Source organism: Dermacentor andersoni, chromosome 11 (assembly GCF_023375885.2).
Source record: "Dermacentor andersoni chromosome 11, qqDerAnde1_hic_scaffold, whole genome shotgun sequence".
In the NCBI taxonomy this organism is placed as follows: Eukaryota; Metazoa; Arthropoda; class Arachnida; order Ixodida; family Ixodidae; genus Dermacentor; species Dermacentor andersoni.
Window position 1 is genome coordinate 113401454 of NC_092824.1, and position 63892 is coordinate 113465345.

General features: G+C 43.8%; 2 long non-coding RNA genes across 3 annotated transcripts; one reads left to right on the forward strand and one right to left on the reverse strand.

Moving 5' to 3' along the window:
* Positions 1–5846: 5846 nt before the first annotated feature.
* LOC129386942 (uncharacterized) lies at positions 5847–39372 on the forward strand. Its single transcript, XR_008614283.2, has 8 exons — positions 5847–7017; positions 10091–10157; positions 22242–22312; positions 25420–25546; positions 26919–27107; positions 28375–28442; positions 29280–29454; positions 36106–39372. It is a non-coding gene; the product is annotated as an uncharacterized lncRNA (long non-coding RNA).
* Positions 39373–41744: 2372 nt separating this feature from the next.
* Positions 41745–60471, reverse strand: LOC126539624 (uncharacterized). 2 transcript variants are annotated; one of them, XR_008614284.2, is made up of 3 exons: positions 59824–60471; positions 46486–46523; positions 41745–45285 (listed from the first exon to the last, which is right to left on the reverse strand). It is a non-coding gene; the product is annotated as an uncharacterized lncRNA (long non-coding RNA). The 2 variants fall into 2 exon arrangements; XR_011890908.1 differs by lacking the exon at positions 59824–60471 and having other exon boundaries at positions 46486–46926.
* Positions 60472–63892: the final 3421 nt, after the last annotated feature.

Genomic DNA, 63892 nt, shown 5'->3' on the forward strand with positions numbered 1-63892 from the left:
CCGGCGTTCCGTAAGTAGCGTTAGAAACCGAGGTCTGCAAATTTCGTCTTCCCGCGGTCTGTAGCAGCGACTATCTTTCGAACAGCATGCAAGTTGCTGAAAACAGAGTCAAACATGCGACAAGTATGTATTTCTGCCTGAAGGAGTTGCCAGCCCTCTCATATATTTGTTCCTTTTTTCTTTTTCAACTATTCCAGGGCGACGTGCTCGCCGGAAGTGGCGATAATGGCGAGGATGTGACCACCACGGACTTCGGACGAGACTCCCTAGAGCAGGAGCAACTTGGTGCGCTGTCCGCCCCACAGCCGCTGATCCAGGCTGTAGAGCTTGAGCACAAACGTCAGGTCTCGAACCTTCGTCAGAGCGGCCACATTGCCGTTACGACGACGTAGCCATCGACACCGTTGTCCGCAATTATTGGCAAACGCGTGCCTTGGCGTTTCTTGGCATTCTTGGAAAATGCGGCCCGCTGTCTTGCTGCCTCCCCTGCGGGCATGGAGGCCAGGCCATCTAGCACGATGGTGTCTGGCGACCCGCCCTGCCGACCTGGTGGCCTTCTGTCCTAGTGCCCACCCTGTGGACCTACTGACCAACTTGACGGTACGCCCAACATGGTTTTTGTCACTATCTAGTGACATGGTACCTCGCTGCCCTACTTGCTGAAGTGGTGTCCAGCTATTCTATCTACGCGATGTCTTGCTGCGCAGCCTGTAGACCTCGTGGTCAGCTGTTCTTCTCGCCTGCTAGGCTGCTGATCATAAGATCACGCGTGCGTGGAGGAATCACAGCTGGCAAAAGTATTTTTCTACTACAACTTCATTGTCAAAAAGACAATTTGGGCGCGTTGTTTAACACACGCAAAATCAACATCTGTGTTAACTTCATTCTTTTCGCGCTGTTTGATTTCTGCCATTACTTTGTATTTAAAGAATGTCTTCATTGCAATGCCGGCGATGTAGCTGCAATCGATATCGGGCGCTGATTTCGCGTTGGCTGTCATTTTGCCATTGACCGTGTATGTGGTTGCGTGAATGAGTGCTCACATCTTGTCATGAAAAGGTTTAGCCTTTAATGCGTTGACGTAACTCACGCCGTGTTTTTGAAGACGCCGCGAACTGGGTGCATCAATTCTCATTTATCTGTTATACAGGACACAGCCTTGGCTTTTTGTTTACACTACACGAGGACGTAGAGCCATGCCAAGTTCCTCTTCCTAGCAGACAACGTAAGCACCATCCTTGCGTCTGTTTTCAATTTATTGCTCTTAATAAACTTTTAGTGTGGCAATCGCGCAAAATACTTTCCGTTGCTATAACTGCTTTCTTTTTTGTGCTCGTGAAGTTGGCGTATTTGTGATTAGACAAATGGACTACACATGTTTGCTCAGTGCAGCACGTCCTTGAATAAGATGTTGCGCAGTGGGGCCGTGCCTGGTCCCATGGTGTGGCCTGCATCTAAGCTTGCAGTCCACACTAGTGGACATTAAAGTTTTCTCTCTCTCTCTCGCTCGTTGTTTAAAGAAATAATTGGTTCGTTCCTTGTTCGAAAACACAATTCAAAGCTTGTAGATAGATTATTTTAGAAATATTTCAGGCAGGTTTATATTTGCTGCGGTTTAACATTGTTTTTGAGTGTTTCTCTCGTGGTAGCATCAGTGGAGAATAATGCTGACAGCACGCAGATGTTGTAATCGATTTGAAGCGAAGCTTTCTTTAAATGACGATATGCAATTAGGGGCGATCTGCACAATTTTTTTTATTCCTATGAAACCCTATATCGATGCAATATTTACACACAACCTTCTCCTTAAAAAATTTTAGAATATTGCGCTACACCGTTCGAAATCATTCCGGAATGCAAACACAAATAAGGCGAATGCACAGCATGAGACACCTGTGTAGCGATGTGACGAGGACGAAGGCGATGTGTGATGTTTATTTAAGAAAAATTCTGATGCCAGTTGTGTTCACGCACAAGCAGGACGAATTGATAATATGTATTCTTTACATATCCGTGGAAATTGCAATCTTTAGAAAGCGCAGTTAGGGAGCTTTGTGAAGACAGTCACCGAGGGCCATGTACTCTCTGCTGTGGCGTCTACAACCTTATGTCCCTGAGTATCTTGAGAGCTGATGGTATCATACGGGAGCATAGGATTTCTTCGGCATTGGTCAAGGAACCTAATGAAATTGAGAAACAATCGCGTTTGCCCTGCCCACGCTGCATTATTAGTGAGACCAGTGTATCTTCTATCATTGTTACTTCCCGTGTATGTTTTTGTCTTTCTTTGTGGGCGATCCTTGAAAGTTTTCTTTGTGTGTGACGTGTACAATCTGTAAATTCTCCGCTTCTGTTTGTGGCTTTGTACAACTCCGTTTTCACTTCTACTTTTGCTTCATGCTTTAGAAGTTAAATGTGGACTAAGAATGTCATAATAATGACTGTGTCATTCTAAGGACAAGGTTACGACACAGCCACCTTGAAATGAGGACGTGATTTTGACTATGTCAATGCTGGCATGACTACTTAACTGCTTTGGGAGGTTAGAGCTGGAACTCTACACATGTTCGGCGCGTGCGTCGTCGTTGACGTTGATGCAGCAGCGGCGGTGGAAGTAGCAGCGCGCTGTACAATGCTCATGGTTGCAAACTTCTGAGCGAATAGCTTCTTGGGTTTTTTCGTCTGTTTTCGTGGTTGGTCGGTGGTCCCACTCGGCAAGGAATTCTTCGTTTTTTCGTTCAATTGTCGTTCGTTCGTTTGTTCGTTAGTTAATTCTCGGTGAAATCGTATATTCCTTCGTTCGTCCGCTCGTTCAGGCATTCGTTCGTTCGTTTTTGCTATTGGCTTACATTGAGAATCGTACAATCTTTTGGCGACAGCTCTTAAGTAGTCATGCTACCAATGTCATAGTTCACCATTAAACAGTCGTCATATCGCTTTAGTTTTCAGCCTTGTGCTTGTAGGGCTGAGCATGTCGGTGTCGTCGTTATCTACCTGCCACTGTTGCCATGTCGTAATCGTTGTCGTATCTGACTGTCCCAGTTATTGTCCTGTCTTCGTCGCAAGCCTGCAGTGCTTTTTCGTCACAGCCGAGTCAGCTTCACAGCAGTCATCACCTTTACGGCCGTGTCGCCGTTTTACCACGGTCGTCTTCACATCATCATCGTAGTGTTCGTGTCGTCGCTGGCAGCATTACGTCCTCGTCTTTTTTGTCGCTATTCAACGTGGTCTAGTTGTCGTACCATTGCCTTGTGATTGTATCTTTTTTTTGCATGTACACGCGCACACACACACTTACCTGACAAAAAAGGATGAAGTATGTCGTAAGACGGTGCGAAGCTAGTGATTAGGGTGCGAGATGGGTAGCCAGAAAGGTAGCCACCCGCAGAGTTGAGAATAGTGTAATATTAGCGTAAGCCACATAACCAATATAACAGGAGCAGCTTTGATGAGCACACGCCACTGGTTTCTCAATTCTTAAGATACCTGTATGATTTAATTCGAAGCTTTGCTCACCTGCCTTGCCATGCTTTGCGTGACCACTACTGCCTCTGGGTCGGCCATTATCTCGGCTGGTGCATTTGTGGATGTATATGCGAGGGATATATGCGCTCCGAATGCAAGTACTTGTGATTGCGCTTGTTATAACACTTGTACACTGATCGACGAAGTAGTGCCTGTAGGTGCACCTGTCTTGTGCATAATAAAAAAAACAATTCATGCGTATCATATGTGAAAATAAGTATCTATGAAGCGCAGAGGCGCCCTAGGAATTAAAACGTTCATAGCCTTTCTGCGTGTTCCACTGGGTGTGCGCCTATTCTTCGCCGATTCTGCAGAAGGGTTAAGCATCACTATTCGCACCAGGGTTACGAAATACTAAATGTTATCTAAACACATATCGTACTTCTCTGTGCATATACTTGTCATCGCCATTCATGCATCGCTAAACATAAGTTGCCTTTGCCCTCATAACATCGCTTTTGAATTGTGTACTTTACAAATACAAGAAATTGCATGGGAGAAAAGTTATGACCGTTGTGGTGGATAAACGTCGTATGGATTTAGACGCTCCACACCATGAATATAAACATTTGTAGCTCTTAGTTGTATAGAACTTGAATGCACGCTTCATTTAAGGTTCGAAAATTCCAACGTATGCGTAGGGTTTGCATAAATTTGTTTTCATGTGGCCTACGTCAGACTTTTCTAATTGCTAATTAGGGTGAACTGAGACATTATAGGTTGTACAACAGCGTGACGATATGGGAGGCAAAATTGTTCTCCAGTCCATCCATTGACATTTTGTGCTTCATTATTTGTCATATGCCGTGTTCGTTCTTTATAAGTCAATTATATATATGCTGCACCGTTTTGAACAACAGCATCAGCTGATGAGGTGTGCAGGCATTTAGCCTCTTCTCTTCACCTTGCTATTCCAGATACCACGTTAACTTGCTAAATTTTTCATTCCATGTATTTACAATGTACTTGTACTTGCCTTCTTGCAAGTATAAAACTGCTGCTAAATATATTTACGACTAATAAATGCAAGTACATGTAAGTAAATATAATGAAAGTGCATAAATGAACTAATAGAAGCGAAGTACGCAAGCATAGCTTGATCTTCTATCAACATAAGTAAAAAATTAAGCAAACACCATGCTATATGTCATCCATACCGAGATATCAAAACTCTTTACGTGGTAGCGCAACTAATGCAGCGCTCAAGCTCGATAAAAACCAACCGAAATATCTGTAATGTGGTGCCCTATCGGGGTCACTAAATTATAGCAAATATGTCCTTTCTTCTCGAGTATCTATCGCTTAATTTGTTTGGTTATTGCTCGAACTTACCGCGTTTTTTTCGCTTGTTTACATGTTGCACTTCATTGCGTTTATGAGTGAATGTGACCCTAAAGAGTTAACAAAAAAAAGCTAACCTCAAGAAAAAAAAATCACTCATCATCATCATCAGCAGCAGCAGTTTCCCAGAACATCTACCAGCAATTTGCTATAACCCTTGCCTTTCAGGAACTGATTTTATCTTATGTCTGCTAAACTTGTATATTTAACAATCCCCGTAATTGCCTACCGTCCTCGATAGCATTTCACTTGGCACCCATTGTGTAACTCGAATGAAGCACCGGTTATCTGTACAACGTATTACGTGGCCAGCCAGCAGCATGTTTTCCTCTTAATGTCAACCAGAAAAATGGTTAGCCCTAAAAATCCACTCGGCTGTCTTCCTGCCACTGAACGAGAGGTCGAACATTTTTCTTCTCAAGATCCTTTGTTTATCCCAAAAGTTTCTGCTCAATATGTTAGCATCGGCAGAAAACAATGATGTACACAGTTTCAAGGTACCGGTTAGCTGCCGGTCATGATTTCGTAATTCGTGCCGTACGCGTTCCAGCCTATCTTATTTTCCTGTAAATTGTCTTCCCATAGTCAGGGCTGCCTTTGACTGATTGGCCTTTTATATGCGTTTTTCCTCACCGATTGTTGAGACTGACTACCAATAGCGAATTGATATGCTGTTGCTAGGCAACGTAACAGTAACTTAGTCTTCTGCATATGAATATTCAACTTCACTCTTGTGTGTTGTCGATTCGGTCTTACCACAGAGGTCATACTTTGCGAGTAACACGAAATCTTATAAAAAGAGTTATACAGCCCAGTGTTGACGTAGTAGTTCTGCGGAAACCCGCAAGGTGGAGAGAAGTAATGAATAAAGGGAAAATCAGACATCCACCCGTTCGTAGCAATTGCTACAAAGGAAACCCATACGGGTTCCTCGAAAGAAAAGCCTCATAGTTGAAGAAAAATTCGTCCCGGACCAGGACAAATTTTTCTTCAACTATGAGGCTTTTCTTTCGAGGAACCCGTATGGGTTTCCTTTGTAGCAATTGCTACGAACGGGTGGATGTCTGATTTTCCCTTTATTCAGCCCAGTGTTATAGAGGTGGTAATCTCTGAACCAAAATTCTGGTAGGGCTACGACGAATAATTGATCCTTCTAGCAAAACTCGTCTCAAGCACCACATTCCTTACGGGGTACATATGTATAGATGCAGTCTATCACATTCGACAACCTGTCATCAGACATGACGTCGGCAAAACTGCAGGCTGCGTTAAGCAAAGGTCCAATGAGCCTGCGCCAAATGTTAGAATATGCTATTGGCGTCCAATTTTCAGGCTTACAGCAATCGGCGAAAGATAAAGGAAACTGAAATCTTGCATATTCATACGAAGTAATTCAGATGAGAAAGATGAGGTAAAAAACGTACGACGACTGGGTTTGTCATGCGTTAGCAGCGCATGGCATCGCTTGTGCTCTCACGTGGGGAATTACGGTATTATGGAGTGGATGGCCAAGGCCTGCAATTGCGGTTCTTTAGTTTTGCTTCTCCCCTCTGATGAAACACATTATTTATCCTCGCATTTTTCAGAATGATTCATTTGTTGGAAGTTGGCGCTATGTTCGTGTGCTTCATTTGCGTTTGCCTGTTCTTCTCTTACTGTCCATAATTTACTGCCCATCAGTTTATTAATGTCTTGGCGTAAAACACCACGGCCCGTACCTTTGCATTTCAGCTGGCGTTGCTGTATATAAGACTATGTAGGTAGATAACTATATCATTGAGGAGCGGACGGCCAGTGGTTCGGAAGCAACATTCGCGGCGATCACTTTTCGGGTGATCAATTTTGGGGGCGATCACGCCGTATCTGTGCCAGTAGCGGCCGAAAGCGTTTCTGGCTCTTTGCCAATCTCACTATCTGACGGTGTATAGAACAGGTCGAGGTTTTGTGCCCTCATATCTTTCACCGCGCTTCTAATATACGTGTACGTTGCCTTTTTTTCCCATCGGCACCGGGAACCAACGGCACGACATCGACGTGTTCGTGTCGTGCACGTATCTGTCGGGCCAAGACGGTGCCGGCCTTTGGTGCGTCATCACCTGGTCAAGCCAGTGATACAGCACGTGGGCCGACTGCACGAGTCAAGCGAGCGAGGTGAGCTCTTCGAATACGTGTTGCCTCGTAATCTTTCCGTTCCCTTCCGCACTAGCAAAGTAATCGCCTATAAAACGATTTTGCGCACACTCGAGTATATGCGAATGCTTGCAATTCTTAGCAATGGAGTGCGAGCAAGACGGTATGAAATTTGATTTCATTGTTTTTTTTATAGAACAATAATGAAATGAAAATTTATAACTATCGTGGCAACAATTAGTCTACCTCACAAATATCACAAGAGAAATGGCCAAATTGGTGAAAAGAAACTTGACCAATGAAGCAGCGCATCAAGAACACGGTGCGAAGAATATAGAATATATGCGCTGTCTACCAGCGCTAGTGTATGGGAAAATAACTTGAAATCATCTGCGTCGTCCACATCATGTATGTGGCGCTGTTGTCCAATTAACTTTCTGTTATCAGCAAACGATCGCCTTCCTGTTTCATGCGCACCGCACCGCACCGTGCGTCAATGGCAACGTTTATCACGACTGAACCCCAGCAGTTAAATCAATTTTGTCTATGCACTTCGCTTTCCTGTCGTATAACATGTTGCATAATTGTTGTAAAAAGCTTCGTAAGCTGTCGTAAATGTCATATAATTTTGCTTGTTAATTTCTTAAGGTTCGCTTTGAGAGTCATCGTAGAAACACGTTGTATATGTATTTCAACTCTTACGCAGGAACTGTTAGGATTAGTGCGTCTCTCGCTCAAACGCATTGCAGTGCGTAATTATTCCCTTGATTTTCCCTTGACTCCAACTGGCCAGGGCTGCTTCCTCAATACATATTGTATATAAGCAATGTCTTGCCATTTAATTAACCATGGAATGCCCGAACATATTTTCTCATCAAAGAAAATAAAACAAATTTCTCACATGTACTTTGACCATGGAGAGGGCACGTGCGAACAAAAGCAACTGGAACACGGGACCTGGGGTCGAACTGCATCGCAGTGCCCTCTAGGAGACTCAAGGGAAAACAATAAATTCGATTACGCATGCTCGCAGGCCGGAGATCATAGTATGTCAATCAAAACGCCCTCTAGCAGCTTTGAAGCTGCGAGAGGGTATTGGGCATTGGAATGCGGTCGGTCGAAGCCCGCGTGTTACAGTTGCTTTTGTACGCACATGTACACTTGTATTAAAAAATTAGTCAAATGTTGTTTTGACAAAAGCTCAATTAGAATAGAATTATTCGTTCTTATACCATACGGAGGTGAAACCTCGCTCCAGCATATTAAAAACGCTACTGTAGGTTGAATTTCCCTTGCTTAATGTAAGTTAGTGAGCTCTGGAACTATATATGAGCGTATCCTAAAGGATGCGTCGGGAATTGCAGCGTTAACGCTCATCTTTTGTGGATACCAAATATAAGCAAGTTTCATCAGTACCGACGCGTACGAGCACACACTTGTGTGGCCCGATTGACGCGATTGACAGGACGGAATAACCGCACGAGTCACGTCAGGCAGATACAAAACATTGACTTTGCTCTTTGTTCACAGCTGATGTACCAGTGGGAACTATAGGTCATCAAAGGTGGCATTACAGAAACGTTGTAGAAGAGAACCTTTCTCAACATCACCGAGCCAGCAATAACATCCACGGCGACGCCTGTGAAAGCCACATCTCGGAGGAGATGCGTCTTTATTGTTCGAGCGTGACTCTTAAAACGCGGAAAAACAATGGTGATTCGAGAAATTTACTCGGAGAGCGGCTGAACTTCATGAGAGTTATCCGACCATTTTAGTGCCTAGTAAGGCTGGTGTAATTAGTGGGTGGTCTGGTACATGTATACCGACCCATCCATTCATAGCGAGAGCAGCACGCCAGGGCAAAACAAACACGGATCAAGCATTTCCGCTCGGGAAGAGCAACGGCGCAATCTAACACATATGCGTGACCTCGCTTGAGCCTAGTTCACAATATCAAAACCAGCAAGTGCCTCCAAGCGTCGCCCACGTATAGGATTCAGAACTACCTGCTCACGCGTTCTGCACGGCAACGAGTTTGTCTGTAGTATACTTTCAGCGCAAAACCTAAAAAAGACGCCAGTGAGATGAAAAAAACACATTGGACAGGACTGTTAAAGTTATATTTTACTTGTATAACAGAGCGCATGTCTTCTTCGTTCACCCTAATAGGCAGGTAGTCATTGTAAATGTGAGCCATCTACGTATATTCGGAGTGCAGTATCTCACAAAGAACATAGACGGCAGGCGGCGCTGTCCGCGTTGTCTCGCTTGCAGCTGTGTTCCACTTTCCTTAGCATAGCAGCATTCATGACCACCTAAGCGGCGTTAACAATACGCACGTAATTTAATTCGCTCTTGCGGCAAAAGTAGGACGTCATGTGCGCGACATCAAAGACTTTCACGCCAGGACTTCAGTCTCCGTCGGCCAACTCGAACATCTTCGTTAGCTTCCCGGCCTGTGAAATACTGGCTTAAAAACGGCAAGACGCGTGCAAAGCTTTAGTAAGAACCGGTTTCTTGAATCTACTTGGTTTCGGTAATATTAAGGAAATACGTTGGTTTATGTTCAACTATATATACAGCAAGTGCGTACTTCAATATACAAATAGGGCCTATGAGCAAAACGAGAACAAGATGGATGCAGGAGCCAACGTTTTGACAAGTGGATTTGTCTTTATCAAGATCAATAAGGTTTACGTATTTCTTTCTGCTAATGATAAAATGGTAATGCGCGCGCTGAAGAGTCACAGGCAGCAGAAGTTTGTTTCCATTTCTTTCTTTCTGTCGCAATTTCTTCATCGAAACGCCAAGTGGAGCGAATTGATAGGCTAATATCGTCCAAACCAGCGTATTTGCCTTCAATCCTTTGGCGCTGTTTGATTTCAGTAATTTCTTTGCACTGAGCAGTCGCCTTCGCCGAAATATCAGGTGATTTGACCTTGGTTGCTATTTTGCCTTGTGTCGGTGCATGTGGTTGCCTGCAAGAGACCTCACCTGCTTTCGTGAATGGCTTTAGATGAACGCCAAGATACTCGCCACTTTTTCGAAAAGACAACAGAGTGACTGAAAGAAAGCTGACTGCTTGTGCACGTAGGACATTCCCGTGGGTCGTTGTTCGGACAAAAGGGCCACGGACCAAGCTCCGCTACCCAGCAGACGAAGTGAGCACAAACTTTGCTATTGCTTTCTTAGTTACATAATGCCGCTCAGTGAACTTGGAAGTATCTTGGAAGTATTCGATATTTATTTATTTATTTCGCAATCCTGTCAACCCCTTTCCGGACTTTTACAGGATGTGTGCTTTCCTCTGATTTTAGCTCTAAAACTCTTTTTTTTTTTTTCCCCTGGCGAAATGACAGATCAACCTTTACACAAATGCGCTAAAGTTGATGTCGGTACGCTGGAGGCATATTCTTGTCATTCCATATTCCGAAACGTCGTTCAATACATGCTAAAGGTGCATTGAAGGACTATTGCAAGCAGCTTTACGTTCGCTGGCGTTTTACCATGTTCTTGCTGGTTTATGTCGTGGCAACATTGGCGGAAAGCATGCCCAGTCAGCGATACGCCAAGAACGGAAAATTATACTGGAAGACAAAGCATTATGCAGATCCGAGGCACACGTTGGAAACCATTGGAAGCAAAGATTTATTTTTTAATCCTAAACAACTAAGAGCGATGCGTACAATTGTTTAATTGCATCCTTTGAAACAAGCAAACCTATTCAATGTTTATGCATGATCTTCGCATCGCACAATCTTTATATTGTGTACTACCATGTTCAGAAGCTCTTTTGTAATGCAAACACCAAATTCGATAGATGCACTGTGTGAAACTTCTGCGTAGCTATGTCTCGAAGTCGAAGTGGATGTGTCATACTCGACCAGGGAAGAATGCCGATGACAGATGTATGTACAGAGTATTAGGCCGCATTTGGAATCACGCGTATTCGGGTCACATTCGAGGCAGTCGTAATCTTGAAACAAAGCGCGGTTCAGCAGCTCAGAGTAGACGGTCCCAGACGGCCATGTTCTCTCTGCTGTTGCACCTACGTGCTTATGTCTTTGAGTATTCTTGAACAGCAATCTTATCAATATGGGAAAGAAGAGTTTCATCGATGTTGGTGAACACACTAGGTTAAAATAAGGAACAACTGAGCTTACGTCACCGATGGTGCATTATTAGCGAGACCGAGGCATTGCATATTTTTATTTTTTTTGCGTGTGCTCGTTGTTTTTTACAATTTTTTAAAACTTTTTGTGCCGCCTTACTTATCTTCACTTGTGTTTGCAGCTTTCGAGAACTCCACTTTTATATATCTCTATTATTAGATATCTTTTATATAATAATAATAATAATAATAATAATAATAATAATAATAATAATAATCAACGTGATGAGAACCCCACGATTACGACAAAATGACGTTGGCATGACGACGTCACGATGACTATGTCGTCGCTTGCATGACAACTTAGTTGCATGACTGCTGACTGTTTACGGTTGAAAATCTTTAGTGAATAGATTTTCTTGCGCCTTTCGCCCATTTTCGTGGGTGGTTGAGGGTCTGTGGTCGGACTGGGGAAGAAAAAGGCTAGTTCGTTACTTCGTTCGTTACTTCGTTCATTACTTCGTTCATTACTTCGTTCGTGTGTTCGTTCGTTCGTTCGTTCGTTCGTTCGCTCGTTATTTCGTTCGTTCGCTCGTTCGTTCGTTCGTTTGTTCGTTCGTTCGTTCGTTACTTCGCTAGCTTGCTCATTCGTCCAGTCATTAGTTGTTTGGTTCGTTCAGGCAATTAGTTTACATTGACGTTCACTGTCGATGATTTCTGGAAAACTTATTCCCGCCACAGCACTTACGTGGGTGTGCCACCGACGTCATAGTCGCCATCACATAGCCGTCACATCGCCATCGTTTTGTAATCTCGTGGTTGTCGGTGCTAGCATGTCGATGTCGTCGTCGTCTACTTGTCAATGTCGCTATGCCGTCGTCGTTATTGTGTTGTCTTCGTCGCACCACCGTGGTGGCTTTGTAATCACCGTCACGTTGGCGTCCCAGCCAAGTGTCGTCGCCATCGTCACCGCCGTTGCTGCCGTGCCGTCGTTTTGCCACAGTTGTGTTCATGACTTCATCGCAGATTTCATGCTAACACTGCCATCATGACGCCCTCGTCATTCTTCGGCGCCTTCTTTATGCTTCCCATTGTGTCGTAGTCATTGTGTTTTTGTCTTCTCACGCTGCGTTTCTCTCTCTCTCTCTCTCGATTTCACACAAGCGCACGCTTGGACACGCACATGCAATCACACATTCATTATTCGACTCACGCGAAGAGTTTAAATCATCTATAGGAACACGACGCTGGGCTTCAGCTTAGGGTGCGAGATAGGTCGGCATTCAAAGCCCGCACAATGGAAGATAAAGTATTCACCACGGAAACACCGTAAACAGTGCGGTAGGATCAGCTTCGATATGCGCAGTGCACAGGTTGCCCAATTGTTTAGACATGTGTATATTTTAAGCGAAGCTTTGTGTACCTCCCGGATTCAGCGTGGCAGTAGCTGCTGCTGGGTCGATCGGCACCTAGGCGGATTTTTGTGAATAAATATATATGCGAACGTTACATGTGCGTCGCGTGAAAATATGAGGTGCCATACTTGTGTGTCATACTTCTCTGTACATGCCTGACATCGCCATTCTTGCATCGACAAGGATCATAAGTTGCCTTTGTCCTCGTGACATCGCTGCGTATACGTCTGACAATGTGCACAGGCCTGATTTAGTGTTTAAATTTCGGCATAGCTTACGAATGGTCCATTCCGCAGATAAAAAGAATTTGACGAGGTTAAAGTTGACGTTTTTGGTAGATAAAAATGCATTGCATGAGACTAAACGCTCCACAGGATGAAAGAAAACAAAATTATAGGCAGCGCCATAAGTTGTATAGCGCTCGGTTGCACGCTTAGCTTAGCTTCACTTCACATAAATTCCAGCGTATGTTTAGGATTTGCAAGATCTCGTTTTCATGTGCCATGCATCAGACATTTCGAAGTTCTTACTCGGGGCAAGTCAGACATTGCAGGTAGTACAACAGCGTGACCAAATGGGGAAAAAAATTCTACTCCAGTCCATCCATTGATATGTTGTACTACATTATTTTTCATGTACTTTTTATACTGTTCGTTCTTTATAAGTCAGTCATATATACGGTGCATCGTTTTGAGCAAGATCATCAGCTGATAGGCAGCGCAAGCATATAGTCGTTGCTCTTCACCTTGCTACACTATAAACCACGTTATCGTACTCAATTCTTGACTCCTTGTACTTACAATTTACTTGTACTTACCTTCTCGCAAGTATAAAACTGCTGATAAAAGAAATTACTATTTGGGCTTCTTGGTAATATAATGCAGATATACTCAGAGTGCGTGAGTGGACTGATAGAGCCTAGACGCGCAGCCATAGCACGAACTTCTAACAAATAAATTTAAACGTAGGATAATTATTCATCCATCCCGAGATACCATAACATTTCATGCGCTGGCACGACTAATGTCGCACTCACGCAGGAGAAAAACCAACCGGCACATTTGTAATGCAATAGACCCCATCGGGGTCTTTAATGGAAAATAAATATTTTCCTTGAGCATTTGAGCAAAAAGAGAACAAGGTGAAAGCGGGAGCCAACGTTTCGACAAGTGGACTTGCCTTTTTCAAGGCGACATATGCTTTCCTCGGTGTGGTATGGTATAAATAGGTATGCTTCTCCTAAAGGAGGGTGGGGATAAAGCGGGTGGATGCGGCAACGAGCGTGTTTTAACGCTCATTGTGTTTTAACTAATGTTTTTTAAAGAATGTGTTTTAACGGCGAGGGTGTAGAATCGAGAATAACGGAATGCCCTGCACATGGCCGGTGACATGGCCGCCTGTCGGTCAAATGTCAACGGCCATGTGTCAGTCGGCATGTCAACGGCTTGCACAGCACCCTTTTATCACTGCCTCACTGGTGGTCGTGGGCTATCCTGTCTGGGAAAGAGATAGTAGGAGGAGCGGCAGAAACTGGTGCTTGTGAAAAAATATGATCACCATCTTCATCATCAGCCTACTTTATGACCACTGCAGGTCGAAGGACTCTCCCTGCTATCTCCAGTTACCCCTGTCCTGCACCAAACAATTCCAACTAACACCCTACGAATTTACTAATTTCATCGCACCACCTAGTCTTCTGCCGTCTTCTACTGCGCTTCCCTTCTCTTGGTACCCTTTCTGTAACCCTAATGGTCCAGCGGTTATCTAACCTGCGCATTACCTGACCTGCCCAACGCCATTTCTTTCACTTACTGTCACTTAGAATATCGGCTATACCCGTTTGCTCTCGCATCCAAACCACTTCCTTTCTCTCTCTAGGTTATGCCTAGCATTCTTCGTTCCATCGCTCTTTGCGCGGTGCTTAACGTGTTCTCAAGCTTCTTTGTCAGACTCCAAGTCTCTGTCCCATATGTCAGCACCGGTATGATGCACTGACTGTACACCTTCCTTTTCAATGATAATGGTAAGCTTCCAGTCAGGAGCTGACAATGTCTGCCGTATGCGATCCAACCCATTTTTATTCTGCTGTGAAATTCCTTCTCATGATCAAGGTTCCCTGTGATCAAGTGACCTAGGTAAAGGTACTCCTTCAGACTTCAGAGGCTGACTGGCGATCCTGAACTCTTCTTCCTTTGCCCGGCTATTCATCATTATCTTTGTTTTCTGCATATTAATCTTCAACCCCACTCTTATACTCTCTCTGTTAAGGTCCTCACTCATTTGTTGTAACTCGTCTGCATTGTTGCTGAATAGAACAATGTCATCAGCAAACCGAAGGTTGCTGAGATATTCGCCGTCAATCTTTACTCCTAAGCCTTCCCAGTTTAGTAGCTTGAATACTTCTTCCAAACGCGCAGTGCAAGCAGTGCAAACGCGCAGTGCAAGTGCAAGCATTGGAGAGATTGTGTCTCCTTGTCTGGCCACTTTCTTTATAGGTATGTTCCTCCTTTTTTTCGGGGATAATTAAGGTAGCTGAGGAATCTCTGTAGATAATTTCCATAATATAGAGATAAGTGGTCTGTACTTCTTGATTACGTAATGCCTCAATGACTGCTGGTAGCTCTACTCAATCAAATGCCTTTGCGTAATATATAAAAGCCATATATGGAGGCTGATTGTCCTGTGCGGATTTCTCGATTACCTGATTGATGACATGGATGTCATCCATTGTAGAGCATCTCTTCCTGCAACCTGCCTGTTCCCTTGGTTGACTGAAGTCCAGTGTTGTTTTATTCTATTGGAGATTATCTTAGTGAATATTTCATATAATACTGGGAGTAAACTAATAGGCCTATAATTTTTCAATTCTTTAACACATCCCTTTTTGTGGATTAGTATAACGTTTGCATTCTTCCAGTTTTCTGGGACCTTTGCAGTCGATAGACACTTCGCATAGAAAGCCGCCTGTTTTCCAAGCATTATGTCTCCTCCAGCTTTGATTAAATCGACTGTTATTCCATCTTCTCCTGCCGCTCTTCCCCGTTTCATGTCTTGGAAAGCCATTCTGATTTCATCGCTAGTTATAGGAGGAGTGTCTGTATCATGTTCATTACTGTTTCGAATGGAGTTCTCCTGAGTCCTCTAGGTACTGTACAGGTCAGTATAGAATTATTCCGCTGATTTTACTATACTTTCGAGATTGCTGATGATATTACCCTGCTTATCTTTCAGTGCATACATCTTGGTTTGGCCTATGCCAAATTTCCTTCTCACTGATTTCAGGCAGCGTCCATTTCTTACGGCTTCTTCAGTCTTTCTCCCGTTATGATATCGAATATCACTTATTTTCGCCTTGTTGATCAGTTTTGACAGCTCCGCGAGTTCTAACTTCTCTTGAGTTGGACACTTTCATTCTTTGTCTTTTCTTTATTAGGTCCTTTGTTACTTGGGAGAGCTTGCCTACTGGTTGCCTTAGTGCCTTGCCTCCCACTTCAATTGCTGCCTTGGAAGCCAACCTAATTAAGGTTTCATTCATTACCTCTATGTCATCTTCATATCTCTGTCCTAAGGCTGCATATTTGTTTGCAAGCACCAGACTGAAATTATCTGCTTTTACCCTTACTGCCTCAAGGTTGATCTGTTTCTTCTTGACTAATTTTACTCTTTCTCTTCAAATTGAGGTGAATCCTAGCACTCACTACCTTTTGATCACTCAACGTTACTCTACCTATCACTTCTGCATTCTGCACTATGCTGGGATCGGCAGAAAGTATGAAATCAATTTCATTTCTTGTTTCGCCATTAGGGCTTTTCCAGGTCCACTTTCCGTTGCTATGCTTTTTGAAAAAGGTTGTCATTATTCTCAGCTGATTCTTTTCTGCGAATTCTACCAGCTCCTTCCCTCTGGCGTTCCTAGAATCGATGACCTAGTTGCAAATTACTTGTTACCAGCCTGTTTTCCCCCATTTATGCATTGACGTCGCCCATTACTACAGTATACTGAGTTTGCACTTTTCTCATCGCTAATTCCAGATCTTCATAAGACTGAAGTACTTTATCATCATCGTGACTGGACGTTGGAGCATAGGCTTGTACTACCTTTAATCTATACCTCTTATTAAGTTTGATTACGACTACTGGTAACCTCTCATTAATGCTGTAGATTTCATCAATGTTGCCCGCTATGCCCTTATGGATTAGGAATCCTCTCCCGTATTGCCTTTTATCTGGGAGACTTCTATAGCAGAGGACATGACCGTTAGTCAGCACTGTATAAGCCTCACCAGTTCATCTCATCTCGTTAAGGCCAATGATGTCTCAAACAAAATCTGATAGTTCCTCAAAAAGTCTTGCCTCACTCGACAGAGTTCGGCTGTTAAAGGTTGTCATGGTAAGTTTCCATTGGCGGAATTATATATATATATATATATATATATATATATATATATATATATATATATAAAATACTGAAATGGAATAAATAATTAAATAAATAAATAAACAAAATGAGAAAAAGAAACAAAGGCGATGAAAAAAACAAAAGAAAAAAAATGAAAAAGAATGAAAGTAGACAAACAAGAGAAAAAGACCAAACTAAGCGTTGTTGCCTATAGCTTCAAATTTAGCATAGCGAATAGATTGTAATGTTTCCTTTGAAACGTTTATGCCTATTGGTTGCAATGTCTTGAACTTATCGATAAGGTATGTTTCTCTGTATTTTCTTTCTCGTTCAGAACGGAAATTTGACTGTAAGATGTAGAGTTTAAGTTCATCAAAGTTGTGACCTGGTTGTTTGAAATGCTCGGCGACGGCTTAGCGAAGCTTTTTGGCTGTGTCCGCGTGATGTCCGTTTATTATGACGTTCATTCATTGTCCCATTTCGCCGATATATTCTTTCTTATTCAAGCATATAAATCGCATCCGAACCTTACAAGTAAAGTTAGTTTTGACTTCGTGTGCATAACTATTTGCGGCACTTTTAATTTTAGCGTCACTTTGAAGTTTCCTGCAGGTTTACCAGCTGGGGCTGCAACATGTTTTTATTACTGGGGAGTGATGTTGGCTGACTTTTGCGCGCTCTAACATGACTTTAAATTTTCTGTTGCGGCGAAAGGTAACCCTTGGTACATCCGAGAACACTTTTCTCAGACGCTCGTTACTAGATAATATAGGGTGGTATTTTCGTAGGATGTTCTTTATGTTTGGGAGTGCATTAGAATATTTGGTTATAAAGGTGCATGGTCCGTCAGATTCTGGTGTAGGCTGTTTCTTAGCTAATTCCGACTGTCTCTGCAATCTTGACGCAACATCATAGGCTCTATCGAGAACAACTTGCGGATAGTTTCTTTCTGCTAGCGTTGTTTTGAGGTCATTTAGGTGGTGGATATAATAGTTATCTTCGCAGCAGATTCCTCTTATTTGTTTCGCTTGTCCGACAAAAATTGTTTGCTTTCAGTGTCGCGGGTGATGACTGTTGTAGTGTAAATATTGCTGGCTGTCTGCTGGCTTCTGGTGAAGTGTCGTTCTCGTTTTTCCGTTTTCTATGTAGACCGTCGTGTCGAGGAAGTGTATTTGACTAGGAGACTGGTGAGCAGTAAATTTAATACTTGGGTGAAATCGATTCAAATCGCTAATTAAGTCGGTTAACGCGCTTGTGTCATGTTGCCATATGACACATATGCCGTCGATGTAGCGAAGACAGGTGTGGGGTTTTAAAGGGCAGGATTGCAACAGGTCTGCTTCAAGCTGTACCATGAAAATGTTCGCATGCGTGGGAGCGAATGGTGTTCCCATGCTAGCGCCGAACGTTTGCTGGAAGTGAATACAATTGAATTCAAAATAGTTTAGCGTGAGAACTAACCTAATTAGCGACAGGTAAACTTCAGGATCATGCGCTTGGGGATTCATTGCGAGGTGTTTCGATACGACTTCAATTCCTTCACTCATGGGTACGTTAGTGTAAAGGGCAGCAACATCCAAAGTGACTAGAATATAGTGTGGTCGGAAAAGATTTGGTTGGCGTTGATGCTGTCGATAATTCGAAGGAAGTGCGGCGTGCCTTGAACAAAAGATGAGAGGGTGGTGGTGATGTTTGACAAGTGGTGATTTAAGAATTTAGTTAGTGACTCGGTAGGTGTGTTGTTATTAGACACAACAGGACGACCTGGGATTTCTGCTGCAAATATTGCTTCGACGGGAAGTTTATGTATTTTAGGAAGAAGATAAAAGCGGCATGCTTCCGATGCTTTATGGTGACGCTTCATGACGTTTCATGATGCCAAAGAACAAAGGTGCAGGTACAAGTTCGTATGTGATTTATATGTTTGAATGTTCTTTCTGTAAGGTGCAATATATCTTCGAAACAGCACAATCCATGAACCTCAGATTAAACGGACATCGCGCAGACACAGCCAAAAAGCTCCCCAAAGCCGTCGCCGAGCATTCCAACCAACCAGGTCATAACTTCGATGGACTTAATCTCTACATCCTACAGTCAAATTACCGTTCTGAACGAGAAACAATATACAGAGAATCATAGCTTATCCATAAGTTCAAGACCCTGCAACCAATAGGCATAAACGTTTCAAAGGGAACTTTAGAATATTTTCGCTATGCTAAATTTCAAGCTATAGGCAACAACACTGTTTCGTTGCTTGGTTTGTTTTTTCTTTTCTTTTTCATTTTCTTTCTTTTCTATTGTTTCTTCTTTCGTTCTTCGCCTTTCCTTCCTTTTATTTATTTATTTATTTATTTATTTATTTATTTATTTATTTATTTATTTATTTATTTATGTTCTTCTAATCTTTTTTTTCTTCACGAGCACCAGTTTCTGCCGCTCCTTCTATTATCTCCATCAGAGACAGGATAACCCATGACCACCATCGAGGCAGGTAACAGTGGGGTGCTGTGCGCGCCATTGACATGCCGGCTGACACACGGCCGTTGACATGTGACTGACAGACGGCCGTGTCACCAGCCTTGTGCAAAGCACTCCTTTATTCTCACTTCTGCACCCTCGCCGTTAGCACACCTTCGCTCGTTGCCGCACCCACCCGCTTTACTACTCTTCCCTTTAGAAGAACCATACCTATATATACTGTGCCGAGCAAAGCATATGTCGCTTTGAAAAAGACAAGTCCACTTGTCGAGACGTTGGCTCCCGCTTTCACCTTGTTCTGGTTTTGCTCATCATCTTGAATTTCCGTCTCCCGCCTTCCCCCCTGTTTTCCCTGGATTTCTTCAGCATTTATCGCTTAACTTTGTTGCTTATTACCCAAGCTAACCGCGTTGGTTCGTCTGGCAACCCATTTCACCTCATTGCGTCTATAAGTGAAGATGACCGTTAAAAAGATAATCAATGAAAAAGGAAGCTAACACAGAGGGAAAAATGAAGCAGTCGTCATCAAAACCAGTAGCCTATTTATGTCCTCTCTCAGCAATTTCCAATAACCATTGTCTAGCCTGAGCTGGTTTTAGGTTATGCCAGCGATCTTACTAATTTTATCACATTATCTAAATTCCTGCTGTACTCGACTAAACTTTCGTTCATTTCGCACCTGTGCTGTAACTCTAATAAATTACCGTTTATCTCTCCTATGCATTACATGGCACGACTAGCCACATAATTTTTAATGTCAACAAAACATAGGCAACACGCCTATACTCTAATCCACAGCGCTGCGTTCCTGCATCTGAACGCGAGGTCTAAGATTTCTCATCTCAATATTTCTTGTTATTTTCGAAGTCTCTAGTCCTTATATTAGTACCCGTACAATGCAATGATTGTACCATTTGAAGGATAGCGGTAAGCTGCCGATCATAATTGAGTAATGTATGCCGTATGCAATCCAACCAATTTTACTTTCCTGTAAAAGTCCTTCCTTTCGTCATGATCACATTTGGCAAAATTTGACTTGATATATGGTATTCTAGATGCTTACTTATATTCAAGAATTCCGTTCTCTGGATGGGGAAAATGCGGAGAAGGCGGGAGATGGAAATTCAATATGATGAGCAAAACTAGAACAAGGTGAAAGCAGACGCCAACGTTTCGACTAGTGGACTTGTCTTCTTCAAGGCGCCTTGAAGAAGACAAGTACACTAGTCGAAACATTGGTTTCTGCTTTCACTTTGTTCTAGTTTTGCTCATCGTTCTCTGGATAGGCAATTCAACATTACTTTAGGCTTCTGTACGTTATTATTCAAGCTTACTCTTTACTTCCGTTGGCTCAGTCATACCATACAGTAATACCTTTAACACCAATTCCCACATTAGAAAGAAAATATTATATACATCTGAGAATGTCTGCACCAAAAAGGTAGAATGTTATAACCAAGAATTGACCCTTGTAGCAAAGCTTATCACATGCACCGCGGTACTTAGGCGGCATGGGTAAAAGGTGAAATCTGACATTCGGCAATTATACCACACACATTGCGTAGGGAAAACTGCGTATCGTGTTAAGCAAAGGTCGAATAAGCATAAGCCAAATGTCAGAAGAATGTGCTCGTGGCGTCCAACTTTCAGGCATACGGTAGTCACCGACAATTTAAGGAAACTCAAATCCTGCATGCTTTTAAGAATCAACTACGGCTAGGGAGATACCCCAGGCAAAAAAAAGAAAGAAAAAGAGCATGGTTGTGGGTTTATGTGTTAGCGTCACATGGCATTGGTTCTCGTCTCACGTGAGGAATAGTTATCATGGAGTGGACGGCTTGGGCCATTCTGAAGAACCTGTAATGTAATGTAGCGCTTCACTGCTCCATTTTACTACGTGTGAAAACCGTTGTTTTGTGCTCGTCCTCGCTAGTGTCCTCGCCATAATTATCAATGTGCAAAGGCACCTTGAGGAACTACCCAATTATTGCTGCCATGGCATCAGCCCTGCACATTTGCATGTCTTTGTGAATGCAGTATTCGCTGTTTATGTCCACAGAAACGCCATTTGCATCTCATGTAGCTATAGCAGGCTTGAGCAGCAGGCACCAATGGCGACTGTAAGAGTTAAGCTTAACCAAGTTAGTAGATCAAGTCAAGCAGACTTTTCTTTTTGTTTAGAGTATGTGGCAAACCAACAAAGAGTTATTCATTGTTTCTCACATGCAAAAATTCAACTGAACCAGGTTCGTCCTAGTGGGGCATTTACTATAGTACCCAAGCAATTGCGACGGCTTTTGAAATGCTGCACTTGGAATTTCAGAAATAGTGCCAACAAGGAAATATCGAACATTATCAACTCAACTTGTCTGAATTCACACTTCACTCAGTATTATTATTATTATTATTATTATTATTATTATTATTATTATTATTATTATTATTATTATTATTATTATTATTATTATTATTATCATTATTATTATTATAGTAACATAATATAGTTGAGGAAAGGACGATAACATGGCATGGGCCACTGGGAGGCTAAGTTCACCTGCGCATTGAGTTCCAGTGTTGATGAGGAACAACGAGGCAAAGCAAAGGACGACCAAGGTGTTGCATAAGAAATTTTGGTGAAGCGTTCACCTAAATCTAGAGCAGTCAATATCACTGAAGAAATCAGGGACATGTACAGCACTGGGACGGCCACAACTGTCAGAATGCAGCATACTTGAGGTGTGCACCAACACTGATGGAGTCTGGCAGGAAGGCAAAATGGATGAACTTATTCTTTTTCGAGAGAGCTTTAATGCAGTGTTGATTTAAATGAACTAGTTTGCAGGTCATCTGTGGAGAAGGCAGGAACCTTTCTGTCGTGCCGGAGGAAGCAGCGGGCGTATTTGTTACAAACTGGTATGTCCGTCAGATGTACAAAGGTAAGATACGTGCAAACAACTGCTTGCCGACTAATAACATAATAGTATAATTTGCATCACGGAGTGAATCGTAAGCACACGCTACTACTGGTGTGCGAATATTACAAAATTTCGAATAACAAATTGCATAATGCCCTATTCAATTCAGTCTTCAAATCGAACTGTCGCTCTTTGTAAGCTAGAATATTTTTCGAATATTTCTCGACCATTTTTAATCGTCAACTGGGTGTTAAAATATAATAATCAGCGACAGTACTGTAATGTTAATCCCTGCAGCCACGTAAGGCATACAAATGAAGTTACGCGATGAAGCAGGCTACGTATCTCGAGAAGCCAGATTTTACCGCCTTTGACAACTTAATATTGTAAAAGCTGATAAAAAATATGATATTTTGCTTTGGATATGATGTATGCATTGCTAATGTACAACCTTTCGTTGAAATTTCGTGACACGTACTTCTCTTCTCGCCAAACTGGTATGAGAAAGACATTGGTCGGAGCCACCGTAGCTGTAGGTGATCGACACCCGAGTCAATTTTCACAGCTTGTGTCAGAATGGTGGGAAAGTATTGTAAATAGAGTTGTTGCAATAAACAATTTGTTTCATTTTTCATCATCGTGCTGCTCTCTGAGAACCACATATAGCACCGTAGTATGCCTAGTTATATGTTTTAATGTAAAGAAGTTTATTAAAGGTCTCCTCTGGTAGATACTGCAATTCTGTCACAACGGCTATGTTAAAGAGGCAGACACTATAGCAAAACACAATTGCAAAGTGGTATTAGCTAACAAAATGCCATAATTAAAGTTAATTAATCATGTTGGAGTGCATGTCCTAATCGTGGAATTGAATCAATGCATGTAATGAAGTAACGTTACTTTAACAATAACCCCTTAGGTTCGCACTAGAATTAATATCTGCGGTCAAATGCATTCATTATCTGCTTGAAACTTGTATGCTGTCCATTTTCTGCACTGTTTACAGTGAGAACTGAAGCACCAATGCATTTCACCGCAGATTGCTAAGAAAGAAAATTTTTGCTCAAATATTGCTTTGTTCCTCTTCAGCTTCAATTTCTCATTTTAATCATGTGCACTAAAGTCCACTAACCTCACAAATTACAATACTAACGTTACCAAGCTAAATTCACTAATTACGAAGTTAAAAAGTAGGCTTTTGTTACTGAGTTAACGTCACTTTGTAATTTGTGTTGCAAGTATTGTCCACCTCTTTAAGTAATCTAGCTGACGTGGTCAAATTGGGATATTTACCACAGGAGACTTTTAGGTCAGCTTCTATTAAAATAGATAATCCTGTATAACCAAACAGGTTTCTCAGATATTTAATTTCTGTACTTTCAAGTCCAGAATATTAGTATGAGCATAAACCAGCTGCCATATATTCAACATCCAACTAAACATTGTACTAAAGGGAGGCTCAGTAGTAGTTATAATCTGAAGAAATGTTTCCTGATAATGCCACACCTGTCACGTAGCATCAGGATAGCTGACACGGGTAGTCTTCTTACCGTCTGTGATATCGCCAAATAGAAGTTGATAGTGAAAGCCGAGCCAATCCGAGACGTGATCCTGGTCGAGCCTTGTCCTTAGATTCCAGAAGATGGCTCGCAGAGTCGCGGAGATGAAGACTGACAAGAACAGACGACGAAAGAAAGGCACAACGTTGCATAGAGTTTCTCACTATATTGCCTAGTGGGAAATTTGGCACTGCTGCACTATGGTATGCATGGGAGTGCTGGTATATTGTGACTTCGGATTGGCATCGTTCTCAGAGAGCCAGGCAAGCCCCGTCGCGACTGTCACAATGAACCATTTTCTACTAAAACAGGACGCAAAAAGCTGTTTTAGCTTTATTATTACACACAAACATGTTTTATTTAACTATGAGAATTTGTTATTGCATGTAGAATTATATGAAACGTAAAAAGTGCCAGCGGGCCGCTAAAGTTGGAGGCCAGACGACAAGATTCGCGCTCTCTTTGAAAGAGTTTGTCGTCTGTTCTTGCTTTTCTTCGCTTAGTCATGCATTGTAGGTGAGTAAAGACGCAATATGCGTGAATGGAAGCATTTTATGAATGTTTTACTTCAAGAACGCGTTATATGTGTAGCCATATCCACGTTTTAGACGAAGCCTCTTACAACGCTAGCCAACACAAGCCTCGCAGACACATATACCGTCATTCCCATGACAGCACGGCGCCCCTTAAGAAACTCCCATAGACGGTGGCGCCAGATTTCCCTCTAGGTGTTATAGTGAGAAACTCTATGCAACGTTATATGAGGAAGTGTAGATCAGTGCCCGTCTGTGCAGACAAGAAAACAAGGGAGAACACCACAGGCTATATACTATGCCATGTTTCTTTTCCTTCGAATTTATTTCTAATTCTATGTGTAATCAGCATATTCCAGTGTGGCAAGTAGTTTAATTGTATGACTAGTGGCTACGGCATTGTGCTTCTATGCTCGAGGTTGTGCGTTAGATACCTGTGGCAGTGATCATATTTCTACAAAGACGAAATTTAGACACTCTCGTGTACTTAGGCTTCGGTGCACGCTAGAGATCCCCAGCTCGCTAAATTAACCCCGAGTCTCCCCCTACGGTGTGCTTTATAATATGCTGGTCACGACAAATTAAACCTCATAATTCATTTTTTTACAGCGAAGCTCTACGCCTAGGATACCGGGGTTGCTTCGTGGCCTAAGGCTGACAGAAAACAATAATCTATGGCTCATACCCCCAAATGCAATGCCTCATACCTCCGTAATGCAGATGCTACAAGCACTCGGCGAAGTGGAGCGAACAGCGCTTGCATTCTTTGGAAGAGCATACGTTTCCATAAATAGCAAGGTCAAAACTAACATTAGGCCCACATAATTGATAAGGCGCGTCAGTGCCTTATGGAAGCACGTAGCGCTCTCCGCGTGTGTTTGCCGGTAGAGAATAGCGTTGCGCAAGGTGCCGTGGCGACGGTAACTTGGCTGTAGCATACGAATAAGGGAATGATGTAAATACACTTTCGTACCTAAAACAACCCGTCTTGCAATTGATTTGTATTGTGACAGTGCTATGGAAAGGCCACGTACGTGAGGACTCCTGAAGAGCAGCGCGCATGCGAGGAGCGGCGAATTACTCTTCTCTCTGGTCCAGTCACAGCAGATGCCCGAAATGGCCGCGCAAGCCAAGTCGCAGGTCGGTGAAAAACGTCTTAGGCTAATAATTAGATAAAGTACATATCAATGTCGCCACATGAATAATTTGAATCTACGTCGCAATAAGTACTCGTTCTAGTTGTCGTTTACAGCTTCGCGGTCCAACTATACCTTCACAGTGTGGATCGAAGACCGTTTTTTCACAGCAAGTGCTCGATAGTGCTAGTAACAAAGGCTTAATGCCATGCCAGCCAATGATGAAGGACGAAAAGAACAAAAAAGTACTAGGCTTGTTACTTGATATTACCACAGGATGCAAATGTAAATATTATGTTTGTCACTTGATATTGTCCCAATCATAGGTGTCAGAGCAAAGGTTGCACCACGCAAATTACTTGGGAAAATATGCGTAAAGAACATATTGAACGAAAAGGAAGTGCGCTTTCTTTCCATATCCTTTTGTTCTTAGTAACACATAAAGCACAACCATCACTCGCGCATAAAATAATTAGCATGTTTACGAGCTGTGTTAACCTAGACGCTATGTGAGGGATAAAACACGTACAGGAAGTTTATTAAGTATGAAAACGCACATCTACTCCAATTTAAAGAACTGGTAGCAAAAGTGTGAGTTCGAACAGAACTTTCTGACGGTTACTAAGCTATCATTGTGAAGAAGAATTGGTCTGGTGAGACTTCATTAATTTCGACGTGAAAAGTAAACGCGCAATAAATTTCATTTGAAATTAAATCTGTTCAAGTAGGCAGATCAAAAAGTGAGCTTTCCACTACACATCGTTGACTTGGAAATGGCTATAGAAGTGTCCAGTGAGCCGCAAGCATGGGCAATGTTTATTGAAGACTGGCTCCAATATTCCTTGTAGACTCGTGAATGCCATCATACGGAAATATTCAAAGAAATTTGAATATCAAATTGTTGGACAATTTCTTACCAGACAATCTTACATTCAATTTAGATTCAAAATTTCGATTGTTCGTGAGCTCGCACAATAAAAACAAGTGCTTGAAGAATTTAAGTAGCACAGTTGAAGGATTTATTGTTCATGGTTTTAGAAGCACTTGCAATTGGAAAGTGGGATGAGTCTATTGTATGTTAAGGTGGTTGGGTGAGCTACGTGATGACAAAATAATGCAGACAAGTATCTCTTGGTTACCAAAATAAGGAACAATCCTTGTCAACCCAGTGCTGATACTCGTATGTAGAAAGTAAATATCTTTTCAAAGAGAAAAAAAAACCTCTTGACGATCCTTCATTGATTGTTTATACACGGTGATGCAAAGCGTTCGAGAAGGTAAGTTTTACGGAAAAGTTAACAAGGATTGTCATAAATATCTGAGACTGGGAGATCATAGAAAGATTGTCGTTACAAAGCATCCACTCACATCCACAGGGCCAACGTCTGCCCAAGAATCCCGGCCTTTAGACGTCCATGGGGGCGTTGCCCAGAGGACCCGGGTCGGAGAGCGCCCCTTGTCAGCGCCTTAACATCTCGACCAAGTTCTGGACTCGCTGACTGGAGTCGAGCATCGCCTCTGGAGATATATTGTCCAGCGTGTCCAGGTCGACTGCGGTGTGCAAGGTACAGTGTAGAATTCTTTGTGCGTCATTGTTTCACTTTATCCTCCTTAATTTGTTCTTCCTTCCCCCTTTCTTGCCCTTTTTTTGGCTTTGCTGCTATCATTCGCGCTCATCAGTGAGTCACAGTAAGCGAATAAACTACTTGTGTGCTCTGAATGCTTCATTTGCGCATTTAATAAAGTGCACTTCAAAGCGTGCAATCTAATCACCGGAATTTAGTAATGTGAATATATTTGGATTTGAAGACCGCTCTATATTAATGATGAGAAGGGAAGTTCCTCATACGAGAACTATTCGAAAACTATTCGAAATCTATTCTATAATCAATTACTTTCGCTTCTGACACTATTCGATTTATAAATGATTCGGTTTTTAAGATTGCTACTCACACACACCGACTGAAAATCAAGTACAAGCGAAATTGTGAATGAGAAAGATGAAGGTAGGTGTCATGATCGTCCCCAAAATATAGCAGACGCCCATAGTGCTCGTTGAAAGCAGGTGCAACGACTGCCTGTGACCTGGCGTGCAATTAACTTTCAGTGGCACTAGTTTTCAGAGGCATATATTTTAATAGCCTGAAGCAACGTAGGCTCACGTTGCTGTCGAAGGGGTTCTAGAAAGCCGAATCAGGATAGTCGATGTGGGAGAAGTACGGGAGCAGTCCACGTTGCTTGCTGTGGTAGACCATCCGGCCCGTCGATAGGATGGCCACTGGAAGGGAAAAGAAAGATAGCGATGTAGAACTTGACACTTCTTTATTTATACACGTGGCTAGATGCAAACAATGAAAGCACTTCGCACCTATCCAAATATTCAAGGCTCCTTTCTTCACTGAACTACAGTTGCAATTAGTACTAGTTGTAATACAACACACAATCTATATATACTGTTTGATTTGCATGTGCTGCAAGACGAACCTAAAATTAAATTTAGGACAAAACTTTGCTGATAGGCAAATCTGACATGGTAACCAAAAGTTCTAGTTACATTAAGGGAAGGCTTCGTATTTACGCCAAGTCTGGTGAATCCACGCAACAAGAGCAGATCGAATGACTGACTATCCATACTTGGGTATTCGCCCGCTTGCCCAAGAATAATTAGGATAGAAAAATATAGTGACATGTAGTTCTTCGATAAAAGTCGTCGAACTTGATTTCTTTACTTTAATCGTATCCGCAGCCTTCTCTGTGCATGTTATGCAACACACTTTATTCGCCCAGTTGCCAGCACAATCGGCAGTATATTACCGTATTCTCACATTTCAGACGGTTTACACGGCTGTATCCTGCAGATGGCGGTCTACCTCGTGTCACTATGGCGACGATGTTATAAGGTGGGTGGGTGGATTGTCAATATGACGATCCACATATGTTGATCGTCATGTTGTGGGTGGATCGTCACATTTCACCCACTAGTGGATCGTCGATATCACGATACACATAGTCATGAGTAAGAAGTCATAGTCGATGAGCAAGAAGCTGTCGAGGATGTCCATGCCAGAAATTGGCGTGTCTGGCAATACCATATCTGCTTTAACAAATGAGAAGTAGCTGCATGAAAGATATAAACATCACTGAAGTGTGTTATCATCAGCAAGCATCATCAGTAGACAACATTGCGCCCAGATTTGAAATGCAATGCGTAAGGCCTTGAAGGACTGTTAGCAGTTAGAGTAAAAGAGAACGTATGGTGCCATTGAATGTCATTGAATGCTAATTAGCGGTGACAGTTTTGCGCATAGCTCATGGGATTGTCTCGCATGGAGTCACGCCGTATGGAGTACAGCGGATAGGTGGCTTGCATAGACTGCCCACAGGCGTCGCACCTCTCGCTTAGTGTTATAGGGGCAAGGGGATCGCATGTTTCATACTGGTTATGCCATAGAACACTAATGACGACTGCAAAAGGTTAGGATACTAATGTGAAAGACAAACCTAGAGGTGAAGCTCTTTCGCACTAGCTTCTATATGGGCCCATGCTGCACTGTTTGCCAGTTCATGTCGTACCGCAGTGGTAACTGGTTGATTATTGAAATAACGTAATGAACGGCACGACATTACTGCTGACTGTACCCTAACGTGGCTGTAATTGTTTAGCGCGGTCAATGAATCAATAAGCTCAGGAAGACACGTAGGCTGCGATTCTCACTGTGGCCTCGGTATCGTCCTAGGTCCACCTGGCCCCTGTAGCAGTGACGTGAAATGTATCCGCTGCCGCGCGCTCATGTGAGGCCACGGGTGCCAGTTGCCAGCAACGGAGGCGGCACATTCCTCCAGTCTTGCCGGTGGTACGAACACTCCGCGATGTCTCCCCGAAGCCGGATGCTCCAATTTGGATGTCACTTGGTAAGGATGTCCAGCAGGGTAGAACCTTCTTGCTCTGCATTTTCAAGTGCAAAGAGTGCTCATATGAGTGACTCGGCCACTCATATGCGCCGATATGTACGTTTTGTAACGTTTCGACATTATTTTATGCCAATGATACACCGTTTCCACAATATTTGAAGCTAACAATTAACGATCTCTGGCTGCACATGTCGATGTAAGCAAATGCCCCGCTTTGGTTAATCCGACACGCAAGGCTGCGCTTTAAGACTTATTGAATATGCGAAATGTCTGAACAATGTGTAAGAGGGATACAAAAAGCGAGCTTCAGGCGCGGATATCAGCATCAACAAACTACAAGGCAGCCGCTACCGCAGACGGAACTGAGCGCGCCTTTAAACACCGCAGTGCAGGCACAACCGCGTGCTCAGGCTTGCTCATCCAGTAGTCGGTGAGTGCGAGATGCTTCCCCGCAGAAACCAATCGCGATCTACGAAACGCATAACCGACGCACACTCGACGTGGGCGCAGCTGCACAAATCAACGAGCGAAATCCCCAGCTCCGTTACAAAGCGTTTCCAGCGGCATGCGACAGAGGACAGCACAGCAACGTGAAAAGAGGCAGATTAGTAACAAAAGCATGCTGTAAACTACTTTTCCTTTGTGAGCTGGACATTTTCATTCTAATTCTCAGCTTCGTAATAATTTGATAGCACTTCATACAGCACTATCATGGGCAGCATCAACGTAAATTCAAACGTGACCTATTCTGAAAATATTCAAACATGTTGTTCCGTTTCAAAGTTCGCCTGCACTTGTAAATGTGCTTTAAACTAGGATTCTAAAATGAACGCTCGCGATTTCTACTCCATGCTTAACAACAGTATACCTAGTAATTAGATTCCATGCAATACCGTTAACAGGCATTGCAGTCGGTTATTTTTTGGTCATGTTTCTATTTATGCTGATGGTCATCATCATCATCATCAGCCTAGTTACGCCCACTGCAGGGCAAAGGCCTCTCCCATACTTCTCCAACTGCCCCGGTCATGTACTAATTGTGGCCATGTTGTCCCTGCAAACGTCTTAATGTCATCTGCCCACCTAACTTTCTGCCACCCCCTGCTACGCTTCCCTTCTCTTGGAATCCAGTCCGTAGCTCTTAGTGACCATCGGTTATCTTTCCTCCTCATTACATGTCCGGCCCATGCCCATTTCTTTTTCTTGATTTCAACTAAGATGTCGTTTACCCGCGTTTGTTGCCTCACCCAATCTGCTCTTTTCTTATCCCTTAACGTTACACCAATCATTCTTCTTTCCATAGCTCGTTGCGTCGTTCTCAATTTCAGCAGAACCCTTTTCGTAAGCCTCCAGGTTTCTGCCCCATATGTGAGTACTGGTAACAGACAGCTGTTGTACACTTTCCTTTTGAGGGATAGTGGCAACCTACTGTTCATGATTTGAGAATGCCTGCCAAACGCACCCCAACCCATTCTTATTCTTCTGGTTATTTCAGTCTCATGATCCGGATCCGTGGTCACTACCTGCCCTAAGTAGATGTATTCCCTTACCACTTCCAGTGTTTCGCTACCTATCGTAAACTGCTGTTCTCTTCCGAGACTGTTAAACAGTACTTTAGTTTTCTGCAGATTAATTTTCAGACCCACCCTTCTGCTTTGCCTCTCCAGGTCAGTGAGCATGCATTGCAATTGGTCTCCTGAGTTACTAAGCAAGGCAATATCATCAGCGAATCGCAAGTTGCTAAGGTATTCTCCATCAACTTTTATCCCCAATTCTTCCCACTCCAGGCCTCTGAATACCTCCTGTAAACATGCTGTGAATAGCATTGGAGATATCGTATCTCCCTGTCTGACGCCTTTCTTTATAGGGATTTTGTTGCTTTCTTTGTGGAGGACTACGGTGACTGTGGAGCCGCTATAGATATCTTCCAGGATTTTTACATATGGCTCATCTACACCCTGATTCCGTAATGCCTCCATGACTGCTGAGGTTTCGACTGAATCAAACGCTTTCTCGTAATCAATGAAAGCTATATATAAGGGTTGGTTATATTCTGCACATTTCTCTATCACTTGATTGATAGTGTGAATATGGTCTATTGTTGAGTAGCCTTTACGGAATCCTGCCTGGTCCTTTGGTTGACAGAAGTCTAAGGTGTTCCTGATTCTATTTGCGATTACCTTAGTAAATACTTTGTAGGCAACGGACAGTAAGCTGATCGGTCTATAATTTTTCAAGTCTTTGGCGTCCCCTTTCTTATGGATTAGGATTATGTTAGCGTTCTTCCAAGATTCCGGTACACTCGAGGTTATGAGGCATTGCGTATACAGGGTGGCCAGTTTCTCTAGAACAATCTGACCACCATCCTTCAACAAATCTGCTGTTACCTGATCCTCCCCAGCTGCCTTCCCCCTTTGCATAGCTCCTAAGGCTTTCTTTACTTCTTCTGGCGTTACCTGTGGGATTTCGAATTCCTCTAGGCTATTCTCTCTTCCACTATCGTCGTGGGTGCCACTGGTACTGTATAAATCTCTATAGAACTCCTCAGCCACTTGAACTATCTCGTCCATATTAGTAACGATATTGCCGGCTTTGTCTCTTAACGCACACATCTGATTCTTGCCTATTCCTAGTTTCTTCTTCACTGTTTTTAGGCTTCCTCCGTTCCTGAGAGCCTGTTCAATTCTATCCATATTATAGTTCCTGATGTCCGCTGTCTTACGCTTGTTGATTAACTTAGAAAGTTCTGCCAGTTCTATTCTAGCTGTAGGATTAGAGGCTTTCATACATTGGCGTTTCTTGATCAGATCTTTCGTCTCCTGCGATAGCTTACTGGTTTCCTGTCTAACGGCGTTACCACCGACTTCTATTGCGCACTCCTTAATGATGCCCGTGAGATTGTCGTTCATTGCTTCAACACTAAGGTCCTCTTCCTGAGTTAAAGCCGAATACCTGTTCTGTAGTTTGATCCGGAATTCCTCTAGTTTCCCTCTTACCGCTAACTCATTGATTGGCTTCTTGTGTACCAGTTTCTTTCGTTCCCTCCTCAAGTCTAGGCTAATTCGAGTTCTTACCATCCTGTGGTCACTGCAGCGTACCTTGCCGAGCACGTCTACATCTTGAATGATGCCAGGGTTCGCGCAGAGTATGAAGTCGATTTCATTTCTAGTCTCACCATTCGGGCTCCTCCACGTCCACTTTCGGCTAACCCGCTTGCGGAAAAAGGTATTCATTATACGCATATTATTCTGTTCTGCAAACTCTACTAATAATTCTCCTCTGCTATTCCTAGAGCCTATGCCATATTCCCCCACTGACTTGTCTCCAGCCTGCTTCTTGCCTACCCTGGCATTGAAGTCGCCCATCAGTATAGTGTATTTTGTTTTGACTTTACCCATCGCCGATTCTACGTCTTCATAAAAGCTTTCGACTTCCTGGTCATCATGACTAGATGTAGGAGCGTAGACCTGTACAACCTTCATTTTGTGCCTCTTATTAAGTTTCACAACAAGACATGCCACCCTCTCGTTAATGCTATAGAATTCCTGTATGTTACCAGCTATTTCCTTATTAATCAGGAATCCGACTCCTAGTTCTCGTCTCTCCGCTAAGCCCCGGTAACACAGTACATGCCCGCTTTTTAGCACTGTATATGCTTCTTTTGTCCTCCTAACCTCACTGAGCCCTATTATATCCCATTTACTACCCTCTAATTCCTCCAATAACACTGCTAGACTCGCCTCACTAGATAGCGTTCTAACGTTAAACGTTGCCAGGTTCAGATTCCAATGGCGGCCTGTCCGGAGCCAGGTATTCTTAGCACCCTCTGCAGCGTCACAGATCTGACCGCCGCCGTGGTCAGTTGCTTCGCGGCTGCTGGGGACTGAGGGCCGGGGTTCGATTGTTCTATTCATATAGGAGGTTGTGGCCAAGTACTGCACCAGGGTGGCCAATCCTGCTCTGGTGAGAGAGTGCGTTACCGGTTCTGGTCACCGGGATCAGGCCGCACTCCAGGCCTGTTTGTGCAATTTTCTCAACACACGGTTTTTTTTTTTTTTGTATTTTCCGGTGGAGAATAGCGCGGCACCGGGATTTGAATCACGGTCCTCTTGCACTGGAGACGGATACTCTACCATACCCGTAGGAGTTAAATTAAAAATTAATTTATGGGGTTTTACGTGACAAAACCACTTTCTGATTATGCACGCCGTAGTGGAGGACTCCGAAAATTTCGACCACCTGGGGTTCTTTAACGTGCACCTAATTCTAAGTACACGGGTGCTTTCGCATTTCGCCCCCATCGAAATGCGGCCGCCGTGGTCGGGGTCCGATCCCGCGACCTCGTGCTCAGCAGTCTAACACCATAACCACTGAGCAACCTCGGTACAGGGATTCAAATGGGAAATATAGCCAATTTACAAAAAATAGGCCTTCGTTCTAACAGCGTGGAATTTCTCGACCGCCTATGAAACGTTTCGTTAAGCTAGTTTGATGTGCGCCTTGCAATCGGAGTAGATAAGCACTCGTCTCTGCATCAGAATTTACATACTGTGCGGTTTTATTACTTGGGCTCATGCTTTTGACACACTTCGGCTGCCTTCACAAAGCTGAAGTGTGCCATTGACAAGTCAATATTTGAAATATTCAGAGCTGTTTCCGATTAATAAGACGGGCAAAAATATGGCCTATATTTCCAGGCTAGAATCGCCCCGTATGTAGCACGTGCGTTGTAGGGTTCGAAAGTTTAGGTCGTCTCCTCGTCTAGTTTACACGAACTCTGCTATTTGCATCCTTGCTTGCCGATGAGCAATCTGATTATGAGTATTTTTCGTAGACAGATTCGGGCATGCTATTACTAATTTTCCGCATGTTATGATGCGTTGTAATTTGAGTGTCACCATGTTTTTTACCGTACATTCTGTATCATGTTTCTTTTTTGTACTTATCACCCAGAACTGAATAGCTCAAGGAGCACAATAGAGGCTGAAGTACAATTCAGGACTGAAGTTAGGGATAACAGCAGAACCAACCTTCTCTCCAGAAACATCCATCCAGAATATAATATCGAAAGTAGAAAGGCAAGAGCTAAATCACTCTTGCAGTAAATAGAGCAGCAGAACCAAATGGCAGGTATTTATGATTCTACCTGGGTGAAAGGTAAAGAAGCATATACGGTCATTGTGTCAAATTCTCAACGGAAGGTGCAAGACTCTTTCACTTTTTACCAAGGACCCCATGGTGGCGGAACAAGCGGCAATTGCTCTAGCCATCAGGAGTAATAAGTGGGCCTGTATTTACAGTGATGCAAAATCCGCTATAAAATGTTTTGATAAAGGCTACGTACACTCTTAAACAAAATTACACCACCCTTTGGGTCGTATCTTGCCACACAACAATGGTCGTCGTCTGCCTCTTGCCCGCATTTCTTTTCTTTAATGATGCTTGCCCGGAACTTCCAAATGATGAACGGCATGCGCGTTATCAGCATAACAGCATTCTCGAGAGGAAAGTAACAAGCGCAGCGTTTTCAAGAAAGGAAACGCAAGTAAGGCAAGTGACGATTATTGTTGTGTGGCAGATATACACACCAAAGTTAAACTTTTTCAAAACATTGGGGTTATGCAGACTGAAATCCGCTGGTTTCCTGCGCATAGGGGGAAAGTGGACGAGACGGGTAAACCTCACGAGGGATTCCTGCTAAACCTCACGAGGCACGAGGGATTCCTAACAATGACAGTCACAACCGAGCCATTCACCATCAAGCCGGGGAAAACAGAGATCATTAACTACTTTCAATGACATTACCAAACATTACTATCTAGGACGCAGGCAATTCCCATTGCCACATTCGAAAGTGAACAGGGCTCAGGAAGTGTCACTGCGCTTATTGCAGACAGGTACATATCCCATGCCGTACCAAATTAATAAATTTTATCCAGAGAGGGAGATTAAGATGGACTGTAACCATTACAATGACATCATCGGAATCAGACATATGCCGGCGGGGTGTCGCGCGACTCTCCCCAACCTCGTTGAAGAATGGAGACAGTGAGCTAAAGGATTCAAAGCCCATTGCTTCAGGACCAACCAAGGGCCGTCCAGAAGGCCTATGATGTCGCTGAAGGGCTCCGCCTGACATTGCTAACGTGGGAGCGGCCCGCCTTGGCTTAAAAAAGACAAGCCTCCGGACCTCATTTCAATAAAAGTTTTCACACACACACACACGCACCACACCTCAAAGCCCCCCTTACACATTGTTCCGATGAGTAGCCTGTAAAGTGCTGTGCATAAATAAATAAATAAATAAATAAATAAATAAATAAATAAATAAATAAATAAATTTAAAATAAATAAATAAATAAATAAATAAATTAAAAATAAATAAATAAATAAATTAAAAATAAATAAATAAATAAATAAATAAATAAATAAATTGTTCTATAGTTTACATGATGTGGTCAATGCCCCGCGTAAGCGGCGCTAGGAATTGTAGCCCGTAACTTTTCTTTTCCTACTGTCCATAGCACCGACTGTCTATCGAAGCCTATGCGAATTCCTGACAACTGGGCAAAACATGCCACAAGCATTTCTTTCTCCCTGAAGATGTTGACGGCCCTCTCATTTTTTTTCTTTTCTTTTACATTTCTATAGCAGCGTGCTCACCCGAAGTGGTGATGATGGCGAGGATTTCACCCCCACGGAATTTGAATGACAACCCCTCGACCGGGAGCAACCTGGTGTGAGACCACCGAACAGCCGCTGACTCAGGCTGGAGAGGTTCAGCTCGAACGTCAGGTCTCGAACCTGTCTCTGAGTGGCCACATTTATCGTCACGACGACGATGCAATTGGAACCATTGCTGAAAATTCCACGAAACTCGTGGTTACGCAAACACAAAAATAAAAAGGCTCAACACAGCGCTGGCCATAGGGCCAGAAGAAGACGACGATGGCGGCGTGTAACGCCGATGACGTGCAAGACGACTCGTTCTTCGTGTACCACTAGTCGAACTAATAAGTGTTTGCGGGGTAGTTCCTGGGTAGCCTAAGGAGAGTTTTGGGGCGGGTAATCAAAATAGAGCATTGATAACACGGGGGCGTACCGAGTTAACGAGTTGGTAATGGCTGAGGAAACACAAGGAGGGTAATGTTGGTGGATGGCATGAATAGCCCAAAAAATGGAAAACCATGCACCGCGGCAAAATGTGGAGATGTTCACAGCAGCGTATTCTATTTGCGTACTGTGTTTTCCACCAAGCCACGAAGGTGGTTCGGTACCCTTTTAACCCTGTAATGCACAACGCACATTCTATATAGCACGCCGTTTGTTAAGTCGTAATTTAAATGTGCGCGTGCGGAACACAAGTGGCGATATTAATTCATCAGCCTATTTTTACGTCCACAACATGACTTAGTCCTCTCCCAACGATCTCCAATTACCGCTATCCTGTGCCAACTATTTCCAACTTGCACCTGCGAATTTTCTCATCATGCCACCTCGACTGCACTTCCCTTTCTTGGCACCCATTTGGTAACTCTAACGGTCTACTGGTTATCCATCCTACGCATTACATAGCCTGCCCAGCTCTATTTTTTCTAATTATGTCGATTAGAACATCGGCTATTCCTGTTTACCCTGCGATCTAAAGTGCTCTTTTCCTGTCTCGTTACGGTACGCCTAACATTCTTCGTCCCATTGCTCTTCTCGCGGTTTTGTTCTCGAGCTTCTTTGCGAGTCTCCAAGTCTCTGCCCCTTATGTCAGCACCGATAAAATGCACTGATTGTAGACCTTTTTCTGCGATAGTGTTAAGCTCCCAGTCAGGACCTGGCAATGCCTGCCGTATGCATTCTAACCTATTTTTACTGTTCTGTCAATTTCCTTCTCTTGGTCAGTGTCCTATATGACTTTTGACCTAGTTAAACGGGCTCCTTCACGGACTACAGTATCAGTGGCGATCCTGAAAGTTTATTCCATTGCCAGACTATTGATCAGGATCTTCGTGTTCTGCATAATCTTCAACCTCACTCTTATACATTCCTTGTTAAGGTCCTCAATCCTTTGTCGTAATTCCGCCCCAGTACTGCTGCACAGCTCATCTGCAAGCGGAACGTTGCTGAGATGTTAGCCGTTTATCCTCACTCCTAAGCCTTTTCATTTTAATATCTTCAGTGCTCCTCCCAAGCATGCAGTGAATAGCATTGGAGAGATGGTGTCTCCTTGCCTGACCACTTTCTTTATAGGTACGTTTCTACTTGTGGAGAACAAAGGTAGCTGTGGAATCTTTTTAAATATTTCCGAAGATACTGACGCGTGCCTCCTGTACTTGACCACTTGATGCGTCTATGACTGCTGGTATCTCTACTGAATCGAAAGCATTTTAGAGGGGCTTATTGTACTCTGCACATTCCTCCATTACGTTATTGATGACAATGGGGTGATGTATTGCAGAACAACACTTCCTGTAGCAAGCCTGTTTTCTTGGTTCACTGAAGTTTGGCCCTTATTGGAAATTATCTTCGTGAATTGGTTGGAGTCAATTGCAGTTGGGATTAGCAATTAGCTAAGCAATCTAATTACAAACTACGGTGCTAGCTATCTCTACTCATACAATCTATTACTTTCAGTACAAACATGCCCTCCATGGCGACAAATGAAGGAAATTATAGGAATTTTTTTGATGTAGAATTGTTTGTGCATTACAGGGTTAAATGCTCCTCAATACTATTGGTGTTAGTGTTGCATGTTTTCAACAGCAAACTATGCAAAGTAAGTATGCGAGAACTCCAGGAGCCAGCGGCCTCGTTAGCGGACAACGAAGCCTGAACTGACAAGTCGCTTCTACTGCTTTTCACAGCGCATCTCGACCACACGTTGAGTACGTTGAAAAATATCGTAATGACTTGTGATGCGCGAGCCTCAACTGGCGCCTGAGTATTGATGGGCAGCAGGGAAAGTTACCCGTGCAGTTGGCATCTTGCGTAAGCTCAGCAACCGTCGTATATCAAATCAAGTTTGTTTTTCCATAAGGAAATGCAGGGAGGCCTGAACAAAAACGCGAAAACTAGTTCACTTGAAGGTTCAGGCCCCCGTTTACATGTCAGACAGCCGAGGTGACCAGGGAAAGAAATAATTAGTATAATTCAGTCGCAATATGAGAGATACAAGCACAGGTATGAGTAATATAAGGGGATGCAAAAAATGTGAAGCATAAAACAATGTGAGCGGGATTAACTTGAGAGAATTATGCAAAATATATACAAATCTACAACGTGTCCTACAGTTGCATAAATGAGCGTAAAATGTTTTATTTACATGTTCTATGGCAATCTCGATCTCGTGCAGATAATTCAGATGAACAGGGGGAGAGTCGAAGCATCTCCGTAGAAGATGATTGACGAGCCATTGAAATGTCGCATGTACTTTCGTGCTGTTGTAATTGTATCGCGTACTTTTCTGAAGAGCTCCACCCTCTATTGGAACGAGGAGCTGTGCGCTTAGCCAAACGCTTCCTTAAAGCTGTTCCAAATATTCGGCCTCTAGAATCGAAATTGCGTTTTCTAGTGCGGCTACCGCCTTTCGGCTTTTACAAAAGTTTTTTACAATTCACAAGTAACCGCTAAGATGTTCTGAAACCTTTTATTTCCCGGCCAGCGTTAATTCTGACCTGCATACTTGCGATATACTTCCGATTCCTGGCAGATATTGTATGGTCAATGAGGAATTCGATATTTTTTGTACAGATTGAAAATATTATCGTATTTCAGTAATTGCGAGTGCATAAAGTAGCAGCTGAGAAGATCACTCTATAGACGGTCTCCTCTTGATTTTATTCGTTGTGTGTGTGTTCTGCTTTACACACCCAAATAAATGCTTTACCTCGTGTAAGACCGTTAACGAGCTTCGAAATAAACGTTCCATTGAATGAACTCAGTGCGTGTCTAGTGTCACTTCGTTTTCCTTATGAATGGTGTGTATCGCATACGAATGATGCCGCCACTACCTACAAAATTCGTACATAACTACCTACATACGTACTTACGTTGCCGTGTAGATTAGTCTTCTTTCAGCGTGGGCAAGCAGCAGAATACCACTAATCAGCTGGCAACTAAATCAATTCGTTTTATTAGCAAACCCCAGGCGCCCCATAGACAGCAACTGAACGGCGTCTTATCACCGCACATCGCAGCGCGTCACCGACCTATCAAACCGGGTGACGGATGTAAATGTAATTGAAGCGCGCTTAATTATTCGGCGGCATTAAAGTAGCGGCGCAGTTATGCTACGCCGCTACACGGTGAACGACGCAGAGTCATGCGTCGCCGCTCAGCCAGTGTGACTGGCGGCGCCCTGTGCGCATGAGCGCGGGAATGGAGCGTGTCGTATCTCGTCGGCAGAACGAACTGCGAGAGCGTAGGCCGCGATAACGTCCTGGCTGGCCAAGCTACTGGTCGACAAATAAACAGTATTCGATGTGCCGTTCCGGTAGCCGAGTGGCTTGAGTGTTCAGCTCGCATCCTTCAAGACGGTGGTTCGATTCCAGCTACCTGCATCGTTGTGGAAAAAAAAAAATCACGGCGATGCGGGTGTCGAGGCTCGAGCTATCGTGAGGACGGCAGTTCGAATCCCGGTGCCTGCATCGCTGAAAAAAAAAATGCAGTGATGCGGATGCCGGGTCTCGAAGTGTCGTCCACGAAGGGTCGAGGTGGACGCGATGCTGGGTCCCGGACCCCAGAGGACCACTTCCATCCTAGTACCGGCGTACGCATGGCCAGCGCGCGGATTGAAGGCGATGCGGATGTCGGCAGTAGGATGCAGATGACCCCCTGGCTGTTCCGGCACCCAGCTGTACTCTCGGCCGCCGGAATGTGGTGGATAAGAGGGAGTTTTGTGTCATGGTGCACATCATTTCCTCTCGCTATCCCCCGGGTATCCTAAGAGGGTGGATACCTGTTGCTTTTGGAGCTAGTGCGGAGCGGACCCTACGAGTGTCCCGCGAAGGGAACCCCGGTGAACCCCCCTAGAAAAAGCCGCAAGAGACGAACCCCCCCCTAGAAAAAGCCGTAAGAGACGCACCCCCCCCCAAAACAAAACCCCGACCCCCCCCTCCGAAATCCGGCCCACCTCTAAGAGCCCGGCCGCGCGTCGTCTATAGAGGTCGACCTCTATAGAGGGCGGGGCGGCTCTTAGAGGTGGGCCGGATTTCGGGGGGGGGGAGGTCGGGGTTTTGTTTTGTGGGGGGGGGGGGTGTTCGTCTCTTACGGCTTTTTCTAGGGGGGGGTTCGTCTCTTACGGCTTTTTCTGGGGGGGGTTCACCGGGGTTCCCTTCGCGGGTCACTCGTAGGGTCCGCTCCGCACTAGCTCCAAAAGCAACAGGTATCCACCCTCTTAGGATACCCGGGGGATAGCGAGAGGAAATGATGTGCACCATGACACAAAACTCCCTCTTATCCACCACATTCCGGCGGCCGAGAGTACAGCTGGGTGCCGGAACAGCCAGGGGGTCATCTGCATCCTACTGCCGACATCCGCATCGCCTTCAATCCGCGCGCTGGCCATGCGTACGCCGGTACTAGGATGGAAGTGGTCCTCTGGGGTCCGGGACCCAGCATCGCGTCCACCTCGACCCTTCGTGGACGACACTTCGAGACCCGGCATCCGCATCACTGCATTTTTTTTTTCAGCGATGCAGGCACCGGGATTCGAACTGCCGTCCTCACGATAGCTCGAGCCTCGACACCCGCATCGCCGTGATTTTTTTTTTCCACAACGATGCAGGTAGCGGGAATCGAACCACCGTCTTGAAGGATGCGAGTTGAACACTCAAGCCACTCGGCTACCGGAACGGCACATCGAATACTGTTTATTTGTCGACCAGTAGCTTGGCCAGCCAGGACGTTATCGCGGCCTACGCTCTCGCAGTTCGTTCTGCCGACGAGATACGACACGCTCCATTCCCGCGCTCATGCGCACAGGGCGCCGCCAGTCACACTGGCTGCACGGCGACGGGACCGCCGAGTCAGTAAACACGTTTCGATTATGTTTCAATGTGTGACTTAGTTTAGTAGTGCTGGGATGTGTTAAGACGCTGTTCACTTGCTTCGTGAGAGACGCTTGTGGCGGCTCACAAAAGCAAATGATTAAAACGCCCTCTCGCGACATTCTGCCGCTTGTCCATGTTGGGAATCAACCAAATTCAGCACATTCGTATTTACGTTGCCGTGTATTGTGCAGGTAGTGTACGCGTCCTTCGTGATGACACCATTAGTTAGGAAAATGAAGACGAGCATGGTGGTAATTCACGCCAAGTTTATTTCCAGGCTCTTAAGCATTCTTACATGAGGTGAAGTATTTCTCTGGGCGTGTCAAAGAATACGTACAAATAAAATCAAGAGGACGCTCCGCCTATAGGGTAACATCTTCCTCAGCTTTTCGTTCATTCTACATGTGCGCATATGTCGCACATGAAACTGCGCTGTGGCAGTAATGTCGTATCAGGAAAAAATGGCACACCACAGATCACCAATCGGCAGTATATTCAAAGTACGCACGTCAAAATTATTGACGGGGAAATTAGTTTCGGAACGTCTTAACGGCGAATCCCAAAGAATGTGCGAGCGCGCGAAAAAGCTACAGCTGCACGAGGAATAGATCTCGATTCTAGAGGCAGAACATTTGGGACAGCTTTATGGAAGCCTTATGCGAAGCACTGCGCACAGCTGATTATTCCAAGAGAAATGGGTGAATAACTGGAGAAAACGACGCGATAAAAGTACGAAACAGCAATACACGCGCTATTAAAGAAGCTCTTCGTTCTTATGCAATTGTTTAGGCCACGCCCAATGCCAATGGCGCCTATACCTTTCCGGGCTACACAACACACAGGCGCCAGTTCAGAGGTGTGCCAAAAGACTCGATATTAACGTACTCAACGTACGGTGCGTCGTCAAGACGCACTGTGAATATCTCCGTAGAATTCACCTGTCACATCAGCCTTCGCTGTCAGTTTACGAGGCCGCTCGCTGCTGGTGTCAAACACTTACTTTGCAGTTTGCTGTTCACAGCATCCAACAACACTGGCACCAGCAGTACTAGAGTGCGTTTACCCGCGTAACTCCCACACGCTGTTTTACACAATTAGCCATCAAGTTAGCAATTGGATTCCAAAGCTATTCACAGCTGATATTTGTCTACTGCCACTTAATACCGCTACTTCTGCATCACGTGCACAAATTTGAATTTCTGAGTCAAAAACGGCACAGTATAAGGAAGGCTCATTATGCCATACATGGTTAGACCGGCCGTGAACTACCTTTGTGGCTTGGTGAAAAACACGATACGCGAGCAACATACGCTGCTGTGAACATCTCCACCAAATTTTGCAATAGTGCCAGGTTTTCCGCTCCTTGAGCTATTCCTGCCATCCACCAACGTTACACTCTTCTTTCCTCTCTTTTTGCCAACTTCATAACTCGGTAAGCCTTCCTGTTATCGGCGCTCTATTTCGATTACCCGACCCAAAACTCTCCTTAGGCTACCCAGGAACGATCCCGCAAACACTTATTAGTTCGACTAGTGGTACACGAAGAACGAGTCGTCTTGCACGTTACACACGGCCACCGTCGTCTTCTGGCCTTTTGGCAAGCGGTGTTTTCGGTCTTTTTATTTGTGTGTGTGTGTAACCACGCGTTTGTCGTAATTCTCAGCAATGGTGCGAATGGCCACGTCGTCGTGACGGTAAATGTGGCCGCTCTGACGCAGGTTCAAGACCTGACCTTCGAGCTGAACCTCTCCAGCCTGGTTCAATGGCTGTCCGGATGTTTCGCTCCAAATCGAGGGACTGCCATTCGAAGTCCGTGCTGGGGAGATCCTCGGCATCATTGCCACTTCCGGTGAGCACACTGCTCTGGAACTGTAAAAGAAAAAAGAAAAAAATGAAAATGAAACCGTTTGCAACTACTTCCGGCAGAAATAATTGCTTGCCGCCTGTTTTCCACAGCTCTCAGGAATCAGCATACTGCACGACAGACAGTCGGGGCTACGGAAATCGGGAAGACGAAATTAACGCACCCTGGTTCCTAGCGCCGCTTACGAAGTCAACGTACAACGCATCATAACATGCGCATGCAAAATTAGTAAGAACATGCCCTAAACTGTCTACGAAAAAATACTCATAATCGTAATGCTCATCATCAAGCAAACACACAAATAGCCCAGTTCATATAAACTAGACGTTATATAAAGCTTCGAACGCCGCAACGTTCTCGCGCGAGAGCGTCTAATTGGCGTTCGGGGTCAAGCGCGCAGCACAACCCACGTGCTCCATGCGGGACAATTCAAGCCAGAATAAGCTTGCCATTTACGGCGCTGCTTATCAATAGCAAACAAGTCTGAATATTTGAAATGTGGACCTGTTATTGGCATACTGCTGCTTTGTGAGTGAACCTAAAGTTTGTCAATGACATCAGTGCAAGTAATTAATCGGTAAAGCATGTGAATTCTGATAAAGGAGTGCTTATCTGCTGTGATGTGATCTGCTGTGATGTGACCTGCTGTGATCAAGTTACCTTAATGAAACGTTTCATTAAATGCAGTATGCAGTATTCCATTTCGTATGCAGTATAGAAATTCAATACTGTTGACATAAAGGCTTTTTTTTTTTGCAAAGTTGGCTGTTTCCCGTTCGAATCCCTGTACCATCAGCATAAATAGAAAGACGACAATACCCAATCTTAATGCCTGTCAACGTAATTGCATGGAATCTAATTGCTATGTAGCCGATTTTTAAGCATTGATTAGTAGTGACTAGTGTTCCTTTCGAGTCTTAAAGCACACTTACAAATGCAGGTGAACTTCGCAACGAAACAATGTGTTTGTATAGTTTCAGATTTGTTAACGCTTGAATTTACGCTGATGCTTCATCGAATTGTGCTTTGTGAAGTTCAGTACTAGCAAATTATTCCAAGGCTCAGGAAAAGACTGAAAATGTCCAGCTTACAAAAGTTGTTTTCGTTACTAATCCGACGCTCTCACTTTGCTGCGCCGCCTTCTCTCGCATGGCGCCGGCAACGCTTTGGAAGGGCGCCGGGGCTTTCGCCCGTGTATTTCCGCAGCTGCCCCATGTTCAGTGCGCGTCGGTTATGCGTTTCGTGCATCTAGATTGGCTTCCCCTGGGAAGCGTGTCGTAGCAGGAAGCCATGCCACACTCACAGACCACTGGATGAGCAAACCACAGCGCGCTCTCGCGTCATACGGCGGTCGTTAAAGGCGCGCAGAGTTCCTTCTGCAGACGCGGCTGCCACGGAGTTTGTTGGTGGAGATTTACGCTCTTGGAACTCGCTTTTTGCATCACTTTTACACATTCTTTAGACATCTAGCATGTTCACTAAGTCTTAGAGCGCAGCCTTGCGCGTCGCATTAACCGAAGTGGTGGATTTCTTTACGTCAACACCTACAGCCACAGATCATTAATTGTGGATCATTATTTGTAGTAATTGTGGGTCGTTAATATTGTGGAAACGGCGCATCGCAGATATAAAATAATATCAAAACGTAGCAAAACATATCTGCCCATATGAGCGGCCGAGCAACTTAAAGAATATATATCTGCACTTCAACATGCAGAGCAAGGAGGTTCCACCCTGCAGGACACCCTGGCCAACCGACATCCCAGTTGGAGCAGCAGACAGCGGGGAGACATAACGGAGTGTTCATGCCACCGGCAACGCTGCAGCACTGTATCGACTACGTTGCTCGCAATTGGCACCAGTGGCTTGACACGAGCCAGCGGCAGTGGATCCTGTTCACGTCGCTGCTGCAGGAGACCGGTGAACCTGGGAGTAATTCCAAGGCCAGGGTGAGAATCGCGGCCTACGTGTCTTCCTGAGCTCACTTATTCATTGACCTCGCTAAACAGTTACAACCATGTTACCGCGCAGTGAGAAGTAATTTCGTGCACTTCATTATTTTCATTTATTTCAATAAACAACCAATTACCTCTACGGCACTAAACTGACTCAGTGCAACGTGGGCCCATATAAAGGAAACTGCAAAAGAGCTTCACATTTAGGTCCGCCTTTCACATGGATATCCTAAACTTTTGCAACCGTCATTACTGTTCTGTATCATAACCAGTATGAAACAAGGTAACACCTTGCCCCTACAATTCTAGGCGAGAGGCTCGACGCATGTGGCCAGTCTACGCAACCCGCCTGTCTACTGTACTCCATAAGACATGACTCCATGCGAGACAATCCCACAAGCTCTGGGCGGAACTGTCAGTGCTGATAAACATTCAATGAATTCAATGGCACGAGAAGTTCCCGCCTAAATTAACCACTAATAGCACTTGCCTCAGCCATACGCACTGCGTTTCAAGTCTGGGCCCACTGTTGTCTAATGATGATGCTTGCTCCTAATAACACGCTTCAGTGATGTTTACGTTGTTCACGCAGCCGCTTTTCATTTGTTTACGCTGACGTGGTATCGCTAGGCCAGCCAGTTTCTGTCTTGGACATCCTAGACAGCTTCTTGCTGACAGACTGTCTACGAAAGTGGGCCGCCAGAGATCGCATCGTCAACATAACCACCAACCCGCCTCCCTGTGGGATCTTCACCATGATGACACGCGGTAGATCGCCGTCTGCAGTATACAGCCGTGTAGACTATCTGCAATGTGCGATATTCGGAGAATGCGGTAAAATACTGTCGACTGCGTTGGCGAATGGGTAAAGAAAGTTTACTGCGTTAAAGGCACTGATAAAACTTCGGCTACGATTAAACCAATTAAATCGAATTGAACGACTTTTATTGATAGCCTGCATGTCATATAACCTTTCTGTCCGTAAGTTAATGTCACTCAGAGCCGCGAATACTCTTGTATGGATAGTGAGTTATTCGATCTACTATTGTAGCTTAAAACACAAGTACGTGCTTTACCTATTGGTGTTCAGTTACATAAAAAAAAAAGTCTGTCTCGTGGGGAAGCAGCTCTGCGCAAAAAAGAAAAACAATATTAATATAGAAACACAAACCTATTCAACGCCAGGACCTCCCGTTTCCTTGGTATATACTGCAAATAATACCAAAGAAAGAAAGAGATCTTCATGGCACTGCCAATACAGATCTGCTTTTACTTTTTGGAAGATTAATAAATCAAAGCACCATTCCGGGCAAGTTGGTAATCCATTACTTAAATGATATTGCGCGACGAAAAAACGACACGGACGTGAGAGAAGACGACATACCAAGCGCAAACTTTCAACTAAGTTTATTGTGCCACTGAATCGATTTTATACATGGGAAACAGTGTAGACCGCGCATGCGCTTACAAGAAAAATGAAGTGCGAATTCATGTGACATAGTTACGAGTCATGTGATGCCGCCTCCAAGAAACTTAGTTCTTTTTCTGTGAGAGCCAGAGACGGGAAGCTAACACACTTATCACCCAATTTCGCGATCATCTGCGCTTCAGATATTTCAAGGATGAGCTGCTTGCTGCCACGGAAAACAATCGTGCATTGATCCTCAAGAGGTTTGCATCCATGATCGCCACAGTGGATCGCCAAGAAACCACCAGAGCCGTTTTTTACATTGTTGCTGCGTTCGCGGAGCCGATCATTGAGGCAACGCCCAGTTTGTCTGATATATTTCTTCCCACATGAAAGCGGAAGGTTGTACACCACCCGGTGGACACACTCGACAAACTTTTTGCGGTGATGCTTTCTGCGCTTATCGGAAGGTACGGCATTTGGATCCGTCAGCCTGCAAAGCCTGCCGAGCTTGTTGGGAGCAGAAAAAACAACTTACATTCGCCCTTTGGGCCATCTTTTTCAAGTTATGGGATATGCCGTGCATGTAATGTATGACACTTGCTTTAGGGCGTATGTCGGGAGGAGCATCGGCAACTGACTTCTGCGGGCTGGATCGCGCTTCTCTTAAATTGCGTTCCGCGACAGACACTAGCACCACCCTAGGATATCCAGCCAAGGACAAACGTAGAGTTTGCCTTTCAAAGCTTATGTCCACTACATGACAGCAAAACTTGCAAAAGGCATTCTTGAAGCACAAACTGATAATGGCCCGCTTAACAAGCTTAGAATGTGCGGACGTATACGGCAGAAGTGGCTTGTTGGCTCGCGGCTCATACGACCAACACGTGTGGCTGTCCTGAAAGCTCAGGCCAAGATGAAGGAAACGAAGAGACCTATCTACCGGCATCTCATGAGTAGTTTGAAGGGGAACTAAGCACTTCTGAAACGTTTGCAACGCTTTCTTAGCTTCCAGAATAAAGGCATCAGAGGAGCAGTCAATGAAAATTGAAAAGTCATCAACGTATCTGAGTGAGTGAGTGAGTGAGTGAGTGAGTGAGTGAGTGAGTGAGTGAGTGAGTGAGTGAGTTAGTGAGAGTGAGTGAGTGAGTGAATAAACTTTTATTTGGTCCAGCGAAACGCGATAAAACGCGCACCAGGCTAGTCCCACGACGGGACTGACAGATCTAGTCTGCCGGCCCGATCGCGGGCGCGCTGGATGGCCAGGATTTCGTCCTCAAAGACGGGACTTCGCAGGAGTGCGTCCCACTCTTCCTTGGTGAACTTCGGGCCCAGCGACCCGCACTCCAAGAGCATATGAGGCAAAGTCGCAACCTCACCACAGGCCATGCAAGAACAATTCGGATAAATCTCGGGATATAGGCTATTAAGGGACGCCGGATTTGGGTAGGAGTTCGTTTGCAGGAGTCTGACCGCCGGCGGCCTGCTTAGCTTGGAGTGAGGCGGCGGGAAAACCCTTCTCTCTAAGTAAAACAATGCCTTCAATTTTCATTTACTTTTTAATTTTTAATTTTCATCGACTGCTCTTCTGATGCCTTCATTCTGGAAGCTAAGAAAGCGTTAGAAACGTTTCAGAAGTGCTTAGTTCCTCTTCAAACTACTCATGAGATGCCTGTAGATAGGTCTCCGTTTCCTTCATCTTCGCCTGAGCTTTCAGGACAGCCATACGTGTTGGTCGTATGAGCGCGAGCCAACAAGCCACTTCTGCCGTATACGTCCGCACATTCCAAGCTTGTTAAGCGGGCCATTATCATTTTGGGCTTCAAGAATGCCTTTAGCAAGTCTTGCTGTCATGTAGTGAACGCAAGCTTTGAAAGGCAAACTCTACGTTTGTCCTTGGCTGAGTATCCTAGGGTGGTGCTAGCATCGGTCGCGGAACGCATTTTAAGAGAAGCGCGATCCAGCACGCAGCAGTCAGTTGCCGATGCTGCTCCCGACATACGCCCTAAAGTAGGTGTCATACCTTACATGCACGGGCTATCCCATAACTTGAAAAAGATGGCCCAAAGGGCGAATGTAAGTTGTTTTTTCTGCTCCCAACAAGCTCGGCAGGCTTTGCAGGCTGACGGATCCAAATGCCGTACCTTCCGATAAGCGCAGAAAGCATCACCACAAAAAGTTTGTCGAGTGTGTCCACCGGGTGGTGTACAACCTTCCGTTTTCATGTGGGAAGAAATATATCGGACAAACTGGGCGTTGCCTCAATGATCGGCTCCGCGAACGCAGCAACAATGTAAAAAACGGCTCTGGTGGTTTCTTGGCGATCCACTGTGGTGATCATGGATGCAAACCTCTTGAGGATCAATGCACGATTGTTTTCCGTGGCAGCAAGCAGCTCATCCTTGAAATATCTGAAGCGCAGGTGATCGCGAAATTGGGTGATAAGTGTGTTCGCTTCCCGTCTCTGGCTCTCACAGAAAAAGAACTAAGTTTCTTGGAGGCGGCATCACATGACTCGTAACTATGTCACATGAATTCGCACTTCATTTTTCTTGTCTGCGCATGCGCGGTCTACACTGTTTCCCATGTATAAAATCGATTCAGTGGCACAATAAACTTAGTTGAAAGTTTGCGCTTGGTGTGTCGTCTTCTCTCACGTCCATGTCGTTTTTTTGTCGCGCAATATCATTTAAATAATAAATCAGAATTTATTCATAGTCCTCTGCCTTCATAATATTTGCAAGACAATAATGCAATAACTATGCTGACGTATTACACACACTGTGCGCACATTTCATGGAAAGTGCAGCGTATCATTGCGATGCTTTGCATCACATAGCCCAAACGACCAGAATGAGTAAGGTTGCTTGACTTTATGTACATATGCTTGACGAGCGAAAGATCAACTACATTTGCAAACAACCTCTTCGAGCGAAATTTAATATTGCGCAGTAGTAAAACGCGGCTGATTTGGTTTTCGAAGATTACTCGCAGTTGGCGTGCAAACAAGAGAGTGCACAATAAAACGAAGAAACTCCTATGCACCATTTAGAGTAATGCCATCTTTATTTACGTACGTACTGGCCGTCTGTAAGCAGACCTGCGCCTTGACCTTTGGGACTAATGAGTCATAGCGAGCATTCAATCTCTCGGTGCATCGCGCTTGGTTTAAATACAAAGCCTTCCCTCAATGTCACTACAACTTTTGTTTACCATGTCAGGTTTGCCTACCAACAAAGTTTCTTCCTAGATTTAATTTTAGACTTGCCTGGCAGCACATGAAAAGCAAACAGTATACACACATTATATGCAGTATTAAAACTAGTACTGATTGTGAACTGTAGTTCAGTAACGCGAGTAGCCATGAATATTTGCATGATTACTAAGTGCTTTGATAAGTTTGCATCTAGCCAAGTGAATAAAAGAAGTTCTACACCGCTATCTTCTCTTTCTTCTTCCAGTGGCCATCCTACGGAAAGATCGCATGGAAAACAACGGCAAGCGACGTGGACAGCTCCCGTACGTCACCTACATAGACTTTCCTTTTCCGGCTTGCAATCCACTCCTGCAAATGCATTTATAGTGAGACTCATTTTATCAAACTATAAAAGAAATAACGAATATTGCTTGTCAACGAAGAAACGCAATATAGAATAGTAGAATATTTCCAAAGCCCTATTCTCACTTCTCTAACTATCTGTAACACGATGCGCTTATTACTAACTCTGCGAATTCACATATAATGACACCAATTTAATCGGAAAATACAAAAGTTTCCGAAAATTTCCTTTTGTGGAAAAGCATAATCCCATAGCCCCATAGAATGTCCGCCCAGCTCTGTTCTCCCTTCTCTAGAAACCTGTTACTGAATGCACATTTCACTAGCTTTGCTAATTCACATATATTGACACTAATTTAATCGGAAAGCACAAAACTTTCCGAAAATTTCTTTTTGAAAAAGCGTAATCCCATAGCCTCTTCGAATGTCCAACATTCGATGAGGCTATGGGAATGGGAAGAGGCTATGGCTATGGAAGAAACAAGCTGTTACTGGACGCACATATCACTACCTTTGCAAATGCGCATATACTCACAATATTATAACCTAAATATTCACAAATTTTGCGAATGTTTCTTCTCGTGGAACAGCGTAATCCCATAGCCTCTTCGAATGTCCACCCAGCCCTGCTCCCCTTTCTCCAGAAATATGTTACTGGACGCACATATCACTACGTTTGCAAATGCGCATATACTGACAATTATACAGCCTCAAAATACAGGAATTTGTCAAAATTTCTTCTCGTGGAAAAGCGTAATCTCATAGCCTCTTCCAATGTCCACCCAGCCCTGCTCTCCCTCCTTTAAAAAGCTGTTATTGGACACACGTATCACTACTTCTGCGAATATGCATGTACTGATGCTAATTTTACGAAAAAATAAACAAATTTTCAAGAATATTTTTTGTGGGAAAGCATAATCTCATAGACACTAGAATGTCCACCCAACCCTGCTCTCCTGTCTCTAAAAAGCAGTTACTGGACGCGCATACCACTACATCTGCAAAAGCGCATATACTGATACTAATTTAACCGGAAAATAGACAAATTTGGGAGAATTTCCTTCTGCGGAAAAGCACAATACCATAGCCCCTTACATAGCCCCTTGAAGTGTGCGCCCTGATCTGCTCTCCTTTCTCTAAAAAGCTGTTACTGGACGCGCCTATCTCAACCTCTGCAAAAGCACCCAATACTGATATTTAACGTGGCTGGAAGATACGCAATTTTGCGAAAATTTCCTTGTGGAAAAGCATTATCCCATAGCCCCTTAGAATGTCCGTGCTGTGCCCTGCTCTTTTTTCTCTAAAAATCTGTTACAGGATGCACATATCACTACCTCTGCAAACGTGCATATGCTGACACTAATGTAACCGAAATATGCACGACATTGCAAGAATATCTTTTTCTTGCAAAGCATAATCCCATAGCCCCTTACGTAGCCCCTTATGATGTACAGCCAGCGCTGTTCTTTCTGTAGAAAACTGTTACTAGACGCATATATAAGCTCCTCTGCAAATGCTCATATATTGACAGTAACATAACCGGACAAAACTCGAATTTACGAGAATATATCATTTTGGAAAAGCATAATCCCTAAGCCCCTAACATAGCCCCTTGTGATGTACACCCAGCCCTGTTGTGCCTTCTGTAAAAGGCTGTTACTGAACGCACATAGCAGTACCTCTGACTTCGAATATGCTGATACTAATTTGACCGGAAGGTGTAAGAATTTGCGAAAATTTCTTGTTGTGCGGAAAAGCATAATACCACATCCTTTTAGAATATCCGCCCAGCCCTGTTCTCTCTTCTCTAAAACACTGTTACTGGATGCACATATATCTGCCTGTGCAAATGCGCATATACAGATACTGATTTGGACGGAAGATATCCGATCTTGCGAACATTTCTTGTTGTGGAAAAGCTTAATCCCAATGCCCGTTAGAATGTCCGTCCTGTCCTGCTCTGCTTTCTCTAAAATGCAGTTACTGGACACACATATCAGTACCTCTGCAATGGCGCATATACTGACACCAATTTAAGTGAAACATACACCAATTTGCGAGAATATCATATTTTGTAAAATCACAATCCCATAGCCCCTTACATAGCCCCTATAGTGTAAATCCAGCCATGTTCTGCTTTCTATAAAAAGCTGTTACTGGACGCACATATCATTACCTTTTCAAATGCGCCTATACTGACACTAATTTACCCGAACATACATGAATTTGCAAGAATATATTTTTGTGGAATAGAATACACCCGTAGCCAGCCCCTAAGAATGTCCGCCCTGCCCTGCTCTCCTTTCTCTAAAAACCTCTTATTGGACGCACATATCACTACCTCTGCAAATGCACATACACTGACACTAATGTAACCGGAAAATACACGACATTGCGAGATTATCGTTTTGTTGCAAATCATAATCCCATAGCCCCTTATGATGTACACCCAGCCCTGTTCTGCCTACTCTAAAAAGCCGTTACTGGACGCGCAATAGCAGTACATCTCACTGCGCATATAGAGATGCTAATTTGACTGGAAGATATAAGAATTTTCGAAAATTTCTTGTTGTGGAAAAGCTTAATCCCATAGCCCCCTACATGGCCCCTATAATGTACACCCAGCCCTGTTCTGCCTTCTCTAAAAAGCTGTTACTCGACGCACACATCACTGCCTCTGCAAATACTCATATACTGATACTAACTTAACCAGACAAAACCCGAATTTACGAGAATAAGTTATTTTAGAAAAGCATAATCCCATAGCCCTAACATAGCCCCCTATGATGTACACCCAGCCCTGGTCTGCCCTCTCGAAAAAGCTGTTACTCGACGCACACATCACTATCTCTGCAAATGCTCATATGCTGACACTAACTTAACCAGAGAAAACCCGAATTTGCGAGAATGAGTTATTTTGGAAAAGCATAATCCCATAGCCCTAACATAGCCCCCTAAGATGTACACCCAGCCCTGGTCTGCCCTCTCGAAAAAGCTGTTACTCGACGCACACATCCCTACCTCTGCAAATGCTCATATACTGACACTAACTTAACCGGACAAAACCCGAATTTACGAGAATGAGTTATTTTGGAAAAGCACAATCCCATAGCCCCTATCATAACCCCTTAGAATGTCTTCCCTGCCCCTCTCTCTTTTCTCTAAGAAGGTGTTACTGGACGCACATATCACTACCTCTGCAAATGCGCCTATGCTGATACTATAACCGTAACATAAACTAATTTGCGAGAATATCTTTTTGTGGAAAAGAATAATACCATAGTACGTTAGGATGTACACCCAGTGCTGTTCTCCCTTCTCTAGAAAGCTGTTACCGGACGCATATATAACTTGCTCTGCAAATGCTCATATATTGGCACTAATTTAACCAGATAATAGACGAATTTGGGAGAACGTCTTACTTTCGACAAGCATAATGCCATAGCCCCTAACATAGACCCTTAAAATTTCCGCCGAGCACTGTTCTCTCTTCTCTAAGCAGTTATTACTGGACGCACATCTCCCCACCTCTGCGAATACGCATATACTGCGACCAATTTACCGAAAGAGACCCGAATTTACGAGAATATCTTTTTGTAGAAGAGAATATTCCCATAGCCTCCTAAATAGCACCTTATAATGCACGGCCAGCCCGATTCCCCTTCTCTAAAAACCTGTTATTGTTCGCACATATCACTATCTCTGCGAATGGTCATGTACCAATACTAATTTCACTGGAAGTTACGTTGATTTGCGAGAATATTTTTTTTGTGTGGAAAAGTATAATCCCGCAGCGCCTTACATGCCCCTTAAAATGTCCGTCCAGCCCTGTTGTCCCTTCTCTAAAACGTTGTTACTGGACGCACATATAACTACCTGAGCAAATGCTGATATAATGATACATATTTGACCGTAAGATATGCGAATTTGAGAAAATTTCTTGTTATAGAAAAGCATAATCCTATAGCCCCTTAGATCACCAGCCCCGCTCCGTTCTCCTTTCTCTAACAAGCTGTTACTAAACGCACATATCAGTACCTCTGCAAAGGCGCATATACTGAAAATAATTTAACCGAGAATACACAAATTTGCGAGAAATTCCTTTTGCGGAAAAGCACAATCCCATAGCCCCTTACATAGCCCCTTATAATGTGCGCCCTGACCTGCTCTTCTTTCTCCAAAAAGCTGTTACTGGACGCGCCTATCTCAACCTCTGCAAAAGCGCATATACTATATTGGCCGGAAGATATGCAATTTTGCGAACATTTCTTGTTGTGGAAAAGCTTAATCCCATAGCCCCTTACATAGCCCCTGTAATGTACATCCAGCCCTGCTCTCCTTTCTCTAAAAAGCTGTTAGTAGACGCACATATCACTGCCTCTGCAAACGTGCGTATATTGATACTAACCGGAACATACACTAACTTGTGAGAATATCCTTTTGTGGAAAAGCGAAATCGAATAGCCCCTCATATAGCCACTTAAAATGTTCGTCCTTCCCTGCTCTCCTTTCACTAAAAAGCTGTTACAGGGCGCACATATACGTACCTCGGCAAAGCGCATATACTGACATTAATGTAACCGGAACATACACGAATTTGCGAGAACATGCTCTTGTAGAAAAGCAGAATGCCATAGCCCGTTACATAGCCCCTACGATGTACATCCAGCCCTGTTCTGCCTTCTCTAAAAAGCTGTTACTGGAAGCCCATATAACTACCTCTGCTAATGCGCAAATGCTGATACTAATTCGACCGGAAAATACGCGAATTTGCGAGAATATCTGTTGAAAAGCATAATCCCATAGCCTCTTATATAGGCCATGATGATGTACACCCAGCCCTGTTCTGCCTTCTCTAAAAAGCTGTAACTAGAAGCTCCTGTTACTACCTTTGCTAATGCGCATATACTGATACTAATTTGAGCGTAAGATACGCGAATTTGCGATAATATCTTTTTGTCGAAATCCATATTGCCAAATCCCATTACATAGGCCCTTAGAATATCTGCCCTGAATTGCTCTGATTTCTCTAAAATGTTGTTACTGGACGCACATATCACTACCTCTGCAAATGCGCATATACTGACGCTAACCTTAACCAGAATAGTTTTTTATTGAAGTGCATAATCTCATAGCCCCTTTCATAGCCAATTATGGTGTAAGCCCTGCACTGCTCTCGTTTCTCTAAAAAGCTGTTACTGGACGCACATATCACTACCTCTGCATTTGCGCATATAGCGACAATAATTTAACCTCAATATACACAAATTTGGAACAATATCTTTTTGTTGAAAAGCACAATCCCATAGCCCCTAACATAGCCCCTATGAGTTACACCCAGCCCCGTTCTGCCTTCTATCAAAAGCTGATACATCGCATATCCCTACCTCTGCAAATGCCCGTAAACTGACACTAGTTTAACCGGAACATACACGAATTTGCGAGAATATATTTTTGTGGAAAAGAATACACCCATAGAGCCTTAGAATGCCCGCCTTGGCCAGCTCTCCTTTCTCTAAAATGCTATTATTGGACGCATATATAACTACCTCTGCAAATGCTTATGTAACTAATGTAACCCGAAAATACACGACGTTGCGAGAATATATTTTTCTTGCAAAGCATAATCCCATAGCCTCTTACATAGCCCCTTATGATGTACGCCCAGCCTTGTTCTGCCTTCCTTAAAACGCTGTTACTGGACGAACATATCACTATTCCTCTGAAAATGCACATATACAGATACTAATTTTACAGGAAGATAAGCGATTGTGCGAAAAATCTTGTTGTGAAAAAGCTTAATCCCATAGCCCCTTAGAATGTCTGTCCTGTACTGCTCCCCTTTCTCTAAAAAGCTGTTACTGCACACACGTATCCGTACCTCGGCAAAGGCGCATATACTGACACTAATTTAACCGTAACATACAGGAATTCGCGAGATTATCTTTTTGTTGAAAAGCATAATCCCATAGCCCCTTAAATAGCCCCTTCAGATGTACGCCCTGCACTGCTCTCATTTCGCTAAAAAGATGTTACCTGATGCACATATTAGTACCTCTGCAAGTGCGCGTATAATGACACTAATTTAACCGGAACATACACGAATTTGCGAGAATATCTTTTTTGGAAAAGAATAATCCCATAGCCCCTTAGGATGTCCGCCCTTCCCTGCTCTCCTTCCTGTAAAAAGCTGTTATTGGAGGCACATATCACTACCTCTGCAACGGTGCATATACTGACATTACTTTAACCGGAAAATACACGAATTGGCGAGAATATCTTTTATTTGAAAAGCATAATATTATGGCTCCTTACCTAGCTCCTCATGATGTACACCCAGCCTTCTTCTGCATTCCCTAAAAGGTTGTTACTGGACGCGCATATCACTGCCTCTGCAAATGCGCATACACTTCTACTTATTTGACCGGAATATACGTAAATTTGTGGGAATATCTTTTTGTGGAAAAGTATGATCCCATAGCCCCTTACATAGCCCATTAGAATGTCCGCCATGCACTGCTCTGCTTTCTCCAAAAAGCTGTAACTGGATGTAAGTATCACTAACTCTGATAATGCCTATTTCCTGATACTAATTTGACCGGAAGACAGATGAATTTGCGAGAATATATTTTGTGTGGAAACGCATAATCCCGAAGCTCCTTACAACGTCCTTTAGTATGTCCACCAAACCCTGGCGCCCTTCTCTAAAAAGCTGCTCTTGGACGCACATATCACTACCTCTGCAAATGCGCATATGCTGGTACCAATTTGACGGGAAATTACATGAATTTGCGAGAATATCTTTTCGTTGAAGGGCATAATCCCATAGCCATTACATAGCCCTTTAGGATGTTCACCCAGCCCTGCTCTTTCTCTAAAAAGCTGCTACTGGACTCACATATCGCTACGTCTGCAAAGGCACACATACTGACACTAATGTAACCGGAAAATACACGACATTGCAAGAATATCTTTTTTTTTGCAAAGCATAATCCCATAGGCCCTTACATAACCCCTTACGGTGTACACCCAGCGCTGTTCTCCGTTCTATAGAAAGCTGTTACTGGACGCATATTTAATTTTCTTTGCCAATACGCATATACTGACACAAATTTAACCGGAAGATTCGCGATTTTGCGAAAATGTCTTGTTATGGAAAAGCTTAATCCCATAGCCCCTTAGAATGTCCCGTCCTGCCCTGCTATCCTATCTCAAAAAGCTGTTGCTGAACGCACATATCAGTGCCTCTGCGAAATTGCATATACTGATAATAATTTTACCGGAAAATACAAGGATTTGCGAGAATATCCTTTTGTGGAAAAGCATAATCCCTAAGCCCCTTACATAGCCCCTTATGATGTACACCCAGCCCTGTCCTGCTTTCTCTAAAATGCTGTTACTGGACGGACATATCACTACATCTGAAAATGCACATTACTGATACTAATTTGACCGGAAGATATGTGACTGTGCGAAAATATCTTGTGAAAAAGCTTAATCCCAGAGCCCCTTAGAATGTCTGTCCTGTACTGCTCCCCTTTCTCTAAAAAGCTGTTACTGGACGCACATATCCGTACCTCGGCAAAGGCGCATATACTGACACTAATTTAACCGGAATATACACGAATTTGCGAGGTTATCTTTTTGTTGAAAAGCATAATCCCATAGCCCCTTACACAGCCGATCAGGATGTACGCCTTGCACTGCTCTCGTTCCTCTAAAAAGATGTTACTGGATGCACATATCAGCACCTCTTTAAAGGCGAATATACTGACACTAATTTTACCGGAACATACACGAATTTGCGAGAATATCTTTTTGTGGAAAAACAATCCCATAGTCCCTTACATAGTCCCTATGATGTACACCCAGCCCTGATCTGCCTTCTATAAAAAGCTGATACTGAACACCCATATCACTACTTCTGCAAATACGCGTATACGAATACCAATTTGACGGGAAAATTCATGAATTTGCGAGAATATCTTTTTGTGGTAATGCGTAATCCCATAGCCCCTTACATTACCCTTTAGCATGTCCTTCCCAGCCTTGTTCTGCTTTGTCTAAAAAGCTGTTAGTGGACGCATATATCACTACCTCTGCAAATGCGCACATACTGACACTAAATTAACCGGAAAATACATGGATTTGCGAGAATTACTTTTTGTTGAAACACATAATCCTATAGCCCCTTACATAGCCCCTTAGTATGTCCACCCAGCCCTTTTCTCCTTTCACTAAAGAGGTGTTACATGACGCACATATCACTACCCCTGCAAACGCGCATAATCGTGCGCTAATTTAACCGGAAAATACAGGATTTTGCGAAAATTTCTTTTTTGGGAAAGCCTATTCCGATGGCCCCTTAGAATGTCAGCCCAGCCCAGTTCTCAGTTCTAGGAAATAGCTGTTACTTTACGCACCTATCACTACCTATGCAAAGGCGCGTATGCTGACTATAATTTAACCAGAAAATACACGAATTTCCAGAAAAGCATTTTATGGAAAAGCACAATCCCTCAGCCCCTTAGAATGTCCGCTTAGCCTGCGACCACCTGTGACTATTAATGCAATTTCTGTAAGACCACACGCGTCAGCGAGCTCACCGCAATTTCCTTCTTTCCTTCCCTCCTCACTCTCTCCCTGTTATCTTCGTTTCCCCCTTCCCCATTCCACCGGTGTAGGGTAGCCAACCGGACGGTATTCTGGTTAACCTCCCTGCCTTCTACTTATCTCTTTCCCTCCTCCCTTGTTCTCCCTTCTCTAGAAAGCTGTTTCTGGGTGCACATGTCACTACCTCAAGAAATGCGAATACACTGACAATAATTTAAACGTGAAATACAGGAATTTGAGAAAATTTGTTTATGTTAAAAGCATAATCCCAAAGCCCCTTAGGATGTGTTTATCCCTGCTCGCACTTCTCTGAAAAGCTGTAACTGGACTCACATGTCTATGGCACTAATTTGGGTGAATACACGAATTTCCCAAAATTGTTTTTATTTAAAACATAAGCGTATAGCCCGTTAGGATAGCTCGTGGCCATGGTTAATGATCACATAAAATCGAAACGAAAATTGAGTGTACGAAGAAGCGACGAAACTATTTGTGCTAGGCACAGGTTGAAAACTAAAGCGCAGTACGGAAACGATGACTGCTGTGGAAATGATTGTTTTAATTTGCTTCTGCTGTGTTCATGAGCATTTAAAGGCGGGTATGTCATAACAAGAAAGTGGTCCCCGGAATGCTCTGCAATGTAACCAGTTTTTGCCGGAAGCGTTAATATACCTTTGTGAACCATAAATCCCAAGCTTTCTTCTCGTAGATGAAATTTCTGTCTGCGTGTCAGCTGGCACCAATCGGCTCATGGGCAACTGTTAACAAGTGGCTTCAGTTTGGTAGAACACCTCAGAAAAATGTGCCGCGCCAAACCGATATGATAGTCACTATGAAGCAGCTGCGGAAGAACTTTCGTTTCGTCCTGTAGCTGTTTGGTAAAAATAGCGCTTGTTTCTTCATAATGAATGCAGTAAGAGTGTACTTACCTTTCGTCCGCTGTGAAATGGAGATATTTCGCGCTTGTGTTGCTCCCCTGGTTTCCGCGCCAAACAGCCGCGCACTCGCCCGTTGTCCTTTCCTCAGTTTTTCCGACGCTACGGGAACGTTCGCGTGCACAGACAGAAAATTTTGTAATGCAGAACATACGAAAAAAAAAACACGCACGTGCAATGAAAGCGACAGGAGGAGACGAACTGAGTGGCAGCCGAAGTAATATCTCAACAAATGAAGCGGCTAAATAAACATTTAGGTCGGCGACAGGGAAACCAACTGAAAACGCACTTTATTTTAGCAGATAATTGCATCAGTGTGCTCAATTACTTCGTAGGTTGAAGAGATAAAGCCGCTTGCGCAGAAGGCACTGAAGTTTCCTGTGGCTGCCAGTGTCACGGTGGCGCTTTATTGCCGACACCGAAAGTAGCCCCACGGTCCACCCACTGTATAGGCTGACTGCAAACTCCATTGGAGGAAAAAGAAAAGCGCCCAGCAGCGTTCACGTGTTGCCCACGAATGGTGGCTACTACAGCAGCCCGTGCGCACAGCGATTCTTAGGGGCCGCTTGACTCGGCTGACAGCGCATGCTGAAAACCACACGCTGCCTTGCCCTCTTCGAACTATTCCAAGCACAGCGCCTACGTTTCGTTGAAGTAGAAAGCGTTTCGTGAGCGACGAATGCTAAATTGTTCATCTGTACAGCCTCATTTCAACATGTGTAGAAAGGTATACTTATCCAAGCGTTCCAGGGCGTCGTACTGCCGTAATTGGCTATATTTACCAAAGTAGCAAGGTAAGTACACGAGACACTAGCTCCAAATTCTGATAAATTAGTTCCAATGTTAAATGCAGTGCGTGGCAAAACTATCGTTTTCCTAGTTTTTATAAAATAATTAGTATCAATTACGGAAACTTCATTTCCTTTTTCCTTACTTTCATGTGCCATGGAAAGTTTGCAGCTTGCTTCTTCGGCGTCCTCGGTAAACTAGACAACGCAAGTTTTCCAGATTTTGTTAAGACAAGGAACATGTTATGGCTAATGCGTACGCAAAGTTTGAAATATGAGGGTTTACTGCACCGTTTGAAATAAATTGTGTAATAGAACAATCCAGAGAATATATAGTTAACTTGACAGCAGAGCGAAATTTTGCACGCAGCCGATGCATAAATACAAATGTCACCAAGATCAAAGTTAGCAACAATAGACGGATTAGTATGTAAAACTGGCATTTGAAGATAAATACATTGGAATCAAAAAGAACTTCTGCAAAAAAAAAATGTTTACAAAGTGTTTCTATATTTCACGCTCCCGTTATTAACTACGTTTCCGAATGCCCGGGAAGAACTGTGTCACAGAATGTCCCTATTCATCATAAATCATGGGTACGTTACGTACAGTGCAAATACAGATCTTAATGCTACTGGTTTTATTTGGAACCTTGGAAAAATTATTCAGTCCTCTTTTTTACGGTGGTTTTGATCCATGATAAGACGTTCGCCCACTGTCCTCCATAATAATGAGGGTGCGCCGTCTTTCTGCTTGTGAAAGTAAGAGCAAGGCAATCGGTAATGTGCATACAGTTGGTGGGTTTATTCTGGATTTTACAATGAGTTACATATGTAAGCATTTCGGAGTGGTACGCGTGTTTTGCTAGAGCTCAGAATTTAGCGCGTTTCGCTGGTAAAACAACAAATGCCATCGAGATCAAATTTAGCGAAAATAAGGGAAGGGCTCTGGAAAATGCTTTCACAAAGTTAGATGCGTGTGAAATAACTGCTTCCCCTGTTAAAGAAAATTCAGTGTGTGTTCAAAAGCGGCACACGGCCGTTAACTATGCTTCTCAGTAACCCGAGATAACTACTCTAAACAAGTTTGTTTATTCTAAACGTAGGTCTGGTTCCCTGCAATGTGTGCTGAGACAATCGAAATGCTGAGCATGGCAGCCACAAGTGTGCAAGACGACGGTGATATGACGACTATGTGATGGTGGCTATGACGTTGTTGGGGTGAATACTTGGTTGTTTGGTAGGAAAGAATTTCTGCAGAAACCGTCGACAATGATTACCAATGCAAGCCAATAACCCAAACAAATACACGAATGAACAAATGAACAAACCAACGAAAGAAGGAACACAATAACCATCGACCTAACGAATGGTTTAACGATCCAATACACCAACGACTGAAAGAGCGAAAGAAAGTATGAACTAATGAATTGAACTACCAAGCTACTTCGCGAACGAAGCACTTGAACGAACAATCTACGAAGTGAACGAACAAATTGAACTAGCAAGGAAAGTAACCCGCGAACGAATTGAACTAACAAACAAATTAACAAACCAAAGAACGATCATTTTCCTCGCCGAGTCCTACCACTGACCATTCACCACAGACTAACCACGAAAACTTACTGAAGAGGCAAGAAAATTATTCACTTTCAAGTTGCAACCATCAACATGTGACAGCGCGCGCTGCTACTGTCGTCACCGCCGCTGTTTAAGAATCATCGTCAATGACAACGCACGCGCGATACACGTTGAGTTGCTACTTCCTCCTGCCACGTAAGTATTCATGTCCCCGATGACATAGCCACCATCACGTCGTCATATCAACATTGTTGCGTCGCAAACCTGTCGCTGTGCTCAGAATGTCGCTGGCGGTGATTATTCTTACTAGCAGTAGTACTAGTTGTGGTATTATTATACATTGTTAAATGAATGCGACAAAATCACTAGGCTCCACGTTAACTTTTAAAGAATGACGTGGCAAGTGAAAACAGAGTTCAGAAGTGAACAGAAGACAGAACATCCATACTGCACAAAAACAAGTTTCAAGGATCGTCCCCAAAGAAAACTGGTAAGGGTAGAAACAGAATGGTATACTATGCATTGGTCTCACTAATACTTCAGCATAGGCAACGGAAACGCCATTTTTTCTCATTTTACCCAGGTGCGCTGACCTAAGCAGAAGAAATTCTTTCCCATAATGGTACGGTCGCTCCTCAAGTATTCTCAGGGACAGGTGCACCCAGTTGCCACATCACAGCGTTAAAGGCCGTATCTGACTGTCTAGGAAAAGCTCTCGAACCGCGCTTTCTCAAGGTTACAACTATCTTGAATATGTCCCGAATACGTGTGATGAGGAATATGTCCTACATCTATGTCCAAACACCTGTCATCAGCACTCTTCCCTTAAGCATTACACGTTGCGTTCGTCCTCGTGACATCACTGCGCACATGTGTGACACAGTGCACCCGCCTGATTTTGTGGTTCTATTTCTAAACCCCTTCTGAAAGTTGAAGTTCGGAAATGTAAAAATTGAACGAGGTGAAGGTTGTGTATGAACAATTCATCAATTCGCTCGTTGCTTAGCGTGAGAAACAATTCTGCACATCAGCGTTAATGGTACATGGCTCTAAAATAAAAGTTTCGCTTGTAATATGTTCGAACATGTGCGACGGACAGTGGTGTGATTTTTCGTTGTGCAAAACCTGGTACTTGTGTTATAGCGATTCCGAATTCTTTTTTACCGATGATGGTGCCGCGACAGAAATCAACAACAAAGTGAAACACCGGCGAACAGGAAGCTGTCAGAAGGGAAGTGATCTCCGAATACATTACCATCAAGTTTAATTGAGTTCCGCAAAAAAAAAAACAGGTTATTGTTTTTAACGCGTCAACATCAAATTCAGCGAAAAGCAGCTGCAGTGCACTTTTCTAACCACTGATGCGCCCAGATAACAGGCACGAAAAACAAAGTGGTTACAGCATGAAGCAGTGGAAAGAACGTCGAGTATGGGTTGTACCCCAAAAGCTGACAGTGTAATTATTTAAAAATACTTGCGGACTGCGTTCACCCCATTTGGGAAGCGAAACATTGCCTGACTCTTCGTCCCTGCGTCGCTTGAAGCAACAGCCACGGATATAAACTAGCAGCCAGGAACCTTTCAGTTACTTTTTGTGTCTTCAGAAAAGCAGCGTGAGTTTCGTTCGGACGGTATAATCTAAAGCTATTCACGAAGGCAGATAATCACCATTGCGTGCAAAATCAAGGCGAAAGC